Below are 72,089 nucleotides of genomic sequence, written 5' to 3' on the forward strand. Positions count from 1 at the left end.
GTCTGCATTTTCATGGCCTGGTTAACCTGCTTTTAATGATTTGTGCATCTGTCCCTCTGGATCCCTTTGCTCCTCTACCCCATTTAGACACTAACTTTACAAGGAGTATGTTTCCTTATTCCTCCTACCAAAATTGCAGCATCTCTCATCTATCTATATTGAAACTAATGCCATTTACACGCCAACCTGCCAGTTTATTAACATCTTGTATTTTGTCACAGTGCTCCTCAGTATTAACTATACACCAGAATTTGGTGTCATCTGTAAATTTGGAAATTACACTAACTATTCCCGAGTATATATAATGGTGCCTCTGCTCGCTGTCTCCCTTGCTTCTTTTAGTATCGGGTTTTATTCTCTAACTTATGCTAGTTTATTAATTATTGCACACTTTCTATTTTATATGTCTTGATCTCTCTTCTCATCCCTTCTTCCAATGTCATGTTCACCTTTTCATCTACCTAGTAAAAACTGAAACAGAAACAAAAAATGCTGGAAATACTCAGCCAGTCAGGCGCTGCAAATACTCAGCAGGTCAGGCTTTCGTATCCAATATTTCTGCCATTTCGCTGTCATTACCTGTTGGTTTATCTTGTGATCCTCTAGTGGATCTGTCCCTATCCTGAATTTCCTATTATTTATGTGCCTGTACAATACTTTACTATTTCTTTTTATATTCCTTGATAATTTAATTTTGCAGTTTCTTTTCACCTTCTTAATTGTTTTTCTTATTCTTTCCCAGCCTCTTCCAATTACCTTTTGTCATCCTCTCCTTTATTGTCACTGTACTCAGCATTTTTCTTCAGTATCCATTTTAACCTCATCTCTTTATTCAGCCCTGGTGTTTTATTATTGGCTTGTTGAATATAATTCTCCTGAACGCTACTGATCACCTTTTTAAATATTTCCCACTGCTGTTCTCTCTCTCTGTCTGTCTCTTCAGTTCCATGTTTATCTTCCCTAGTTCCATTGTCATCACCTCAAAATCAACTTTTTCACAATCTTATTACTACTCCTGTCTTTCTCAATCATTATTATGTTGTGATCGACAGTGTAGATTTTCACCTAAGCTTACTTCTCTAACCGCTTTGGTTCATTACCGATTATAGATCCGTCAGTGATTGCTCTCTGGTTGGGCTTCTTACATACTCGGTAAGAAAGGAGTCCTGAACACACTGTAAATACTCCATTCCCTTTTCCCCTTTCCCTACCTCTTCTTGACAGATCACTTGGTGTAGTTAAAATCTCCCATGACCAGGATATGTATTTTTCACTTTTTATAGTTTTGCTGACATAGTTTCCTTCCACTGCTAGGCGGTCTCTACAATGTGGGAGCTGGTGGACACCATTGGTGTTCACAGTGATCACATTTGCAGTAAGTGTTGGCTGCTCGAGGAACTCCGGCACCGTGTTGATGAGCTGGAGTCCGAGCTTCAAACTGCGACACATCAGGGAGGGGGAGAGTTACCTGGACTCTGCATTCCAGGAAGTAGTCACACCAATTAGATTAACTAATTCAGATGTAGTCCGTGGTCAGGGACAGGAGGGTGTGACTATGAGTGAGGCAGGTATGGGGATCCAGGAGGTAGTGTTGGAGGAGCCGCAGCCCTTGCTCTTGTCCAACAGATTCGATGCTCTTGCTCCCTGTGAGGACGGGAATAGGGGCTGCAGGGAGGATGAGCAACCTAGCCACAGCACCGTGGAACAAGGGGCCATTCAAGTGGGGGAAGTAAAAAGGAATGTTGTAGTGGTAGGGGATAGTATCATTAGGGGGATAGATAGGGTTCTTTGCGGCCGAGAGCGAGAGTCCCGAAGGCTGTGTTGCCTGCCTGGTGCCAGGGTTAAGGAAATCTCCTCTGGGCTGGAGAGAAACTTGGAGTGGGAGGGGGAGGATCCAGCTGTCGTGGTCCATGTTGGTACCAACGACATAGATAAGATTGGAAAGAGGTTCTGCTGAGGGAGTATGAGCAGCTAGGGGCCAAATTAAAAAACAGAACCACAAGGGTAATAATCTCTGGATTACTACCTGAGCCACGAGCAAATTTGACTAGGGCAAATAAAATCAGAGAGTTAAATGCGTGGCTCAAAGACTGGTGTGGGAGAAATGGGTTTTGCTTCTTGGGACACTGGCACCAGTACTGGGACAGGAGAGAGCTGTTCTGTTGGGACGGACTTCACTTGGCCAGTGCTGGGACTAGAATCCTGGCGAATCGAATAACTAGGGCTGTAGAGAGGGCTTTAAACTAATTAGTGGGGGGGAGGTTTCAAGAGAGCGAAAAATAAAAATATCAGCGGCGAAGGCAATAGAGCAAGGTAGCAGTGGGGGAATTAAAAACCAGAGCATGTCAGGAAGGGACAGAATGTATAAAGATAAAGGTAAACTACTAAAGGGGGTAAAAGCAGGAATAAATTGTCACAAAACATATTTAAAAGTTCTTTATCTGAATGCACGCAGCATTCGTAACAAAATAGATGAGTTGACGGTACAAATAACTACACATGGGTATGATCTGGTGGCCATTACAAAAACATGGCTGCAAGGTGACCATAACTGGGAACTAAACATCCAGTGGCATTTGACAATTAGGAAGGACAGACAGGAAGGAAAGGGAGGTGGGTGGCTATGTTAATAAAGGATGGAGTCACTGCAATAGTGAGAAATGATATTGGGTCAAAGGATCAGGATAGTGAAATAGTTTGGGTGAAGATAAGGGATAATAAGGGGAAAAAGTCACGAGTGGGCGTAGTCTATAGGCCTCCTAACAGTTGCAACTCTATTGGTCGGAGTGTAAATCAGGAAATAGTTGGGGCTTGTAATAAGGGAACAGCTATAATCATGGGGGATTTTAACTTTCATATTGACTGGACAAATCAAATTGGGCAGGGTAGCCTTGAAGAAGAGTTCATAGAGTGCATTAGGGACGGGTCCCTTAAGCAGTATGTTACTGAACCAACCAGGGGGCAGGCAATCTTAGATCTGATCCTGTGTAATGAGACAGGATTAATAAAAAATGTCCTAGTAAAGGATCCCCTTGGAATGAGTGACCATAACATGGTTGAATTCCAAATTCAGTTGGAGAGTGAGAGAGTTGGATCTTGTTGTGTCTGTGTGTTGACAGAGACACTGAAGACAGGAGTTGGTTTCATAGGTGTTTACTAAACAAATTCTGGAGGGGAACTAACTGATACAACACAATATACAGGCTTATATAGCCTGAGTGGCCATTACCGGTATTACAGTACACCTGGGGCTCTTAAAGGCACATACACTACAATTCCTCCCCTTTTAGCCAACCAGTACACAATATTTTAAGTAATTATTAATTACATGCTGCAAGAAAAATAATCTACACATTGCTGCAGTTAATTAATTATAAGTCAGTCTCTCTGGAGGCTTCCTGACTCGGTCCGGATAATGCCTCGGTGGTGTAGTAGCTTCTGGTGGTGTAGTAGGTTCTTTTGGCAAGGCTGATTCGGCTTGCATGCCAGTGTCGGGTTCATCGGGTTCCAGTATCACCGGATCGGAGGTAGATATCGGTATCTCTACTTCATCGTTAGGCGTATAGAGTTGTGGTGTAGGTTGTCCCTTTTCGGATGACTCTATGATTTGGTCAGCATGGCGCCTTATTATGCTTTCTCCAATGTCCACGGTATACATCAGCGGTCCTAGTCGTGTGCAGATAGTTCCAGGCTGCCATTTCTCGGTACGGTAGTCCCGGGCCAAAACTTGTTGACCTATCTAGAAGGTTCTAGTTGGCCTTTCATTCATGCCTTGAAATTGCCGGTTCTCCACGTCCCTTCTGATGTTGGGCTTGATCAAATCCAGCCGGCATCTTAAGCTTCTACTGAAGAACATCATGGCAGGAGTTTGGTTTGTAACCATATGTGTTGCATTCCTGTATGCAAACAAGAAGTTATCCACCTTATGCTGAAGTTTTATGTCTTCAGTACCCATGGCCTTTATGGCCTTCTTGAAGGTCTGGACAAACCTTTCAGCCAATCCATTGGTGGCGGGATGGTATGGGGCGGACGTGTAGTGCTTAACCCCATTGTTTTTTAAGAACTTCCTGAATTCTTCGGACACAAATTGCGGTCCATTATCAGAACAGATCTGTTCCGGAAGCCCATTCCTGGCAAATATGGTCCTTAATACTGTTATGTTTTTTTCCGTGGTGGTGGAGGACATCTTTATTACCTCCAGCCACTTGGAGTGTGCATCAACCGTGATTAAGAACATTGAGTCCATAAATGGACCAGCAAAGTCGATGTGTACCCTTTGCCAGGGAGATGAGGGCCACTCCCATGGATGTAGAGGGGCTTGGGGTAGAGCGTTTTGGACCTTCTGGCATCCTAGGCAGCTCTTGGTCATTTCTTCGATGTCTCCATCGATACCTGGCCACCATGCAAACGCCCTGGCTAGGTTCTTCATTTTCACCCCACCCAGATGCCCCTCGTGAAGATCCTTTAGAAGTTTATCCTGGAGTTTGGGTGGAATCACCACTCTGGACCCACACATCAAGGTTCCTCGGCACACTGACAGCTGTTCTCTTCTTTGCGAGAATGCTGGCAACAGTGGTTTGCCATGTGCTGGCCATCCCTTCACTGTTAAATCGTAGACTCGTGAGAGAGTCGGGTCATTTCCAGTTTCCCTTTCAATGGCAGAATTTGTTACTGGTAGACATTCGACTATGGTAGAGTGGAAAATCTCCACTGGGCCTACGGTAGGTGCTTCTTCTACCATTGGCAACGGTAGGCACGATAACCCATCAGCATTCCCATGCTGTTTGGATCTTTTGTATTCTATGTTGTATTGGTGTGCCCCTAGAAAAAGGGACCACCTTTGTAGCCTTTGCGCTGTCATAATGGGAACACCCTTTTTAGGGTTGAATATGGAGATGAGGGGTTGATGGTCAGGCAACAAGGTAAATTTTTTGTCCGTGTAGGTAATGGTTGAATTTCTTCACTCCCCATACCAGGCTGAGTGCTTCCCTGTCGATTTGGGCATAGTTACGCTCAGCTGAGTTCAATGAGCGTGATGTAAAAGCTATCGGCCGTTCTGAGCCATCAGGGAATTTATGCGATAATACTGCTCCTACGCCATAAGGGGATGCATCGCACGCCAGTCTGATTGGCAGTGATGGGTTGTAATGAGCGAAAACTTATTTGGACGTGATTAAGTCTTTGCATTTATGGAAGGCACATTTACAGTCTTCGCTCCATTTCCAAATTACTCCTGTTTGTAGCAGTTCATTAAGAGGGTGTAGAAGAGTTGATAAATTCGGTAAAAATTTATGATAGTAATTTATTAATCCCAGGAACGACCTTAATTGTGAAACATTTTCAGGTGCTGGGGCTTTTATGACCGCTTCAATTTTTTCAGGTGACTTATGCAACCCTTCCGTATTAATTATGTGGCCAAAATATGATATTTGATTTTGGAAAAATTCGCACTTGGGGCGATTTGCTCGTAGGCCCCGTTCTCTCAGCCTAGTGAGCACCTGCTCCAAATTGGCAAGGTGCTCGTTGTCATTTTCTCCTGTTACAAGGATGTTGTCTAGGTAGCATTGAGTCCCCAGAATCCCTTGGCGGACTTGCTGCATAGATCTTTGCCAGATAGCTGGAGCGGATGCTACTCCGAAAACCAGTCGATTGTACTGGTACAGACCTTTGTGTGTATTTATCGTGAGATATTTTTTAGAGGCCTCTTCAACCTCCATCTGTAGATATGCCTGTGCCAAGTCAATTTTGGTGAAACGTTTCCCTCTGGATAGTGAGGCGAAAATATCTTCTATCCTCGGAAGAGGATACTGTACCGTGTGAAGGACCGGGTTTACAGTCACCTTGAAGTCTCCACAGATGCGAATTTTTCTCTGTTCTTCAGATTTATCATTATTCAATGCTTTCTTCATGACTGGAACGATGGGTGTTGCCCACTCGCTCCAATCTATTTTGGATAATATGCCTGCCTTTTCCACATTCTCCAGCTCTGCCTCGACTGCTGGGCGAAGTGCGTATGGCACCGGCCTTGCCTTAAAAAACTTGGGAATTGCTGCATCTTCCACTTTTATTGAGGCGGTGATGCCTTTCAAGGTTCCTAGTTTCTCTTGAAACACTTCTTTGGCGTTGGCCAAGATGTCTTTTAATCGTTCAGGTATGACGTCATCATCGTTTTTTTTCTTACTGGTTACCGTCAGTGCCTAAATGGAGTGCCAGTCTAAACGTATTTTCCTGATCCATTCATGTCCCAACAGCGGTGGACCACCATCTTGTAGAATGTATAAATACAACTTTTGTATTTCCTTGCCGTTGTATTCAACAGGCACCCTTATTTTTCCTTTGGGGTATACTTTCTGCCCCGTATATGTTTTCAAGATAATGGATGTGTCTTTTAAAGGTATATGCAGAAATAGCCGCTCGTAATCCCGTCGATTTATGACGGTCAGAGCTGATCCTGTATCTAGCTCCATTTTAACTGGGGACCCTGCTATCGTGAGGGTAACCCAAATGATCTGGTAATCATCTTTGGCAATTATATTATGTAATTTGAGACAGCTTAGTCTCTTGTTTTCGGAGTCGCTATCGCTCTTCTGGTCTTCGGAGCTACTGTCCGTCATCATGTGTACCTTTCTGTACTTTTCTTTATTGATTTTTTTTTTCCTGTCTGTGGATTTTTTTTGTCCAGATCGGCATACCCGTGCAATGTGTCCAATCTTTCCGCATTGCCTGCATGCTTTGTCTTTGAACCAGCAGTCCCTCTGGTCATGGGTGGATCTGCCGCAGCGATAACATCTCTCGAAACCCTGTGTCATTTCATGGGTGCCGAAGTCCTGTGCCTGTTGTTGTATCTCTGCAGCTCCTCTTGCGGCTGCTTCGTATGATACAGCCATACTGAAAGCCTTGTCCAGTGTTAAATCTTTTTCAGAAAGCAGCCTTTTCTGTGTTCCTTCACTTAAGAGACCGCAGACACTTTTGTCTCGAAGATAATCTGCTAGTCCTGCCCCAAATTGGCAGTGTTTTGACAGCTTTCTTAATTCGGTGAGGTAATCAACGTTACTTTCATTCTTGTGTTGATTTCTCTTGAAGAATTTGAATCGTTCCGCTATCAGCAGCGGTGTTGGATTTAAGTGCTCCTGTAGGGTATCAACAATTTCTTTAAAATTCTTGTCCTTTGGTTTGGCTGGAGTGATTAAATTTCGTAACAGCCCGTATGTCTTTGCGCCCATTAGATTTAGCAGTACACAGAACACAGAAACCCCACAGTGCAGATAGAGGCCATTTCGGCCCATCGAGCCTGCACCGACACATATCCCACCCGATCCCTGTAACCCCTACACCAACACATATCCCACCCTATCCCCGTAACCCCACGTATTTAATCCCCCTAACACTAAGGGTCAATTTATCATAGCCAATCATCCTAACCCGCACATCTTTGGACTGTGGGAGGAAACCGGAGCACCCGCAAACACGGGGAAAATGTGCAAACTCCACACAGACAGTCACCCGAGGCCGAATTCGAACCCAGATCCCTGGCGCTGTGAGGCAACAGTGCTAACCACTATGCCACCGTGCTGCCTTAACTTTACATGCTTATCTCTTATGCGGGACCTTATCGAAAGCCTTCTGAAAGTCCAAATATACCATATCCACTGGTTCTCCCTTATCTATTTTACTAGTTACATGCTCAAAAGCTTGTAACTGAAGCTTTTTTTTCATCTTCTATTCCATTTGTGGTGCAATATACCTCCACTCTTTCCACATATGTGGTCCAATCCTCTATCTCATTATCAAAAGCATCAATATTGCCAGACTTAGGCATCCTAGAAATAAAATGGCGCTTCCCGCACTTTTCTTTCTTTTCTGCAGAAAAGATATGGCGCTTCCCGTGCTTCCCCGCCGCTGCTGCCGATGACAACGCTGTTTCCCACGTTTTCCGTTCTTTTTATTTATTTATTTACAGTTGGAGACTCGTTCCTGCCGGACTCTCTCTCTAGGTCTGAACGCCGACCTGCTTGCAGCATCGGCCTTCTCCCGAGTGCTCCCTCCCCGTCTGTTACTGGTTGCCTCCGCTTTCGCTGCTTGGCCTAGCTATAGAGCCAGCCACTGGAGCCCCAGCCCGACACCCAGGAAGGATTATTGCAGTACCTGCCACCAGCTTGGCTAGCTGGTGAAACCACAGCTGTTTCTTTTTCTTGATTTTTCTTCAACTTTGGACGCCAGAGGAATCGATGTCCTTGAGGTGCTGCCGAATTGCAGGTAAGTCCGTTTCCAATTCGTCACCACTGTTGTGTCTGTGTGTTGATAGAGACACTGAAGACAGGAGTTGGTTTCATAGGTGTTTACTAAACAAAGTCTGGAGGGGAACTAACTGATACAACACAATATACAGGCTTATATAGCCCGAGTGGCCATTACCGGCATTACAGTGCACCTGGGGCTCTTAAAGGCACATACATTACAGATCTCAAACCAGCATACTGAGCTTAAATAAAGAGGACTACATTATGAAGGTATGAGAGCAGAGTTGACTAAAGTGGACAGGGAAAATAGATTACGGTGTAAGACGGCACATGAGCAGTGGTGTACATTCAAGGAGATATTTCACAACTATCAAGAAAAATATATTCCACTGAGGAAAAAGGGGCGTAAAAGAAAAGACAGCCATCCGTGGCTAAGTAAAGTAAAAAAGGATGTATCCAACTGAAAACAAGGGCATATAAAGTAGCCAAATCTAGTGGGAGGATAGAAGATTGGGAAGCATTTAAAAGCCAGCAAAGAATAACTAAAAGATTAATTAAGAAAGGGAAGATAGATTATGAAAGTAAACTAGCAAAAAATATAAAACCAGATAGCAAGAGTTTTTACAGTTATATAAAAAGAAATAAGTGTGGCTAAAGTGAATGTTGGTCCCTTAGAGGACGAGACCGGTAAATTAGTGGTGGGAAACATAGAGATGGCAAAAACGCTGAACAAATATTTTGTATCAATCTTTACAGTAGAGGACACTAAAAATATCCCAACACTGGACAAACAGGGGGCTATAGGGGGGAGGGAGGAGCTAAACACGATTAAAATCACTAAGGAGGTGGTACTCGGTAAGATAATGGGACTAAAGGCGGATAAATCCCCTGGACCTGATGGCTTACATCCTAGGGTCTTGAGAGAAGTAGCGGTAGGGATTGCGGATGCACGGTGGTAATTTTCCAAAACTCCCTGGATTCAGGAAAGGTCCCACCAGATTGGAAAACTGCTAATGTAACGCCCTTATTTAAAAAGAGTGGAGGCTGGAAACTATCCACCAGTTAGTCTAACATCTGTGGTTGGTAAAATGTTGGAGTCCATTATTAAGGAAGCAGTAACAGGACATTTGGATAAGCATAATTTAATCGGACAGAGTCAGCATGGTTTTATGAAGGGGAAGTCATGTTTGACAAATTTGCTCGAATTCTTTGAGGACGTAACAAACAGGGTGGATAAAGGGGAACCAGTGGATGTGGTGTATTTGGACTTCCAAAAGGCATTCGACAAGGTGCCACACAAAAGATTGCTGCACAAGATAAAAAATCACGGGATTGTGGGTAATTTACTGGCATGGGTGGAAGATTGGCTATCTAACAGAAAACAGAGAGTTGGGATAAATGGTTCATTCTCGTGTTGGCAATCAGTAACTAGTGGTGTTCTGCAGGGGTCAGTGCTGGGACCCCAACTCGTTACAATCTATATTAACGATTTGGAGGAAGGGACCAAGTGCAACATATCCAAGTTTGCCGACGATACAAAGATGGGAGGGAAAGCACTGAGTGAGGAGGACATAAAAAACCTGCAAAAGGACATAGACAGGCTAAGTGAGTGGGCAGAAATTTGGCAGATGGAATATAATGTTGGAAAGTGTGAGGTTATACTTTGGCAGAAAAAATCAAAGAGCAAGTTATTATCTAAATGGAGAGAAACTGCAATGTGCTACAGTACAAAGGGATCTGGGGGTCCTGCTGCATGAAAAACATAAGGTTAGTATGCAGGTAAAGCAGCTGATCAGGAAGGCCAATGGAATCTTGACTTTCATTGCAAGGGGGATGGAGTATAAAAGCAGGGAAGTCTTGCTTCAGTTATACAGTGCACTGGTGAGACCACACCTGGAATACTGCGTACAGTTTTGGTTTCCATATTTAAGAAAAGATATACTTGCTCTCGAGGCAGTTCAGAGAAGGTTCACTCGGTTGATTCCGGAGATGAGGGGGTTGACTTATGAGGAAAGGTTGAGTAGGTTGGGCCTCTACTCATTGGAATTCAGAAGAATGAGAGATGAGAGGCGATCTTATCAAAACATATAAGATTGTGAGGGGGCTTGATCGGGTGGATGCGGTGAGGGTGTTTCCACTGATGGGTGAGACTAGAACTAGGGGGCATAATCTTAGAATAAGGGGCTGCCCTTTCAAAACTGAGATGAGGAGAAACTTCTTCACTCAGAGGGTAGTAAATCTATGGAATTTGCTACCTCAGAGCGCTGTGGAAGCTGCGACATTAAATGAATTTATAACGGAGATAGTTTCCTAGCTGATAAGGGAATTAGGGGTTACGGGGAGCGGGCAGGGAAGTGGACGTGAGTCTAGGTTCGGATCAGCCATGATCCTATTGAATGGCAGAGCAGGCCCGAGGGGCCGTATGCCCTACTCCTGCTCCTACTTCTTATGTTCTTATAACCTGTTTAGCATTATTTCAACATGACAGAGCTCTGCTCCCCCGAACCACCTGTGTCCTATATGGAAATACACGCAGATCAGCAAGAATCGCTTGTCAAATGCACTAAAATTTCAGATAATTTTACGAAATAACCAATCTGCTTCAATTACAGAGACAGAGGGGGGAGAGAGAGACAGGGGGAGTGAGAGAGAGAGAGACAGAGGCAGGGAGAGGGTACACTGTACAGTGTAGAACTGTCCCATCAAACACTCCCGGGGCGGGCAGGGGGAGAGGACAAGAGGCCGGCCGCTGTGCTGAGCCTGGATCAAACTCTGCTTCAGTCCCAGCTGGAGTCTGGGGGCCGAGTCTGGGCCCCGCATATTAGGGAGGATGAGGGTCCGGCTCACTCTCAGCCCCACTTATCCCCTCCCCGACTGCGACCGCAGCAGCTCAGCCCCCGAGGCCGCGGGTCCAGGCGGTGACGATCCTCCGGCCAATCCATACCGCCTTCGCTCTCTCGGATTCACCGCCTCATTTTCTGCCATTTTGTTTTCCTTCAATAACCGCCTTCATCCGGGAACCCGGGACATGCGCAGTGTGGCCTCAGAACCCGCTCAGCATCAGTGTTATCTGCCCCTGCTATTGGCTGAAGACAGCTGATTGACAGCGCAGCCACCAATCGGGGCCCGGCGCAGCGACCCACGCCCCACCCATTTTCGCAGTCGGAGGCGGGGTCGCGCTGCTCCGGATTTGAATCCCACAGCCGTTTAACCACCTCAGCAGCAGCGACATCACGTAACCCGGCAACGCGGGCTTTGTGACGTCAGCAGCCCAGCAACGGCGGCTGTGTAACGTCAGTAACCTGGCACCGTGGGCAGGGAGGGCACCGACCCCACAGGATGGCCGTGTACACAGTTACACAGCCTGAAAATCATCGCACCGTTCACAGCGGGGAGAAACCGTACACTTGTTCTGTGTGTGAACGAGGCATAAACCGATCATCCATCCTGGAGACACCTGTTCCATGGAGAAACCGTGGAAATGTGGAGACAGTGGGAAGTGATTCAATTACCCATCTGAGCTGGAAATGCATCGGCGCACTCACACTGGGGACAGGCCGTTCACCTGCTCCGTGTGTGGGAAGGGATTCGCTCCATCATCCCACCTGCAGAAACACCAGCGAGCTCACACTGGGGAGAGTCCGTTCACCTGCTCCGTGTGTGGGAAGAGATTCACTCCATCATCCCACCTGCAGAAACATCAGTGACTTAACAAGTGACTGCAGGGTTGGATTCTGCTGTTGTTAAGCTCCCTCCCCCTACATCATCACTATGCTGAAATCCACATCAGTCTCCCCATCTGCTCCTTGTTCTCTGCCTGGATCCTATAACTGCTGAACTCAGTCTTCCCATCCTACATTTAAAAAAATCAGAAATAGGTGCAGGAGTAGGCCACTTGGCCCTTCGAGCCTGACCCGCCATTCAATAAAGTCATGGCTGATCTTCTACCTCAACTCCACCTTCCCGCACTATCCCCATATCCCATGATTCCCTCAGAGACCAAAAGTCTATTGATCTCTGCCTGGAATATACTCAACGACTGAACCTCCACAGTCCCCCGGGGTAGAGAATTCCAAACATTCACAACCCTTTGTGTGAAAACATTTCTCATCTCAGTCCTAAATGGCTGACCCTTTATTCTGAGACAGTGACCCCCGAGATCTAAAGTCGCCAGCCAGGGGATACAACCACCCTGCATCTACCCTGTCAAGCTGCTTAAGAATTTTCTATGATTCAATGAGATCACCTCTCATTCTTCTAAACGCTAGAGAACGTAGGCCTAGTCTGCTCAATCTCTCCTCATAGGACAATCCCCACCATCCCAGGAACCAGTCTAGTGAACCTACGTTCCACTCCCTCTAAGGCAAGTATATGCATCCTTAGGTAAGGAGAACAAAACTACAAAGTACACCAGGTGTGGCCTTACCAAGGCTCGATATAATTGTATAAGAATTCATTACTGTTGTACTCTAATCTATTTGCTTTCCAAATTGCTGTACCTGCATATCAACTTTCTGTGATTCCTGCAGATGGACACACAGGTTCCTCTGAAAACATCATTTCCAAGTCTCTTACGATTTCAAAAATATTCTGCTTTTCTATTTTTACTACCAAAGTGAGTATCTTCACATTTTTCTACATTATACTCCATCTGCCACCTTCTTGCCCACTCACTTAACCTGCCTACATCCCTTTGCAGCCTCCTTGTGTCCTCCTCACAGCTTCCTTTCCCACGTGGCTTAGTGTCATCAGCAAACTTGGATACATTATACTTGGTCCCCTCATCTAAGTCATTGATATAGATTGTAAATAGTTGAGGCCCAAGCACTGATCCTTGCAGCACCCCAGTAGTTATAGCCTGCCAACCCAAAAATGACCCATTTATTCCCACTCTTTCAGTTGAAACAGTGATCTACTTGTACTTCTTTCAATTTAGTATACTGCATTCGCTGCTCAGGATGCGGTCTCCTCTACATTGGGGAGAGCAAACGCTGATTGGGTGACTGCTTTGCGGAACACCTCCAATCAGTCCGCAAGCGTGATGCCGAGCTTCCAGTTACCTGTCAGTTTAATTGTCTGCTCCACTTCCATTCTGACCTCTCCATCCTCGGCCTCGTACTCTGTTCCAATGAAGCTCAATGTAAGCTCAAAGAACAGCACCTTATCTTTTGATTAGGCATTTTACAGCCATCTGGACTCAGCATCGAGTTCAACAATTTCTGATCATAACCTCTGCCCCCATTTTTTCAGACAGCAGCTGTTGTTAATGCTTCTGCTGTTGCCATTTACACCTCCTCTCGACCCATCTTTGTTTCTTTACTTGTCCCACTACCATCACCTTCTGCCTTGCACCATCATCCCTTTTGTCATTTAATCTCTCCGGTCTTCCACACTATCACAGACCTTCCCTTTTGTTCTTTCCTCCTGGACCCCCCCCCTTTCCCTGCCTCTGGACCCCCTTTCCCTGCCTCTCTATTTGCTTAAAAATTATTACACCTCTAACATTTTTTCAGCTCTGATGAAATGTCATCAACCTGAAACGGGAACTCTGTTTCTCTCTCCACAGATGCTGCCTGATCTGCTGAGTATTGCCTGCATTCTGTTTTTATTCGCTGTCTCTATTTATCTCTCCTCCTCTGACCCTGTCACTCATCTTTCTCTTCCTCTCTCTCTTTTTCTGTTTTTCTATGTCTCTCTCTCTGTTTGTCTCTTTCTTTGCCCAATGTGTTTCTCTTTCTGTCTGTGTCTCTTGGTTTCTCTTCCTCTTGTTTGTCTCTTTCTCTCTCCTTCTGTTCCTCCATCTTGTCTCTCTTTCTCTCCATCTCTTTATCTGTCTCTCTCCCATTGTCTCTCTATCTCCATCTCTATTTTTTCTACACCTCACTGTGTCTGTTTCTTTCTGTCTCTTTCCTTCAGTATCTTCAGACCAAATACAATATGTTGAGAGGGGAAGTGAAGATGAAAATAAGATTGGCAAAGAGAATATGAGAGTAGAATGGCGTTTAACGTAAAAGGGAACCCAAAAATCTTCTACCAGCATGTAAACAGTAAGCGGGTAGTAAGAGGTGGGGTGGGGCCTATTACAGACAAAGCAGGTGATTTATGCTTAGAGGCGCAGGGCAAGGCTAGAATACTCAATGAGTACTTTGTATCGGTGTTTACTGAGGAGGTGGATGCTGACAAAATATCGGTAGAAGTGTAAAAAGGTAGAAGCAAAGGAAGGGGTGAAAATTGACAGGCAGGATGTACTAGAAAGGCTGGGTATGCTTAGAGTGGACAAGTCGCCTGGTCCAGATGACTTGCATCCCAGGTTGTGAAGGGAATTGGGGGAAGATGATAACAGAAGGGCTTGCCATAATTTTCCAATCTTCCCTAGATGCGGGGGAGGTGCCCGAGGATTAGAAAGCGGCAAATGTGACACCATTGTTCAAGAAAGGGTGTAAGGACAATCCTAGTAACTACAGGTAGGTCAGTTTAACAGCAGCGTTGGGTAAAGTTTTAGAAACAACAATAAAGGAAAAAATTAACGGGCACTTTGAGAGGTTTAAGCTAATTAAGGAGAGCCAACATGCATTTGTAAAAGGCAGATCATTTTTGACTAATCTAATTGAATTTTTTGATGAAGTAACAGAGAGTATTGATGAAGGGAATGCAATGGATGTTGTCTACATGGATTTTCGGAAGCCGATTGACAAAGTACCACACAGAAGGCTGGTTAACAAAATGGAGGCTCAGTGCTGGGGCCACTGCTTTTTTCATATATATAAAAATGACCTGGATATTGGAATACCAAGTAGAATTTCTAAATTTGCCGATGACACCAATCTTGGGGGTGCGACAAACGGTGATGATGATGCCAATCGACTGCAACAGGAAATAGAAAGGTGAAAAGAACGGGCAGACAAGTGGCAGATGGAATTTAATACAGAGAAGTGTGAGGTGATGCATTTTGGCAGAAGGAACAGGGAGAGGCAATATAGACTCAATGGCACAGTTTTAAAGAATATTCAGGGACAGAGGGACATGAGAGTTAATGTGCAGAAGTCCCTGAAGTGGCAGGACATATTGAGAGAGTGGTTAACAAAGCATATGGGGTCTTGGGCTTCATAAATAAAGGTATTGAGTACAAAAATAGCGAAGTAATGCTGAACTTTTATAAAGCGCTGGTTAGGCCACAACTGGAGTATTGCGTGCAGTGCTGGTCACCAGACTTTAGGAAGGATGCGAAGGCCCTTGAGAGGGTGCAGAGGAGATTTACCAGAATGGTTCCAGGGATGGGGGATCTTAGCTACAAGGGCAGGTTGGAGAATCTGGATTTGTTTTCATTGGAGCAAAGGAGGATGAGGGTGATTTGATAGAGGTGTACAAGGTTATGACTGGTTTGGAAAGGCGAGACGGGGAAAGGCTGTTCCCACTGGTTGATGTTACGAGGACAAGGGGGACACAGATTTAAGGTTTTGATACGGGGGGAATGTGAGGAAAAATCTTTTTACACAGTGAGTGATGATGAACTGGAATTCACTGCCGACGAACGTGGTGGAAGCGGAGACACTCAATGTTTTCAATGGGAGATTTGATAGGCACTTGAGGGAAATAAATTTGCAGGGATAGAGTGGGGCAATTGGACTGACTGGATTGCTCTACAGCAAGTCGGCATGGACTCGATGGGCCGAATGGCCTCCTTCTGTGCCAATGGACTCTATGACTCTGTGATATACAGTACACAGCTTGTAAAAGGAACAATTCACTCCTATCTGGCCCATGTGCGTCTCAGTATCAGCTCCTGTATATGTACAGCAAACAGCAGATAAAAGGGAACAATTCACACCCGTCTGGTACTGTACAGCAGATGTGTGTCTGTGTCAGCTCCTGTACATGTACAGTACACAGCAGGTAAAGGAATTATTCACACCCGTCTGGTACTGTATGGCCCGTGTGTGTCTCAGTTTCAGCTCCTGTACAAGTAAAGTGCAGTGTGTTAAAGGAATTTTTTATGCCCGTCTGGTACTGTACAGACCATGTGTCTCAGTATCAGCTCCTGTACATGTACAGCACACAGCGGGTAAAAGGGAACGCTTCACTCCCGTCTGGCACTGTATAGCCCGTGTGTCTCAGTGTCAGCTCCAGTACATACTGCAAATAGAATAAGTGAGAGAGAATGAGGGGAAAGTCGAGAGAGTGAACAAGATTTTCCCACAGTGTTGGTGAAAAATAAATTCACTCGAGTCTGTCTTAAAGTAAAAGTACACAGTTTAATAACAGAACGTTCTGGGAGAAGGTCATAGACCCCGCGGTCTAGTGACACCCTTTTCGTTCTCTCTTGGTTGGTACAGCTTTTTATTCTATTTTCATCCAATCACATTGTATTACAATAATCACCTGATCACATATGGCTTATTTATTCTTTTCAGTATTAGTAAAGGTTAGTTACAGGTCAAATTCTCATGACCCCTATATTCTGCGGTGTCTACAATTTTTAGCTAAAGCAGCATATTCCTTATCGCTTACGCAAAATGCACATATTCTGTCTTGTCCCACAACTGCGTCTTATCTTGGTTTTTCAAAGCTTCTCACACTGTCTTTTGTGCAAGGCTAGTGAGTGGCACTTATTCAAACTGTACTGTCTTATCTTTGTTTTTCACATAGCACTTTTTAGTCTGTCCTTTGTTTAGTTTTGCCTTTTTACGTAAGTCAATTTTTATTGTGATATTTCTTATCTCAACCTGGTTTCTTTTAGTTCTTGTTCATTTTCACATGATCCCACTCCTTTGTTCTGATTTAAATTTTGCTGGCATCACTTAATTAGTGGTCACCTCGGCTGTCTGAATTCGGAGAGGGTTCATTTTAACCCCTTCAATCCCTCCTGTTGGTCCCGCACCAAATTTAGACTTTGGCTAGGGATACCAACTTCTTTTCCAGTTTTACCATCCCCGGGATTACTCCTATGCTGATGGCTTAAACTTAGTACCTAAGTTCGTCTTTCCCCTCTATCTTGTTGTGCTGGGCGTGGCAGTCTGTGCAAATGATCGAAGAGCTTTACATGTATGTACCTACTTCTGTCAGTTCATTATCCCGCATTAACCGTTCGGTTTCTGGCTCAATATTGATATCAACTGTAGCAACCGGCACTATTCGGGACACAGCTGCCCGACAACATGCATTCAAAACCATCATCATAACACAAAATAATACTGCAACTATAATAACAATTATAAGTCCATTCGTCAGATATGAACCTCAAGATCCTCCAAATAGCCAACTCCACCAGCCTTCCCCTGGGGTTTTGTGCAATTTCTTCACCTCCTTTTGTATGTGCTCAGCCAGATTAGTTATATTTTCTGAACTGCCCGGGATATAAGTGCAACACTCAGCGCCGATCATTGCGCATTTCCCGCCCTCGTTAGCCAGTAGATAGTCAAGGGCCATTCTATTCTGGAGAGTTACCGTTCGCATGGCCACCATTTCTGTGCTCATCTCTACCAGGGCTTCCGCCGTATCGTTTCCAACTTGTTCCAATATGTCCGCCACTAGTTTTATCCCATACATAGGGAACATTATAGCTTCGAACCTTTCGGCTTCCGTTATTTCCCTTTTGCCTCGGGATTTTGTCCCAATTCCAGGGTGTCCCCTGAGGCTGTCAAGGTGATGTATATAGGGCACCACATATCCCTGATAGCACGAGCCTGTCCAGTCTTGGGGCAGCCAGGGGTAAGCTTTATGCCCACAAATAAAATACATGCCGTTGTATGCCGTATAGTTTGTCCATACGTTGTTCATCTTGGTGACCTTGCCCTCCCAGGGACCCCCACTGGTTTTGTTCGGGGTCCAAAGGTCATCAGGTCACCTTGGTTACTACTGTTAACCGTCTGTAAAGGATATCGCTGTTCACAGTGGCTCCATCCCACCCCGTCCTCCTTTTTTATTTTGTTCTAAACATACCGATCCTCGGGGCCTTCCGGTTCCCGAGGTGTTGGTGAGGACCAGGAATGGGGGTTGTTGAGCCCGATTATATTTAGGCTCCTACCATCACTTGAAAGCGGTGAGGCTGTAACCTGCACTTCTCCAGTCCCTTGCTTCTAACCTCTGTTTAAACCCTTGCTCTTCAAGGGTCCCATCGGTATCGTTTTGGCGAATTAACCACTCGGCCATCTCTGATTCATTAAAGGGGACCGGTCGCAAGGGAATTCCCCCATTACTATGTATTGGCACGTGAGCACACCCAACACCACGAACTTAGATTCATATTTTTTGCGTAGACATAAGACATATATATGAACGTATTTACGTGTAACTCTCTTTTCCATAACGATCTCCCCTTTCGATATTCCCGGGCTGCTGAGCACCGCAAGTTAATGGGGCAAGGAGTGTCCCCGCATAGGACAGTCCAATCACTCCTGCCAGTCAATTGAGTCCTCAGACCTCTGACCAACCAGGTTGTACTCTCGGTTTCTCGTTCCAGCCTCCGATCCTCTCGGCTTTCATCGTTAGAAGCTGAACATCGAACTGTGTCTTGGTTACACAGTCTTATGGAATTCCGTCGCCAGGGGAGGCACTTGTATTCGAGCGGAGTAATGTCCATCACGCACACCGCAACTACACTGATACATATAAGCATTTTCATCTTATTACTCTATGTTAACAACGTCCCAAAGGCTATATCGCCAACCTAACTATTTGTTGCTAGTAGATCCTGTTTTTCCTGCAGGAATACATAGATACATAATCATTAATTCGGCTCTCCCATCACAATCATTTGGATTCCTTCCTCTCTCTCAACTGGCTGCCGTCGAGGTTGGTGGGATTGCTCCCAGACGTACTTCAAAATCCACCACAAAGTGTATTCGGAATGCATATAGTCCAGACCAGTACCCGTACCAGCGCCCATTCCCGTTCCTTATACTGTCTCCAATATTCCTTGCTTTCTGTAAATGGCATTTGCTCTGGTGTAGTCATCTCTGTACTGGTGAGGGTTGTAGACCTTTAACTATGTTCAGTGCTTCCACTGTCCCATGCCCTTTATATGAACACAAGCACATGTATCTCTGCTGATAAGGACTTGATAACGTCCAGACCATTTTGGGGCAAACCCTGGTTTTTCTGGTAGGACCTTAACCATTACCTTCATTCCCGCAGGGAGAATGCATGGTAACGCAGTCAATTCTAAATCTTTGTCTTTTTCTTCCTGTCGTTCCCTAACCTGCTGTCTCATTTCTTTCAACTGTTTGCTTAACTCAAGGACATACCGGCGGAGCCTGTCTTGCAAAGGTCCTAGCTCCTCTCCTCCAGTGATTATTCCACGGGGGAGTTGCATTGCTCGCCCTGTCATTAATTCATAGGGCGACAATCCTGTGGTGCGGTTTGGGATGGCTCTTAACTTCATTAATACAACGGGCAACACATCTAGCCAACCTTGATGTTTCTCACCCAACGCTTTGGCCAATGCGGCCTTTAGGGTTCTGTTCATCCGTTCTACCATCCCGGAACTTTGGGGGTGATAGGGAATGTGGAATTTTTGTTTTATTCCCATCCATTCACACATACCCTTCATGACCGCACCTGTAAAGTGGGTTCCCTGATCTGAATCTATTTGGATCGGTACTCCCCATCTGGGAATTACTTCTGCCATTATCTGTGCCACCGTAGTGGCACTACAATTTCGCGTGGGGAAAGCCTCTACCCATCTGGTAAACTGATCTATTATTACTAAACAGTACTTCTTCCCCCTTGACATGGGGAGTGGCCCGGTAAAATCTATCTGTATTTTCTCCCACGGACCCCATGCGTATTTTAACGGGGCGGCCGGGGTTGTGTTGAGCGCATGTCAGACATTGTTGGCAACATTGTGCCACATCCCTTCCTAGCCCCGGCCACCACCAGTCTGTTACTAACAGATGGATCATGGCTCCCCTTCCTACATGGTCGGCAACATGGTGTAATTCCAGGAGTGTCCGACGGATGCAGGCAGGGGCAACCACCTTTTTATCCTTTCGCCATATCCCCATCTCACCCTGTCTGCCACCCTTTTGGTACCATTCTTGCTTTTCCCTCGTGGACGTGTCTGTCTGTAATTTTTTAATATCTATCTTTTCCACCTGGGCGCCTGCTACCATTTCTGTTATAGCATCATGTTCTAGGGCTTGTTGTGCGGCCACATCCGCGGCTCGGTTGCCCTCCTGTTGTTGGGTTTCTACCTTTTGGTGGGCCTTAATTTTTATTACTGCTGCGCGCTTTGGGGCTTTAGCGGCTTCGAGGAGTCCCTCTATTAATTTTTGATGTTTAATCTGGTTTCCGCCTGAGGTCACAAATCCTCGTCTCCCCCAGGCGGTCATGTAGTCATGCACCACCCCGAATGCGTATCGACTATCTGTATATATATTTACAGTTTTTTCTTTAGCTAGCTCCAAAGCTTTCGTTAGGGCTATTATCTCTGCCACTTGCGCTGAGAGCCCTCCATCCAGCCTCCCTGATAATTCTGTTTCCAGCTGATCATTTACAACTGCCCACCCGGTTCGTGGTGCCCCATCAATATATTTCCGGGACCCATCCACATAGAGAGTGAATTGGGCCTCTTCTAGTGGCTCTTCTTCCAGCTGGTGGCTTTCTATCTCCTCATCTATGTTGGCACAATGGTGAGGCTCCCCCATTCCTAACATCCCTTCGGCCGGGTTTTCCCCGGTATCCCTAACTATCTGTACTGACTTGTCTGCAGGCAATAGCACCGCTTCCCATCGCGCCTTTCGCACGTTTGATACCGCTCTTAGTTTATGGTTGTTTACCATCTCCACCAAAGTATGTTTGGTGTGGAGGACTATTTCACCTGTCATGACAGTGGGCTCACTGACCTTCACTGCCCATGCTGCACAATCTAATGCCGCTACACATCGGGACAACCCTGCAGCGACCGGCGATTGTTGAGTAGAGTAGTATGCCACTGGTCGTCTCCTATCCCAATGTTGCGGAGTCACCACCGCAGCATAAAATCCTCCCTCATTCTCACAATGGATGTGAAAGGGCTTTCTCATATCCGGTAACCCGAGTCCCGGTGCCGAAATTAAGGATTGCTTTAGTTTGTCGTACGCATCCTCCTGTTCCGGACCCCAGTCAATAAGGGCGTTACCCGGGTTTCCCCCTTTTACTAGTCTTTGTATTGGCTCTGCTATTGCAGCAAAGTTAGGTATAAAGTTCCTACTGTAATTAAAGAGCCCCATCACTTTCCTAACCCCTCTGACTGACACGGGTCTTGCCATTTCTTGGATTGCCTTTCGTCGGTCTGCGGACATTGTCCTTATGCCCTGAGACAACTGTTGCCCCAAATAGGTGATGGTAGCCTGTCCAATCTGAGCTTTCTTAGGGTTCACCTTGAATCCTCCCTTTTCTAGCGCTTGTAAGATTATAATCAGAGCCGCTATGTGCACGCTCTCATCTTCCGAAGCTATTAATAAATCGTCCACGTATTGTAGAATCGTGCTTCGGTACGGGGTGAGATCCATTGGTTCTAATAGGGAAATCATTACTCGGTAGAATATCGCTGGGTTATTGTGGAATCCCTGGGGTAGCCGGGTCCAGGTATATTGTTTGTCCTCGACTGTGAAGGCGAATTTCTCCTGTGATTCTGGGTCCAGTGGTAGCGACCAGAATCTATTTGCTATATCCAAGACCGTGAACACTTTGTGTTCCGGACTCAGTCCATTTAGAATGGTGGCAGGGCTAGCTACTATAGGATACAGTTTCGCAGTTACTTTGTTAAGTTCCGTATAATCAATAGTCAATCGGAATGAGCCGTCTGGTTTAGTGACCGGCCATACTTGTGAGTTAGTTGTACTTTCAGTGGTCCTAACTATCCCTTTTTCTTCCAAATCTCGTATGATCCGTACTACTGCTTCTCGTGCCTCGGGCTTAATTGGATATTGTTTATGTGGTCTGTGTACAGGACCTGGAATCACGAGGGGTTCCATATCCACTAGTCCTGTACCTTGTTTTGATACTGCCCATACTCCCTTAAAACCTTCGCATACAATCCCGTACTTCCCTTCCTCTTTCTCCCAGTCTTTGGCTAGAACTCCCGCACTGCCTACCTTCGCCAAATTATTTGCTGGTTCGGATAACTTTATTTTCTTACCATCAGCCTGAGACCAGATTAGCTTCCCCTTTCGGGGGTCTATTACAAATTAAATTCTTTTAATAGATCAATTCCTAACACTGCTCCTTCCGACTTTGAGCATACATAGAATTCTGCAGGTAGTAACCTGCCAGCTATTTCTAACACTTGTACCTCGCTTTTGAACGGCGGTATCTTGATTCCCCCAAGTCCCATTATATACAATTTATGTTTGTTCACGGGGAGAGGTAAGTTCATAAAAGACACGGTGGCCCCGGTACACCGGTCCACTAACATATCACACTGCCGGCCCCCTAACAGTGCTGTCACATGGACCCGATTATCCCCATTTCCCGCGACCCCGGGGGCCGCCGCCCGTCACTGACCCCGTTTCTTTAAGTAGTCCATGAATTTTTGGTACTCTTCTTCATCTAATGTATGCTTTGGTTTACCTTGCCGCTCCCAACATTTCTCCAACGGATGGCCATTCCTACCACAATGCCGACACTGTAAAACATTTTGTTTCGGACCATAGCAGTCTTTGGCCAAATGTCCGGGCTTGCCACAGTTATAACACCCTTTCCGCTGTTGCCACGGTCTCTGGGTGGTCCCGGCTGCGGCCCTCTCTGTTTTTACCCCCTTCTCTGGTTTTTGTTCATCCTTACCATCTACCTGACATGCCCATCTCAGTGCATCGTCATGTGTCTGCAACTACTACTCCCATTTTCAAAATTTTCTGGTGTTCCAATGACAACCCGTCCTTAAACATTTTTACAAATACTGGATCATTTCTCTGAGGATTGTTTGATCCAGACAATTCCTGGGTATTGATACAACCGTTCCCCGTAGATGTTGGCATTTCGCCCTTCTTCTGTCTAATTTGCATAATCAATCCCCAATTCGGGCCGGTGGCCCCCATTCCTAGTTGAAACGCATCTTTAAACAGATTCCTAGCTGCCGTTCTATTCGTGATTGTTTCTTGAATCCCAGGGATCCAGTCCCCATCCTTTATATTCTGGGCCAGACGCTCCCATCTATCCCGAGGACATTTGGCCCTGACTATGTGGTGAATATCTCTCTCATGCATATCATGAGTTTCATATAATTCTTCCAATTTCTGCCAGAACTGGATGTTGCTGGTTCGGGGTAAAAGATCCCCGAGATCTTGATTAATCGTTTGTTTTTCGGCTGGTGTGATGCTTTATATGACAACAATGGGGGCCCCACAGGATTATTAGGATTCACTTGTGTGGTCCAGCGCACAGGGGCTACCTTAACCACTTCTACCCCTTCTTCCTGTTCATCTATTGGAGGGGCGCTGGCTACGGCCTTCTCACACGATGGCAATGGCAATGTCGTGACCCCCTCTAAGGACCCTTGTTTTTCCTTTAGTTTTGTCAATTTTTTCTCTAATTTTGTCACTTGCTCTTGTAGATCGCCAATCTCTTTATCCTTTCTCTCCATTTTCGTTTTAATTTCCTCGGTCTTTTGAATGACCGTTACTAATTGGTGTATCAATATAACTCCCGCTTTCTTTGTCTTACTTCCCTTTTGTGTCTCCCACCATTCTCGTTGGTACACTGGTACCTTAGACGGATCCCATCCATCCTTTTTCATCTTATTTATCAAACCCTTCCGGTCGTCTGCATAGAGCCTGGTAAGGGACCCAGGGGGTCCCCATTCCATCTCTTTCCCCGACACCATATCCAGTCCTACGTCAGTCTTACCTACTCTGCTGTGTTTCTCTGTGCGGGTTTGCCGTGATCCTGTCTTTATTCGTGGTACGTCCGTGACCTGGGATTTCTCCCCTCCGTCTTACCTCTAGTAACACCCCCGGTGGTCATAAAATGACAGAGTATCACTACGAACAATGTGTCCCTAAACGTGTGTTAATATTTATTGTGGATTTGTAGCAGAATTTTATTGCACAAAGACTGTCTTTGGTAATGTTTTATTTTATGCCAGGCATTCTGTGATTCAGTTAATATTTATAACGGGTCTGTGTTAATATGTACGAGGTTTTCTCTCCCTCTCATTGCAAATATGAGCCAAGGGTCTGTGGGAGTGTGTTATTGATTACTGTCAGCATTTGGCAGTATAAACATAAGGACAGAGTGTGTCAGTGAGTGTGTTAATATTAACCTGTGGTCTCTGTCAGCGTGTTAATATTCCTGAGTTCAGTAGAAGTGTTTTACAGTTCACAGTGTCTCTCTGGCGGTGGGTTATGATGTACACACTATGTTAGTCAGTGCGTGATAATATCAACGATAGCAAAATACTGCAGATGTTGGAAATCCGAAATAACAACAGAAAATGCTGGAAAAACTCAGCAAGTCAGGCAACATCCGTGGAGAGAAATTTGAGTTGACGTTCGGGTTTCAAGAAGGGTCAAACCCGAAACGTCAACTCAAATTTCTCTCCACGGATGTTGCCTGACTTGCTGAGTTTTTCCAGCATTTTCTGTTGTTATTTCGTGATAATATCAATCTGTGATCTCTGTCAGAGTGTTAATATTCCTGAGGTCAGTGGGAGTGTTTTACAGTTCAGTGTCTCTGGCGGTGGATTATGATGTACTCAGTCTGTCAGTGAGTGTGTTTCATCATAAAGTGGACGAATTAGCTGTGCAAAATAGAGGTAAACGAATATGATTTGATTGGGATTACAAAAACATGGCTCCAGGGTGGCCAATGCTGGGAACTCAACATCCAGGGGTATTCAATATTCAGGAAAGATAGGCAAAAAGGAAAGGGAGGTGGGGTAGCATTGCTGATTAAAGAAGGGATTAACACAATTGTAAGGAAGGATATTTGCTCAGATGATGTGGAATCTATATGGGTAGAACTGAGAAATACCAAGGGGCAGAAAACGTTAGTGGGAGTGGTATATAGACCTCCATACAGTAATGCGGAGGTTGTGGATGGCATTAAAAGGGAAATTAGAGAAGCGTGCAATAAGGGCACAGCAGTCATCATGGGTGACTTTAATCTACATCTAGATTGGGCTAACCAAATTAGTAACAATACTGTGGAGGAGGAATTCCTGGAGTGTTTACGGGATGGTTTCCTGGACCAATATGTCGAGGAACCAACTAGAGATCAGGCCATCTTAGACTGGGTATTATGTAACGAGAAAGGATTAATTAGGAATCTTGTTGTACGAGGCCCCTTGGGTCGGAGCGATCATAATATGATCGAATTCTTCATTAAGATGGAGAATGAAGTAGTTGACTCAGAGACTAGGGTCCTGAATTTAAATAAAGGAAACTACGATGGTCTGAGGCCTGAGTTCGGTAGAATCGATTGGGGAATGAAACTCAAAGAGTTGACGGTGGATAGTCAGTGGCAAACATTCAAAGACCGCATGGGTGAACGACAGAATTTGTTCATCCCAGTTTGGCATAAAAATAAAACAAAAAAGGTGACTCAACCATGGCTAACAAGGGAAATTAGAGATAGCATAAGATCCAAGGAGAGGACAGATAAATTGGCCAGAAAAAGCAGTAAACCTGAGGATTGAGAGCAGTTTAGGATTCAACAAAGGAGGACAAAGGGATTAATTAAGAAAGGGAAAATAAAATACAAGAGTAAGCTTGCAGGGAACATAAAAACTGACTGTAAAAGCTTTTATAGATATGTGAAGAGAAAAAGATTGGTGAATTCAAGTGTATCACAGAATCACAGAATTCAAGTGTAGGTGCCATGCAATCAAAATCAGGGGAATTAATAATGGGGAACAAAGAAATAGCAGACCAATTGAATACATATTTTAGTTCTGTCTTCACAAAGGAGGACACAAATAACCTCCCAGAGATGTCGGGGAACATAGGGTCTGATGAAAGGGAGGAACTGAAAGAAATCAGTATTTGTAGGGAAATGGTGTTAGGGAAATTGATGGGATTGAAGGCCGATAAATCCCCAGGGCCTGATAATCTACATCCTAGGGTACTTAAGGAACTGGCCCCAGAAATAATAGATGCATTGCTGATCATCTTCCAACATTCGATGGAATCTGGAACAGTACCCATGGAATGGAGGGTAACTAATGTTACCCCACTATTCAAAAAAGGTGCTAGAGAGAAAATGGGGAATGACAGACCGGTAAGCCTGACATCGGTAGTGGGGGAAATGCTAGACTCCATTATAAATTATGTCATAGCAGAGCACTTGGAAAACAGTGACAGGATCGGACAAAGTCAACGTTGATTTACAAAATGTAAATCGTGCTTGACTAATCTACTGGAATTTTTTGAGGATGTAACTGGTAAAATGGATAAGGGAGAACCAGTGGATGTGGTGTATTTTGACTTTCAGAAGGCTTTCGATAAGGTCCCGCATAAGGGATTAGCGTGTAAAGTTAAGGCACATGGGATTGGGGGCAAGGTATTGACTTGGATGGAGAACTGGTTGGCAGACAGAAAGCAAAGTGTTGGAATAAACGTGTCTTTTTCCGAGTGGCGGATAGTACCTTAGTTTGTATGTTAGAATATGTATAATTTAGTTTTAATGTTAGAATATGTATAATGCAGCACCAATGTACAAGGTGGAGATAACGGGTTAATCCCTACCCTGAGTTAAACGATATAGAGGACTGTATATTGCATTTACCCAGCTAAGTTTTAAAACATAATTAAGTGACTTCAAATGCTGAGAGATTAAACTGCAGAACTCATGGGAAGATTGAGGAGGATGTCTGGCCAGGCGATACAACACATATGCGAGATAACGCACCTAAGAATTCGTTTATTGTAAATCACAACAGGGTTCCATTCTTCAAAGTATGGTGGGACTAATCAGTGTGCTTGCTTTGCAGAGGTAACCCGAGATGAGGCCAAAGTCTGTGCTTTGCACGCCTTAACGAGGACTGTTATCTTCAGAAAACATGTAACAAGCAAAACCACCTGGGCAAATGGATGGTTGTAGAGCAATTAAGATGAGGCCCCACAGTCGCAGGAGGTGACGGGACCAACCGATAACAGAAATGTGGGATTTGTGGGCGGCAAGAAGCTGAAATGTCACGGTTTATAATTGCCATTTAGCTATAACTCTGTATATGCTGATAAGCTTTATCCCCGCCCCTAGGGAGGGGGTTTGATTTTTGTATAACTGTGATTGTTGCTAGGGAATCGGTGGAGTCGGATCTGAGAGGGGTCTCAGAAGGTTCTCCCCAGGCCTGTGAATAAAGACCGTTTTGAACCATCCTTCACTCGAAGTCTGCCATCTGTACCAAAGCTAAGCGTCGACTTTGTATATCACTTAGTCCGCTCTGAGGGGGAAAGGGTTAAGTGTCGACCTGGCACAACACCAGGTCCACTTTTCAGGATACAACAATTGGCGTCACGAACAGGATCACAGACTCTGACCGGTCCACAGGAACGACGAGCTAAGAAGGGTGAGTACGTTTTAAATTACCACTCATGAATTAGAAAGCTCAGAACGTACTGTGAGATCTGGTAAGGGTGTGATTAAAAGAACTAAATTAGAGACAGACTCGAGAAAGGGGGTGCGGTTTGGTGAGCCGGGAGGCGGCGAATCCTCAGAGCCGTTAAGACGGCAAGGCCTCTAGGATAAAGAGGCAGATAAGTGGGCTATAAAGAACTACCAGGAAGCCGGGAGGCAGCAAACCAAATCCTCAGAGCCGTTAAGACGGCAAGGTCTCTAGGGTAAAGAGGTGGTTAAGTGGGCGGTAACTCCTACGAATAGTGGATCCTTGGGAGTCACGGGGTGACCAACACGGACAAGGGTGGTTGTCTATCCTAAACGCCTAGCCTGAGCCCGAATTAAGAGGACGTAGTCCCACGTGACGGCCAGGACCAAGTAGGTGTAGGGAACGAAACACCACAGGATCGTGTGCGCAAAATAAGTGTGAGTGAGTGAGTGACAGGGTAATGTAAGAACCATTGAGAAGTAAGTCGGAAGCTATATAGAATGCCTAAAGGGAATGCAGATATACAGGAGAAGGGACCGTCCCCTTGGGGAGATCCCGGCTCTGTCACCCGCTATTTAGCGGACAAAAATCGAACACTTATCGAAAATATGAAAAAGAAAGGGTGGGATCCCGAAGATAGTCCAGAGAGCCAAAGAGCTTGGTGAAGAGGACAATCCAAAGATAAAGAGGGGAAAGGGGGAATGGTAGTTTTAGCTTGTTACCAGAAACTATGTAATGAGTTGAAACAGAAGGAAAAGGGAGAAAGGGAAGAGAAAGAAGTTATAACTCCCAAACCAGGAGGAGAGGGACACCTGGTGGCGGCAGCCAGTTCCAGCAGTACGTCCTATACCCAAACCTACTGGGAAAAGGTAATATAGATGGGGGTGGGTTAGGAGAGAAAACAGCAGGAGATAGTAAGGAAAGGGACTGGCTGGAGCCATTGCCTTGGCCAGAAGAAAATAATTTCCCACCACCCTATAATCCGGTGGACTGCACGGTAAAAGTGGCCACGGTAAAAACTGAAGTAATCCCAGGACACCGAGATTCTCGGCACCGCCATGATCCCCGTGGTAGGAGACAACCTGGAAATTCCAGCGGTCCCTGCAGTTCCAGCAAGACCCCAGATCATTCGAACTACCTACCAGCCCTTCAAACCCTTAGAGAAACAAATGCTGGTGGATAAATTACCCCAGCTGCAACATCAGGGGAATAACTACCCATTTTGGCAAAAGATGAGGGAATTGAGGATCAGTCATAGTTTACACAATAAAGATGTAAAGCAGTTGGTGCGAGCAAAAATTTCGGATGACCGTTGGGACCAATTGCCCGTGAATTTCATGGAGGGAACTTGGTGCCTGGAGTGTAATCTCACCCCGCAACAGTCAGACCAAAACTACGAGTTATTCAAGCGAGCAGTGGAAGAGGTTATGGGACAGGCCCCGGTAAATTGGGCAGCCATAACCAATATAACTCCGGAGAAGGGGGAATCTGCCGTAGACTATAGTAAACGGAAATGGGAAAGGTTTGTGGGATGTTCCGGCATCCGAAACCCCACCACAGAGAACCAATGTTTCCTGCAGTCATTTAAAGCCGGACTGGGTCCCGCACATCAGGCAGCCATACGATTAGAAGTTGTTACAATGAACAACTATGAGGACTTAATTAGGTGGGCGACAGAAGTGGATAACATGCAAAAGGTTAAGATAGCTGCCGCAGAGGAGTTCGGGGAACAGGAGGAAACAGTGGGGATAGCAAGCTGTTATGCTTGCGGAGAGGAGGGACATTTCGTTAAAGAATGCAAACAGAAGCAGAGAAGGGCTGCCAGATCAGCATCGGATACAAAACTAATTTGCGATAATTGTAACAAGCCAGGACATAAGAGAATAGACTGCTGGAAGGGGGAGGAAGGGAAAACCAGGGACCAAACCAAAGGGGGGGGGGGGGGGGACCCCCAAAGAGGACAGCCAGGAGGAGACGGGGGAATAGAGGATTTTAAAAGATGGATGAGGGAAGAAAGAAAGAGAGGAACAGGAGGAAAGGGATAGAGACAGAGATAGGGAAAGACAGCGACAAATCGATAGGGAAGAAAGGGAGCTTAGGGAATATAGTAACTGGAAAAATACCCGAAGTGAGAGGCGACATGGGTATGATTCAGAGGACGGGGAAGGTGGCGACGCATGCACTGTGAGGCAAATGAGAGAGACATGATGAAGAAGTTGTATATTAAATGAAAGGCAGCGGCCCTCGGGGAGAATGGGAAGGGGGATCCAAGGATGTTTGTTAACGCATTGGTAGGGGGCCGACAGTGCAAAATGTTTAATAGACACAGGAGCCACAATCTCATTGACAGACTTACCCTTGCCCCGAACGAAACTTTCAATTAATATAGCAGGAATCGGTGGACGAAAAATCAGGGCTTATAAGAGCGAAACAGTTTTACTAGAAATTGGATGTATAATAATACCTACACAGTTGTGGGTATGCGAGAATACCAAAGGAACAATCCTAGGGATAGACATACTGCGAGAAGTAGGCGCTTTAGTCGACCCTAAAGCGAATGAAGTGTACTGGCCACCAGATTATAAGTCAAACAAACAAACAGCCCCGGGAAACAAAGCAGATCGGGTAGGGGCAATTAAAGTTATAGACCTAGAATGGGATAAGAAAGGACCATGTGCAAAGAGTATATTGGGGTGTGGGCAACACATAAACAAGATTGTGGATTAGTCCAAACCACCACCCCCCCCCCCCCCACCCCGGTGAATATACCAGGACCAATGCATCGCCCACATAGATTGGGAGAAGGGGAAGTGCAAAGAGAACTGGGTGTTATTGTGCACCAGTCGCTGAAGGTAGCATGCAGGAGCAGCAAGCAGTTAAGAAGGCAAATGGTATGTTGGCCTTCGTAGCGAGAGGGTTTGAGTACAGGAACAAGGATGTCTTGCTACAGTTGCACAGGGCCTTGGTGAGACCGCACCTTGAGTATTGTGTGCAGTTTTGGTCGCCTTACCTGAGGAAGGACGTTCTTGCCATGGAGGGAGTGCAGCGAAGATTCACCAGGCTGATACCTGGGATGGCAGGAATGACGTACGAGGAGAGATTGTGTCAATTGGGCTTATACTCACTGGAGTTTAGAAGATCGAGAGGGGATCTCATCGAAACCTATAAAATTCTCTCAGGTCTGGACAGACTAGATGCAGAAAGGATGTTTCTGATGACCGGGGAGTCCAGAGCCAGGGGTCATAGTCTAAGGATAAGGGGTAAGCCATTTAGGACTGAAATGAGGAGGAATTTCTTCACCCAGAGAGTGGTGAACCTGTGGAATTCTCTGCCACAGAGGGCGGTGGAGGCCAGTTCATTAAATATATTCAAGAAAGAGTTGGATATATTTCTTGAGGCTAAAGGGATCAACGGATATGGGGAGAAGGCAGGGACAGGGTACTGAATTTGGATGATCAGCCATGATCTCATTGAATGGCGGAGCAGGCTCGAAGGGCTGAATGGCCTACTCCTGCTCCTATCTTCTATGTTTCTATGTAATATCCTTTAAAGGAGGGAGCCAAAGCAGCAGTACGGGACATTGTGTTGGAATTAACCAAACAGGGAATCTTACGAGAAACTATGTCTGAAACTAATTCCCCGGTATGGCCAGTAAGGAAACCAGATGCATCATTTCGACTGACAATAGATTATATGGAACTAAATAAGGTGACCCCAAAGGTATACCCGATAGTAGCAAGCCCTGGACTAAAGCCTGAACACAAAATTTTTATAGTATTAGACATTGCGAATGGATTCTGGTCCATACCATTGAACAAGGAATCGCAAGAGAAATTTGCCTTCACACTAGATGGGAAACAATATACTTGGACGAGGGTCCCTCAAGGGTTCCATAATAGTCCAGCTATATTCCACCGACACATGGCAAAGGCCCTGGAGGAAGTAGAGTTAGTGGAGGACGGCAGCACTGTGTTGCAGTATGTCGACGATCTATTGATAGCTTCCACAAACACTCGGGCATGTTAAAGCCTTGTCTAAAATTCTGAAAGCTCTTCGGGATGCAGGCTTTAAAGTAAACTCCACCAAAGCTCAAGTAGGGAGATCAGAGGTAACCTATCTGGGATAGAACATCAGCATGGGCAAGAGAGCCACGCCAGAGGATCAAAAGTGGGCTATAAACAATATGCCCAAACCTGTAAATATAAGGGGAGTGCGACAAGTCCTGGGACTATTTAATTATAGCAGAAATGTTATTGAAGGATTCTCACAACTAGCTGCACCTCTATGAAGTGACCAAAGGGGGAAAAGCTACAGAAGAACCCATTGAATGGACAGAGTTACAGGCGGAAGCCTTCATTAAATTAAAACAGGCACTGACTGCCGCACCAGCCTTAGGATTACCCGATATGGGGAGGTCATATCATATCTTCTGCCACAATCACGGGGGACAGTACAGTGCAGTGGTAGCACAAAAGCATGGGGATTACATGAGACCTGTAGCCTACTATTCGACACGAAGATCCCCGATAGTAGCCGGTATGCCAAGATGCGTTGCCGCGATTGATTGTGCACGGTGGGCAGTCAAAGTGAGTGAACATGTAGTAATGGCAGGGGATATTGTGTTACATACACAACACACCCTAGTGGAATTGTTAAACACCGGACGATTAAAAACCGTCTCAAACAGCCGGAAGGCTGCTTTGGAGGCTGTCCTGTTACCTAAAGATAAATCCATACAGATAGTCAGAGATATGAGCCAGAACCCCGCAGCTATGATGGGAATGGAGGGAGAGGAACACTGTTGCACCAGTGAAGAAGAATCAGAATATGTGGACAGGATCAGGGAATTGCCTTTGACACAGGCAGACCTAGAGCTATATGTGGACGGGTTCCGTAAATATGTTAACGGAACACCACGAACAGGTTGGGCCGTGGTGAGCGGAGATGGTACCGTCCAGAGGGAAGGAAGATTACCCGGGGGTAGTTCAGCACAGGTTGCCGAGTTAACAGCATTGACAGAAGCATTAAAATTGGCAGCAGGGAAACGGGTGAATATCTACACCGATAGTACATGATTATATGGCAGCTTGGAGTAGAAGGGGGTATATTGCCTCAGGTGGCGAACCCATACAGCATGAGGAATTAGTAAAGGAATTGGTAGCCGCCTCAGGGTTACCCACTGAAACAGCTGTAGTGAAGGTAAAAGGGACCCCTGTGGCCATCCCCCTCTCAAACGATTTGGATACTGTTGAGGGGGATGACTTACCAGGGGAAGGCTGCAGCAGCCAACTTCCTGGCACCAGGGGTGCTTCTGCTGCTCAGGAAGGGGGGAAAAAGAGTGGGAGAACAATAGTGGTAGGGGATTCTATCATAAGGGGAACAGATAGGCGTTTCTGTGGCCGTAGACGTGACTCCAGGATGGTTCGTTGCCTCCCTGGTGCCAGGGTCAAGGATGTCACTGAACGGCTGCAAGGCATTCTGAAGGGGGAGGGTGAACAGTCAAAGGTCGTGGTTCACATTGGGACCAACGACATGGGTAGGAAGAGGGATGAGGTCCTGCAGCAAGAATTTAGGGAGCGAGGTAGCAGATTAAAGAGCAGGACCTCAAAGGCTGTAATCTCTGGATTACTCCCGGTGCCACGTGCTAGGAAGTATAGGAATAGGAGGATAGAGCAGATGAATGCGTAGCTAAAGAGTTGGTGCAGGAGGGAGGGCTTTAGTTTCCTGGATCACTGGGTCTGCTTCTGGGGAAGGTGGGACTTGTACAAGTCGGACGGGTTGCACCTGAACCAGAACGGGACAAATATCCTTGCGGGGAGGTTTGCTAGCACTGTGGGGGGGGGGGGGGGGGGGTTTAAACTCACTTGGCAGGGGGATGGGAGACAGAGTGGAGCTATAATAGGGGGTGATGTACAGCCAAATGTAGAGGAAAAAACAAGTCAGCTTGGAAGGCAAAGCAAATATCTAACGGCACAAGGGAGTAGGGCAAGGCTGGATGGCATTTATTTTAATGCAAGGAGTCTTGCGAATAAGGTGGATGAACTGAGGGTGTTGATGAACACATGGAAGTATGATATTGTTGCTATCACGGAGACATGGCTGAGGGAGGGGCAAGACTGGCAGCTCAATATTCCGGGGTATAGAATCTTCAGGCGAGACAGAAGGGGGGTAAAAGAGGAGGGGGTGTCGCAATATTAATTAAGGAGTCAATTACTGCTGTAAGGAGGGATGATATATTAACAGGTTCCTCTAATGAGGCCATATGGGCAGAACTTAAAAACAAAAAGGGGGCAAGCACTTTGCTGGGAGTGTACTATAGGCCCCCAAACAGTCAGGGGGAGATAGAGGAACAGATATGTAGGCAAATCTCAGAGAAGTGTGCAAATAATAGGGTAATAATAGTGGGGGATTTCAACTTGCCCGATATTAACTGGGATAGTCAGAGTGTGAAAGGCTTAGAGGGTGCAGAATTCTTAAAGTGCATCCAGGAGAGCTTTTTGAGCCAGCATGTAGAAAGTCCTACAAGAGAGGGGGCGGTACTGGACCTAATTCTAGGGAATGTGGCCGGGCAAGTGGTAGATGTGTTGTTGGTGAGCACTTTGGTGACAGTGACCATAATTCGGTGAGATTTAAGGTAATCATGGAAAAGGACAGAGATGGACTGGAAATAAAGGTTCTAAATTGGGGGAAGGCCGATTTTAATATGATAAGGCAGGATCTGGCCAAATTGGACTGGGATCAGCTACTTGTAGGAAAATCCACATCGGAGCAATGGGAGTCTTTCAGAAAGGAAATTGAGAGAGTACAATGGCAACATGTTCTCGTAAAGGTCAAGAGTGGGACCAACAAGCCCAGGGAAGCTTGGATGTCAAGGGCTGTACGAGAATGGATTAGGAAAAAAAGGAGGGCTTTTGGCAGATACAAAGGACTAAAGACAGAGGAAGCCCTAGAGGAGTATAAAAAGTGCAGGGGGAGACTTAAAAAAAAGAAATTAGGAGAGCGAGGAGGGGCCATGAAATAACACTGGCGAGCAAAATAAAGGAAAATCCTAAGGTGTTTTATAAGTATATTAAGGGCAAGAGGATAACTAGGGAAAGTAGGGCCCATTAGGGACCAAAGTGGCAATCTGTGTGTGGAGCCAGAAGATGTAGGTGGGGTTTTAAATGAATTTTTTTCATCTGTGTTCACTATGGAGAAGGACGATGTAGACATAGAAATCGGGCAGGGGGACTGTGGTATACTTGAACATATTAGCATCGAGAGGGAGGAGGAACTGGCGGTTTTAGCAGGCTTAAAAGTGGATAAATCCCCAGGCCCGGACGAGATGTATCCCAGGCTGCTGTGTGAGGCAAAGGAGGAGATTGCAGGGGCTCTGACACAAATTTTCAGAACCTCTCTGGCCACAGGGGATGTGCCAGAGGACTGGAGAACAGCTAATGTAGTACCATTATTCAAGCAGGGTAGTAGGGATAAACCAGGGAATTACAGGCCAGTGAGCCTAACATCAGTGGCAGGGAAATTATTGGAAAAATTTTTGAGGGACAGAATTAGTCTCCACTTGGAGAGGCAAGGATTAATCAGGGATAGTCAGCATGGCTTTGTCAAGGGAAGATCATGTCTGACTAATTTGATTGAATTTTTCGAGGGGGTGACTAGGTGTGTGGATGAGGGTAGTGCAGTGGATGTGGTATACATGGATTTCAGTAACGCTTTTGATAACTTCCCGCTTCGATAAAGTCCCGCATAGGAGACTGGTCAAGGTGGTGAAAGCCCATGGGATCCAGGGTGCCTTGGCACATTGGATCCAAAACTGGCTTAGTGGCAGAAGGCAGAGGGTGATAGTGGAAGGCTGTTTTTGTGACTCGAAGCCTGTGTCCAGTGGGGTACCGCAGGGATCGGTGCTGGGTCCCTTGCTGTTTGTGGTCTACATTAATGATTTGGATGTGAATGTAAAAGGTATGATCAGTAAGTTCGCAGATGACATGAAAATTGGTGGGGTGGTTAATAGCGAGGAGGGTAGCCTCAGTCTGCAGGACGATATAGATGGGTTGGTCAGATGGGCGGAAGAGTGGCAAATGGAATTTAACCCTGAAAAGTGTGAGACGATGCATTTTGGAGGGACTAACAAGGCAAGGGAATACACAATGAATGGTAAGACCCTAGGAAAGACAGAGGATCAGCAGGACCTTGGTGTGCATGTACATAGATCCCTGAACGGTAGCCAGCAAGAAAGAGCGACTCCGTCAAACATCAGATGAGAGGCACCCTCTGCATTGTCATACACCTACACCCAGCTGCCTAAAGTCAAGGAAGAGCTTCATGAACAGTGTTGTTCCATTACAATCAACCTCATCTGAAGCCCGCATCGCCTTGTGGAAAGACGGGCTCTTGAACAACCCCCAGCGATGGAAATTTTACCTGATGAAAGCCGTCCCCCAGGAGCTAATTGCAACTGGGCAATCTGGAAGTGCCTGAACAGACTTAGGACCGGTGTAGGTTGCTCAAAGGTGTCACTAAGCAAATGGGGATATTCAACCAGCCCGACAACTTGTGAATGTGGAACTGAGGCACAGACTATGCAACATCTCCTGCAATGCCCATCGTGAGAGGAACCCTGCACTGTTGCAGATCTTGCCGAATCCAACAACAAGGCGCAAAAATGTGTCCAGTTCTGGCTGGGCTATGTATAGACTGTCCGTGGACACGATAAGAAGAAGATCCCTGAAGGTAGAACAGGTGGATAAGGTGGTTAAAAAGGCATATGGGATACTTGCCTTCATTAGCCGAGGCATAGAATATAAGAGCAGGGAGGTTATGATGGAGCTGTACAAAATGCTGGTGAGGCCACAGCTGGAGTACTGTGTGCAGTTCTGGTCACCTCACTATAGGAAGGATGTGATTGCTTTGGAGAGGGTGCAGAGGAGATTCACCAGGATGTTACCTGGGCTGGAGCGCTTCAGCCATGAAGAAAGACTGGACAGGCTGGGGTTGTTTTCCTTGGAGCAGAGAAGGCTGAAGGGGGACCTGATTGAGGTGTACAAAATTATGAGGGGCATAGATAGGGTAGATAGAAAGGAACTTTTTCCCTTAGTAGAGGGGTCAATAACAAGGGGGCGTAGATTCAAAGTAAGGGGCAGGAGGTTTAGAGGGGATTTGAGGAGGAGCTTTTTCATCCAGAGGGTGGTTGGAATCTGGAACTCACTGCCTGAAAGGGTGGTCGAGGCAGGAACCCTCACAACATTCAAGAAGCATTTGGATGAGCACTTGAAATGCCATAGCATACAAGGCTACGGACCAAATGCTGGAAAAAGGGATTAGATTAGACAGGGCCTGATGGCCAGTGCGGACGCGATGGGCCAAAGGGCCTCTTTCCGTGCTGTATAACTCTATGACTCTAAAAGCCCACCAGAGGGGTAACTCCCCCACAGAAAAGGGAAACAGAGCCGCCGACCTTGCAGCCAGAAAAGTGGTAGAGCAACAGATTGCAGCAGCAAACAAGAGCAACACAGAACCAGAAACACAGATAGACATAGCTGCTATAACTGCATTGCCAGAAGATATAGATATATCCAAATTACATAAGGAAGTATCCCAGGAGGAGAAACAGCTATGGGAACGAGGGGGAGCAGGAGAAAGAGCGGGGGGAATATGGAGGAAAGAGCAGCAGATATGTGCACCAGGCTGTATACAACAGGAATTAATGAAAATGTACCATGGTAGGCAACACACAGGTATATCCAATATGTTAAACAACCTCCAGCGATGCTGGTGGTGGCCCGGAATGAAACAAGCGGTGGACAGATTCTGTAGACACTGCCCCATATGTGCGCAGCATAACATAGGGAAACCTGTCAAGGTAAAGTGGGGACATCAGCCGAGACCAAGAGGCCCATGGGAGAAGTTGCAGATAGACTTTACTGGACCTCTACCGAAATCCAAGGGGAAAATGTACGGTTTGGTAATAATAGATCAATTTACTAGATGGGTTGAAGCATTTGCCACTAGAGATTGCACGGCAACGACCGTAGCACGAATAATGGCAGAGCAGGTTGTACCACGATGGGGGGGTCCCGCTGCAGATTGATTCAGACCAGTTAACACACTTTACAGGGAAGGTTATAAAGGAAACATGTGCATTATTAGGTATCAGACAAAGATTCCACATACCATACCACGCTCAGAGTTGAGGGATGGTGGAAAGGATGAACCAGACTTTGAAATTATCCTTAGCTAAAGCAATAGAAGACACGGGGAAGGGATGGGTAGTAGAGCTACTCCAGAGTACACTGATGAGCCTTAGAGCAACTCCGAATAGAACCACGGGGCTGACACCTGTCGAACTAATGACCAGACGAGCAATGACACTGCCGGAAGAAATCACTACCGGGGGTGGGGATGTAGGGCCCCTGAAGTATAGAATTAGGAGATGTATTAAACAATTGTGTATGCAATTACACGCTCTCAGACATGAGGCCAAAGACCAACAGATTATACGGGATCTAGAACATGATACACGGGACGACCACAAGGAGGTCCCAGCTGTAGGTAGCAAGGTGATGGCAAAAATAATACCAGCCAAACCAGGGCTAGCACCCAGATGGTCAAGACCTTACGAAGTATGAATGAACAGTGACACATGCGCTTGTATAGATGAATCCGGAACAGGTAAAGGAAGGTGGAAGCACTGGACTCAGTTAAAAATGACAAAAACAATGAGTAAGCCAGAGATGGTGCCTTTTGAGGAGAGCGAGGAGTATGCTAGAAGGTATAAAGAATGGGAAGGGGAGTTTCTACATATATTAATGCTAGGGCTGTGCGGGATGTTAATATTATACGTCGTGGTTTGCATCTTCAAGTATATCTGGAAACAGAGCCACAGACCAAGAAATGAACCAGACGTACAACAGTTTGAACTGATAGAATTATGCCATTCTTATCCGTTCTAATTGGCTGGTGACGACTGGCCCCCTTTATTTATCTTTACAGGAACGATAAATGCAGAAAAAAATGAAGTGGAGCATCATTCGCGCTCTCATCGGAATTCTATGGCTAAATATAAGCGCTGGGTCTAGTGGGAGGCGCGAGCAACTCGGGAGTTTATGGTCAAATATACATAGAAACTTGGAAGATAGGAGCAGGAGTAGGCCATTCGGCCCTTCGAGCCTGCTCCGCCATTCAATGAGATCATGGCTGATCATCCAAATTCAGTACCCTGTCCCTGCCTTCTCCCCATATCCCTTGATCCCTTTAGCCTTAAGAAATATATCCAACACTTTCTTGAATATATTTAATGAACTGGCCTCCACCGCCTTCTGTGGCAGAGAATTCCACAGGTTCACCACTCTCTGGGTGAAGAAATTCCTCCTCATTTCAGTCCTAAATGGCTTACCCCTTATCCTTAGACTATGACCCCTGGTTCTGGACTCCCCGGCCATCATAAACATCCTTCCTGCATCTAGTCTGTCCAGGCCTGACAGAATTTTATAGGTTTCGATGAGATCCCCTCTCAATCTTCTAAACTCCAGCGAGTATAAGCCCAATCGACACAATCTCTCCTCATACGTCATTCCTGCCATCCCAGAGTCTGCAGTGGGACTTCTGATGCTCTTTGGTATCGAACTGACTTCAAACATAACCATCATCCAGAATGGAATCAAGATGCCCACCAACAATACGCCACCATTAGAACGGGGGGCGGCTTCGGGAAACGAATGCGATATGACTGTGTACTGTGATTATTGTGAATACGAAAGTACAGCTAACAGGACTTTGTTTCTCCGGGTCACGGAGGGCGAAGGGATTAAAATAGAGTGCCTACGTACTAAGGACAATGTTCAAATAATTCCAAAGTTTCAAGAAAGAAAGGGATATTTCGTAGATACAGGATTCGGATTCAATAAAGCAGTTGAGATTACACCAAATTACATAGGGCTCCCATATTTGGGACAGAGTTCAAATACACTAAATTGGCCCAAAATAGGTAAAAGACAAAGGGGAATGATAGGAGGTTATAATGCAGGATGTTATAATGCAGAACGCAAAAAGGGATCCAGGCGAGTACAAATATTACAGATGGAAATCAGGGAAAGGACGGAGGGGATAGGGTTACAAAGGAAAGGCAACAAGCATAAAAACACCCTCACTCCACTAACTTGCCCACCAATGGAAAAAGGGGCACCCGGGGGTTTAATAACAAGGAAAACACAAGATGAGGTGTACTTTAGTGTAACACAGAACTATTAAGGTTGCCATTAATATGAGTACTCTAGAGATGCCTGCGATGTGTAACAATCATACAAAACAAATATGGAACTCCCTGTGGGTAAAACAATTAGAGGGTCCACAGGGAAAATCTCTCTTACAAAGACGTAAGAAAAGGGGAGCACTGTAAATGGCCGGAGCAGGGTATGCGGCCGGGTTAGCAACAGTTAATAGCTTGGACATAGAAGGAGTAAACGAAGGAGTAGAGGAACTACAAGCAAAAATAAAGAAGTTACTAAAACAAGCCACTGGAAATAGCCAGCAATTGGCACTGGCAGGAAAACAAATGATAATGCAATTGTTGGGGGTGGGAGAGGTAGTAGCCCCCCATGCAGAAACAATCAATACAATTATTGATCGACTTGACAAAGCTTCTCGCCAAACCCATAAGGGACTAGTATGTGCCATGTATGACTCATGGCTATTGTCAAATGCTCAGCATAACATGAGGCAAATAAATAATGGACAGATCCCTGACTGGATTACTAATGAGGATCTGGAACCTTGGATTGACACAAATAAAAGCCTATGTAAGGGGCGTAAAATGGGACAAGTATACCGGGCAGGTAATTGTCTGACCCCATGGACTAAGGTGATTGGCTTTGTACTGGCCATCCCACAACTCCCAGAAGAGGGACAGCCGCTATACGACGTGATTAATATAGGAGAGATACAAAGGGAAAGTTGGGTTAAATATCATGATGTCCCTACCAAGGCACTTTGGGAAGGGGATGAAGATAATAAACAGAAGAATGGAACCTTAAGGGGGGTGGTAATGGACGGGTGCCACCACAAGGGAAGGACATGGGCATGCACACCGCCCCCCCCCACCGAGGGAGACACATCCGAGTGCGGATTCACAAAAACCACCAATTGCACCCTTGAGGTACACCCAAGGGGGATACACCGGACAAGGGTAGCACCAAGGAACAACGGGACATTTTGTGTCACCACAACTCAACAGAAATATGAATATCAAGATATGATTCGTCCCATTCCCCAACCAAACTTTTGTTTTGATCCAAAGATATCTACACAGATAGGACATCAATATATACACCCACCAAGACCACAGGAAACGAAAACATGGTCACTTGATAGTTTGGTACTTAATAAAGAGGTTGAAGCTTATGTCATACCAGAGCCCAAGGCAATTCCTAAGTTAGAGGAAGAGGAGGCTTGGAAGAAATTACAGCAGGAAACAAAGGAAATTTTAAAGTATTATCATAAAATAGAGGAAGACTTAAAGAAACAACAAAAAGACATTGGTACAACATTAGCAGAAACTCCTTGGTACAGTAAGATCTGGAATTGGGGGCTAAATGTCGATATACACCCCTGGATCAGGATCATGTCACATGTGCTGGTAGTTGTGCAAGGCGCCGTATTAATGATCCTTTTGTTCTTACTTTGTGGATATTGCCGATGGCGAAAGAACCACAACCTAGCACAGGCCATAACCAGACGAATGACGAAGGAAGAAGAGAAAGAAACACTGTTGCTAACCACCAACAAGCAAGGGGTAGGGCGTGAGGAGAATCATTATGAAGACTGCGTTTAGGATTGCGGAAGTATGAGTACTAGACACCCTGGCTTGGTACCACTAGGGCGACGGTCCTCATAGCAAACAATCTTAAACTGCAGCATATTGGCCATATTGGGTCAAACTGACCAATGGGCCATAAGGGGGTACTGAAGTAGCCAAATTACTATTATATCTTAGTTTTTATGTTAGAATATGTATAATTTAGTTTTTATGTTAGAATATGAATACTGCAGCACCAATGTGCAAGGCGGAAATAATGGGTTAATCCCTACCCCGAGTTAAACGATAGAGGTCTGTATATTGCATTTACCCAGCTAAGTTTTAAAACATGATTAAGTGACTTCAAATGCTGAGAGATTAAACTGCAGAACAACTCATGGGAAGATTGAGGAGGATGTCTGTTTGGCCAGGCAAGGCAACACATATGCGAGATAACGCACCTAAGAATTTGTTTGTTGTAAATCACAACAGGGTTCCATTCTTCAAAGTATGGTGGGACTAATCAGAGTGTGCTTGCTTTGCAGAGGTAACCCGAGATGAGGCCAAAGTCGGTGCTTTGCACGCCTTAACGAGGACTGTTATCTTAAGACAACATGTAACAAGCAAAACCACCTGGCTACGGGGAAATGGATGGTTGTAGAGCAATTAAGATGCGGTCCACAGTCACAGGAGGCGACAGGACCAACTGATAACAGAAATGTGGGATTTGTGGGCGGTAAGAAGATGAAATGTCAGAGTTTATAATTGCCATTTAGCTATAACTCTGTATATGCTGATAAGCTTTATCCCCGCCCCGAGGGCAGGGGTTTGATTTTTGTATAACTGTGATTGTTGCTAGGGAATCGGTGGAGTCAGATCCGAGAGGGCTCCCAGAAGGTTCTCCCCAGGCCTGTGAATAAAGACCATTTTGAACCATCCTTCACTCGAAGTCGGTCATCTGTACCAAAGCTAAGCGTCGACTTCATATATCACTTAGTCCGCTCTGAGGGGGAAAGGGTTAAGTGTTGACCTGGCACAACACCAGGTCCACTTTTCAGGATACAACAGTCGATACATGCAGAGAGAGGGGGACTGAGATTGAGGCAGAAGGAGGGACCGAGGCAGAGAAGAGAAAGGCAGAAAGCGTGAGACACAGTGAGGCAGAGAGAGAGAGAGAGAAGAGAGACAGAGCAAAGGTGAATGAGAGAGAGAAAACGAGGCGAAGAGATAGAGCCATTGAGAAAGAAAGAGACGAGATTGAAGCAGAGTGAGTTGAGGCAGAGAGAGAGAGAGAGAGAGAGAGAGAGAGAGATTGATTCAATGAGGCAGATAGAGAAAAAACCAAGACAGAGGATGGACAGGTTAGATTGAGTGTAAATCTGCCTCTACACTGTCCCATCAAACGATCTGTGGGTCTGATGCAATAGATGTCTATTTCCAATCTGCCTGAAGGCAGCGTTTCAAGTTTAACAGCTTGAACCCCAAACGGTCAGAGTGCTGACGCTCTGGGACAGCCATCTTATCTCAGTACCTTTCTGAATGTGTTATTGGACACTTGGCGAGATCCCCTGTGCCAGTTTCCTCTTCCCATTTCCTGCGATTCCCAAATCTTCTCCCAGTCTCATTTCATCCCCGGACACCATGTCCTCCAGCACATTGATCCTAAAGAGAAATAAGACACGGATGTGAAGTTGTGATCAATGCAGTAAGTTTTATTTCTGAGTACAGCCCATTATTCTGACAGCAGTAATACAGGGTCAGGGGTTACGGGGCCTAAACAATCAAACAGAGCCTGCTTCCCGTGAAGGAAGGTTCCATTCAGTGAGAGCGTGGAGAGCTCGGACTGGTGGGAATCCATCACTGGATCTTTCACTGTTTCGGTCTGCAACATCCAAACCCACCGGGGAAGGATAGTGGGACAGACAGATACGTAGGGCGAGTTGGATCAGTCGCCGGAACTGGTGAACTATTCCAAATAGAGATTCAGTTGCTGAGGGTTTGCAGGAGTTGGTTGCTGCTGTTAAATACCAGAATCAAATGAAACCGAATGCTCCAATTTAAACAGAAAATACACACACCCCACACCTCTTACTGGCGAGATTTAGGGGTCAAAGTATTTAAATCAGTAAAAGCTTGTGGACAGGTACTAAAATAATTAAAGAGGCTAATGCAATGTTGGTACTTCAGCTGTAGAGAGCTCTGGAAAGACCCCATCTGAAGAATTGCATTCAGTTCTGGGCACCGCACCTCAGGAAGGATATACTGGCCTTGGAGAGAGTGCAGCACAGATAGACCAGAATGTTACCAGGGTACCAAAGGTTAAATTATTTATTTTATTCATTTCTGGGATGTGGGCATCGCTAGCAAGGCAAGCATTTATTGCCCATCCCTAATTGTCCTCGAGAAGATATTGGTGAGCCGCCTTCTTGAACCGCTGCAGTCCATGTGGTGAAGGTACTCCCACAGTGCTGTTATGGAGGGAGTGAGGGAGTTCCAGGATTGTGAGGAGAGATTACATAAATTGGGCTTGTATTCCATGGAATATAGAAGGTTAAGGGGCGATTTAATTTGATTGAGGTTTTAAGGATGTTAAAAGGAATTGTCAAGGTAGAGAGAGAGAAACTATTTCCACTGGTTGAGGAGTCTAGGTCAAGGGGACATAATCTCAAAATCAAAGCCAGGCCATTCAGGAGAGAAGTTTGGAAACACTTCTTCACGCAAAGGGAGGTAGAAGTATGGAACTCTCCCACAAAAAGCAGTAGATGCTCGCGTAATTAATAATTTAATTCCCAGATCAATAGATTTTTGCCAGGCAAGGGTGGAGAAAGGATACAGAGCCAAGGCAGGTGGATGGAGTTATGATAGATCAGCCACTATCTCACTGAATGGGGGAACAGGCTCGAGGGGCTGAATAGCCGACTCCTGTTCCTTCCTCCACTTTATAGAGTGTCAGCATCGAGCCCTCAAAGGCACGTAAAATACTGAGCTCCCTCTTCATTACCTAGACATTACCACTGTTACTCTGTTCCCCTCCCCGCTCCATACCATTTCTGTTCCTGAATTTATAAACTTGAATATAGAAAATTAAAGGATGCGATCATTGAGGTTTTATGATGATCGAGAGATACTATTTCATCTGGTGGGAGTGTCCAGAACAAGGGGCAAAAGCTTAAAGTTAAAGCTAGGCCGTTCAGGTGTGATGTCAGGAAGCACTTCTTCACACAAAGGGTAGTAGAAATCTGGAACTTTCCCCAAAAAGCTGTTCAAGCTGGAGCTCAATTGAAAAGTTCAAGACTCAGATTGATATATTTTCATTAGCTAGGGTTCTGTTCATAGACACACACATCAGCACAAGAGGCACATGCAGAAACACCTACAGAGACATACCCACATATACAAACACACACAAAAACACACGTATAGTGGGACACAGAAACACATGCATGTAGAGACACAAACAGACTGAGCAGCAGAGATCGGGTTAAGATTGTAGGTGGATTGAGATCAGTGACAGAGAGAGAGGTTTTAAACAGGATTTGAAGGCACTTGTTCGGTACGTAACAGCCAGTCTGCCGATTTAGGGCCTAGTGTGGTACAAATCTGACCTCTCACCAAGGACTGTGTTTCAACTCCCCACATTCATTGTACACAAGACCTTCAGATCGGATGGGGTGAAAGGTCAGAGATTTGACCCTCTGTGACCCTCAGCCCCTTGCTGAAGATTGTTTCGAGTGCTGTACCATGTCTCTTCAGAATTCACCGTAGAATTACATAGTATTTACAGCACAGAAACGGGCCAGTCAGCCCAACAGGTCCAGCCGGTGTTCATGTTCCACACGAGCCTCCACCCACCTTACTTCACCTCACCCTATCATCATATCCGTCTATATCTTTCTACCTCGTACTTATCCAGCTTCCCCTTAAAGGCACACTGCTATTCACCTCAACTACTCCATGTGCCAGCAAGCTCTACATTCTGACTACTCTCTGGGTGAAGAGGTTTCTGCTGAGCTCCTTATTGGATTTATTAGTGACTATCTTATGTTTTTGACCCCCAGTTTTGGATTCCCCACAAGTGGCAACATCTTCGTCATCTACCCGATCAAACCCCTTCATAATTATACAGATCTCTAATAAATAACCCCTCGGACTTTGCTTCTCTAGAGAAAAGAGCCCCAGCACGGTCAGTCATTCTGGATACTTAGAACCTCTCAGTTCTGGTATCATTCTCGTCAATCTTTGTTTCACCTTCTCCAGTGTCTCTCTATCCTTTTCATAATATGGAGACTAGAACTGTACAGAGTGCACCAAGTGTGGTCTAACCAAGGTTCTAACAGAATCTACAAGTTTAACATAACTTCGCTGCTTTGCAATTCGATCTCTCTAGAAAGAACCCCAGTGCTGTGTTTACATTTTCATGGCCTGTTTAAAACGCTCCTGAAAACCGAACTCTTTGACCAAGCTTTTGGTCATCTGCCCCAATATCTTCTTATGCGGCTCCTGCGAAGCGCCTTGGGACATTTTACTATGTTAAAGGTGCTATATCAATACAAGTTGTTCCATTTACTCTATCTAAACAATTCTTCATTTTAGAACACCTCGATCAAATCTCCTCTTAACCTTCTCTGCTCTAAGGAGAACAATCGCAGCTTCTCCGTCTATCCAAGTAACTGTAATCCCTCATCCCTGAAACCATTCTAGCAAGTCTCTTCTCCAAAGCCTTCACGTCCTTCCTAGTGTGGTGCCCAGAATTGACACAATACTGCAGCTGAGGCCAAACTCGGGTTTTATACAGGTTTACCATCGATTCCTGGCTTTAGTACTCTACGCCTCTATTTATACAGCCCAGGATCCCATAGGCTTTATTAACTACAATTGCTTTGTTAACCTGTCTTGCCACCAAAGATTTGTGCACAAACATCCCCCCAGGTCTGTGTTCGTGCACCCCTTTTAAAATTGTACCATTGCGCTTGCATTGTCTCTTCTCATTCTTCCTCCCAAACTGTATAACCTCACACTTTTCTGTGTTGCAATTCATCTGCCATGTGTCTGTCCAATCCACCAGCCTGTCTACATCCTCTTGAAGTCTATTACTAACTTCCTCACTGTTTTAAACACTTCAAAGATGAGTCAGTTGCAAATTTCAAAATTGTGCCCTTTATCCAAATCCAGGTCATGAATATATATCAAAAACTGCAGTTACCCTGGTACTGATCCCCGGGGAACACCACTGAATACCTCCCCTTCCACTCCAAAAAACAGCATTCAGCACAACTCTGTTTTCTAACCCTTAGACAATTTTGTATCCCTGCTGCTACTGCTTCTTTTATCCCACAGGCTTCAATGTTGCTAACAAGCCTATTACGTGGTACCTCATCAAACGCCTTTTTAAAGTCCATATACACAGCATCAACTGAACAGCCCTCATCAAAAGCCTCAAATCAAGTTTGTCAAAATGACAGAGAAACTCTTTCCTCTCGTGGTGGCGTCCAGAACAAGGCGGCATAATATTTACATTATAAATAGTCCATTCAGGGGTGAGGTCAGGAAGCACGTCTTCACACAAAGCCGAGTGGAAATCTTGAACTGTCAAACGGCCTAGTTTGGCAAAAAACTGACCTCTCACCAAGGACTGTGTTTGAAATCTCCACATTCATTTTACACAAGACCTTCAGATTGGTAGGGGTGAAAAGTCAGAGTTTTGACCCTCTGACACCCAGCCCCTTGCTGAAGATTGTTTCGAGTGCTGTACCATGTCTTTTCAGAATTCACCACAGAATTACATAACGGCAATCCAAAAGGTCTTCTTTAGGCATATTAACAGAAAAAGGGTCGTCAGAGGAGAGGTGGGGCCTATTAGGGACCAAAATGGAGAACTACTGGTGGAGGCAGAAGGCATGGCTGAGGTACTAAATGAGTACGTTGCATCGGCGTTAACTAAGGAAGAGGATTTGTCAAAGTTATGGTAAACGAGGAGATTGCTGGGATACTGGATGAGATAAAATAGATAAAGAGGAGGTACCAGACAGACTGGCGGTAATTAAAGTGAATAGGTCACCCGGTCCGGATGGGATGCACCCGAGGTTACTGTGGGGAGTAACGGTAGAAATTGCGTTGGTGCTGACCACAATCTTCCAATCTTCCTTAGATTACAGGGGTGGCGCCAAAGGACTGGAGGATTGCAAATGTTACACCCTGGTTCAAACAAGGAGAGAAGAATAAACCTGGCAATTACAGGCCAGTCAGCTTAACCTTGGTGGTGGGAAAGCTTTCAGAACTCCCTGTGTGGTCTAACCAAGGTTCTATACATGTTTAAAATACCTTCTCTGCTTTGTATATCTATCACTCTAACTTTTGCTAGTTTATTAATTATTTCACCCTTTCTATTTTATATGTCTTGATCTCTCTTCTCATCCCTTCTTCCAATGTCATGTTCACCTTTTTCATCTACCTAGTAAAAACTGAGGCAAAGTAACTATACAATATTTCTGAAACAGAAACAAAAAATGCTGGAAATACTCAGCCAGTCAGGCGCTGCAAATACTCAGCAGGTCAGGCTTTTGTATCCAATATTTCTGCCATTTCGCTGTCATTACATGTTGGTTTGTCTTGTGATCCTTTTGTGGCTCTGTCCCTATCCTGAATTTCCTATTATTTATGTGCCTGTACAATACTTCACTATTTCTTTTTATATTCCTTGATAATTAAATTTTGCAGTTCCTTTTCACCTTCCTAATTGTTTTTCTTATTCTTTCCCAGCCTCTTCCAATTACCTTTTGTCATCCTCTCCTTTATTTTCACTATACTCAGCATTTTTCTTCAGTATCCATTTTACCCTCATCTCTTTATTCATCCCTGGTGTTTTATTATTGGCTAGTTTGTTCTTGTTTTGTAGTGGAATATAATTCTCCTGAACTCTATTGCTCACTTTTTTAAATATTTCCCACTGCCGTTCTCTCTCTTTGTCTGTCTCTTCTGTTCCATGTTTATCTTCCCTAGTTCCATTGTCAACACCTCAAAATCAACTTTTTCACAATCGTATTACTAGTTTTGTTTTTCTCAATCATTATGTTGTGATCGATAGTGTAGATTTTCACCCAAGCTTACTTCTCTTAACCGCTCTGGTTCATTTCCCATTGTAGATCCGTCAGTGATTGCTCTCTGGTTGGGCTTCTTACGTACTGGGTAAGAAAGGAGTGCTGAACACACTGTAAATACTCCATTCCCTTTTCCGCTTTCCCTACCTCTTCGACAGATCACTTGGTGTAGTTAAAATCTCCCATGATTAGGATATGTATTTTACACTTTTTATACTTTTGCTGACATAGTTTCCTTCCACTGCTAGGCGGTCTCTACAATAACAAGTTTAGCATTAATTCAACATGACCGAGAGCTCTGCTCCCCCGAACCATCTGTGTCCTATATGGAAATACGCGCAGATCAGCAGGAATCGCTTGTCAATTGCTCTAAAATTTCAGATAAATTTACGAAATAACCACTCTGCTTCAATTACAGAGACAGGGGGGAGGGAGAGAGAGAGGGTACACTGTACAGTGTAGAACTGTCCCATCAAACACTCCCGGGGCGGGCGGAGAGGACAAGAGTCCGGCCGCTGTGCTGAGCCTAGATCAAACTGCTTCAGTCACAGCTGGAGTCTGGGGGCCGAGTCTGGGCCCCGCACTTTAGGGAGGATGAGGGTCCGGCTAACTCTCAGCCCCGCTTATCCCCTCCCCGACTGCGCCCGCAGCGACTCAGTCCCGGGACACTCACCCTCAGCCCCCTAGGCCGCGGGTCCAGGCGGTGACGATCCTCCGGCCAATCCATTCCAGCTCCGCTCTCTCGGAGTCACCACCTCACTTTCCGCCATTCTGTTTTCCTTCAATAACCGCCTTCATCCGGGGACCCAATACATGCGCAGTGCGGCCTCACAGCGCGCACAGCATCGGTGTTATCCGCCGCTGCTATTGGCTGAACAAAGCTGATTGACAGCGCACCACCATTCGGGGCCCGGTGCAGCGACCCACGCCCCGCCCATTTTCGCTGTCGGAGGCGGGGTCGTGTTGCTCCGGATTTAAATCTCACGGCCGTTAAACCGCCTCAGCGGCAGTGACGTCATGTACCCGGCAACGCGGGCTTTGTGACGTCAATAACCCGGCAACGGGGTCTGTGTGACGTCAGTAACCTGGCACCAGGTGCAGGGAGGGCACTGACCCCACAGGATGGCCGTGCACACAGTAACACCACCTGAAAATCATCGCACCGTTCACAGCGGGGAGAAACCCTACTGTTGGGGTCGCTAGAAATCAACAGGCTCTGAGACTTTTGTTGCAGGAAAGGCAAGTATGTTACTTTATTCACTCTCCATGAGGACTGAGGGTCTCAGCCTCGTTGCAGGGCTATGACGTCATCACGCTACCGACGCTCTTAAAGGGACCCTGCCCCGATAACCCAACCCAGTACGTACATATAACAACATTGGCTATACATAGTGAATTGTGTTATTGTCCCGATGTGGTCTCCGCCACATACGTCCCCCCAGAATTCACTAGCACTGGCAATGTCAGTTGTTGGGGGGCCGGATCACACGGTCGGAACGGCTCCTCAATTCCGGGGTGGGGACCGGGGGGTTCGTCGGAGGAGGGACCTCGGGCACTCGGTGGTGGACTGAGGGTGCAGAAACCGGAGGTCGGCCCCGCCTCGGGGGCTGTGCCAACTCAACGGGTCGGTCCAGATCCAGGTGGGCCGGCTTAAGATGGTCCACGGAAATGCAGTCCGGCTTACCGCCGACATCCACTGCGTAGGTCTTGTCCCCAGTTTCGAGGACGCAGAATGCTCCATTGTAGGGTGGCTGAAGAGGTCGTGGTGGACGAAAACGTACTCCGCCGCACGAAAGTCGAGCGGAACGTTGGACTGTGGGAGGCCATGCTGCGACGTGGGCACCGGCGCAAAAACCTTGGCGTTGTCCTGAAGGTCGGACCGCTGCCGGGCTGCGGACCAAGGTTCCGTTGCGTTGGGGACGAAATCCCCGGGAACCTGCAGCGGCTGTCCGTAGACGAGCTCGGCGGACGAGGACTGGAGGTCCTCCTTGGGGGCGGTCCTGAGTGTTTACGGGAAGGTTTCCTGGACCAATATGTCGAGGAACCAACCAGAGCTCAGGCCATCTTAGACTGGGTATTATGTAACGAGAAAGGATTAAATAGCAATCTTGTTGTACGAGGCCCCTTGGGTCGGAGCGATCATAATATGATTGAATTATTCATTAAGAGCAGTTTAAGATTCAACAATGGAGGACAAAGGGATTAATTAAGAAAGGGAAAATAGAATATGAGAGTAAGCTTTCAGGGAACATAAAAACTGACTGTAAAAGCTTTGTGAAGAGAAAAAGATTGGTGAAGTCAAGCGTAGGTCCCTTGCAGTCAGAATCAGGGGAATTTATAATGGGGAACAAAGGAATGGCAGACCAACTAAATACATATTTTGGTTCTGCCTTCACAAAGGAGGACACAAATATCCTCCCAGAGATGCCGGGGAATATAGGGTCTGATGAAAGGGTGGAACTGAAAGAAATCAGTATTTGTAGGGAAATGGTGTTAGGAAAATTGATGGGACGGAAGGCCGATAAATCCCCAGGGCCTGATAATCTACATCCCAGGGTACTTAAGGAAGTGGCCCTAGAAACAGTAGATGCATTGCTGGTCATCTTTCAGAACTCGATAGACTCTGGAACAGTACCCATGGATTGGAGGGTAGCTAATGTTACCCCACATTCAAAAAAGGTGGTAGAGAAAAACCGGGGAAATATAGACCAGTAAGCCTGACATCGGTAGTGGGGAAAATGCTGGAGTCCATTATAAAAGATGTAATAGCAGAGCACTTGGAATGCAGTGACAGGATTGGACAAAGTCAACATGGATTTACAAAAGGTAAATCATGCTTGACTAATCTACTGGAATTTTTTGAGGATGTAACTGGTAAAATAGATAGGGGAGAACCAGTGGATGTGGTGTACTTGGACTTTCAGAAGACTTTCGATAAGGTCCCACATAAGAGATTATCGTGCAAAATTAAGGCACAAGGGATTAGGGGCAAGGTATTGACTTGGATAGAGAACTGGTTGGCGGACAGAAAGCAAAGAGTTGGAATAAACGGGTCGTTTTCCGAGTGGCAGGCAGTGACTAGTGGGGTACCGCAAGGATCGGCCCTAGGACCCCAGCTGTTCACAATATATATTAATGATCTGGACGAGGGAATTGGATGTAATATCTCCAAATTTGCAGATGACACACAGCTGGGTGGGAGGGTATGCTGTGAGGAGGATGTCGTGAAACTCCAGTACGATTTGGACAGGTTGGGTGATTTGGCAGAAACATGGCAAATGCACTATATAATGTGGATAAATGTGAGTTTATCCACTTTGGTGGCAAAAACAGGAAGGCAGATTATTATTTGAATGGCAATAGATTGGGAGAAGGTGAAGTGCAAAGAGACCTGGGTGTTCTTGTGCACCAGTTGCTGAAGGTAAGCATGCAGGTGCAGCAGGCGGTTAAGAAGGCAAATGGTATGTTGGCCTTCGTAGCGAGAGGGTTCGGGTACAGGAACAAGGATGTCTTGCTACAGTTGTACGGGGCCTTGGTGAGACCGCACCTTGAGTATTGTGTGCAGTTTTGGTCGCCTTACCTGAGGAAGGACGTTCTTGCCATGGATGGAGTGCAGCGAAGATTCACCAGGCTGATACCTGGGATGGCAGGAATGACGTATGAGGAGAGATTGTGTCGATTGGGCTTATACTCATTGGATTTTAGAAGATTGAGAGGGGATCTCATCGGAACCTATACAATTCTGTCAGGCCTGAACAGACTAGATGCAGGAAGGATGTTTCTGATGGCCGGGCAGTCCAGAACCAGGGGTCAGAGTCTAAGGATAAGGGGTAAGCCATTTAGGACTGAAATGAGGAGGATTTTCTTCACCCAGAGAGTGGTGAACCTGTGGAATTCTCTGCCACAGAGGGCGGTGGATGCCAGTTCATTAAATATATTCAAGAAAGTGTTGGATATATTTCTTAAGGCTAAAGGGATCAAGGGATATGGGGAGAAGGCAGGGACAGGGTACTGAATTTGAATGATCAGCCATGATCTCATTGAATGGTGGAGCAGGCTCGAAGGGCCGAATGGCCTACTTCTGCTCCTTTTTTCTGTGTATCTATGTCCCAGCATAACCCACGGGAGTCTGTCGATCCAAGTATCATCCCGGAGGCTGGCCCGGAGCGCGGCCTTCATGGAGCGATGAAACCGTTCGCACAGTCCGTTAGCCTCAGGGTGGTATGCTGTGGTGCGGTGGAACCTCAACCCGAGGCCTCGGGCGACAGCGTTCCAGAGCTCCGACATGAACTGGACCCCCGGTCGGAGGAAATGTCAGATGGGGCGCCGAACCGGGCGACCTAAGTGCTGATGAATGCCCGAGCCACATCGGCGGACGTCGTTGAAGACAGCGGGACGGCTTCCGGCCGTCGGGTGGTTCTGTCGACCATTGTGAGGAGGTGGATGAACCCGCGGAAGGGCGGCAGGGGCCCCACCAGGTCCACGTTAACATGGTCGAACCGCCTCTCGGGCACCGCGAAAGGCGCCAACGGGGCCTTAGTATGGCAATGCACTTTCGAGCATTGGCATACCACGCAGGTGCTGGCCCAGTCACGAACGTCTTTCCTGAGCCCATGCCAGACGAACTTATCCACCACCAGCTTCTGTGACGGCTTCCCGCCCGGGTGGGAAAGATTATGGACGGCATCGAAAACTTGCCGTCTCCACCCGTCCCGTCGGGCACGATGGGACGTGGTGCCCAACGGAGACGTTGCACAGGCGTGTGGTGCCGGCATCGTCGAATGCGACGTCCGCTAGTTGAAGGCCCGTGACCTGTCGGCCTGGACGTCCGGGTCGGATTCCTGGTCGGCCGCCATGCGGGTGTAGTCGATGCCGAGGTGTACGGCGCTGGCGACGGCTCGGGAGAGACAGTCGGCGATGGGGTTGTCTTTCCCAGCCACATGCTGGATGTCCATTGTAAACTCTGAGATGAAGGCCAGCTGGCGTTGCTGACGGGCCGACCATGGCTCGGAAGCTTTGGCCATGGCGAAGGCCAATGGTTTGTGGTCCACGAACGCTATGAACGGGCGAGCCTCCAATTGGAAACGGAAGTGTCGGACGGCGAGGTAGAGGCCGAGAAGCTCACGATCGAAGTTGCTGTACTTCCACTCGTTGGGGCAGAGCTGCCGGCTGAAGAAGGCGAGCGGTTGCCAGGTGCCGTTGACCCACTGTTCGTGGACGGCGCCGACCGCATAGTCCGAGGCGTCGGTGGTGAGAGCGATCGGCGCATCAGGTAACGGATGCGACAGCATGGTCGCGTTAGCCAGGGCCCTATTCGTGTCCCTGAAAGAATTGGCCATCTCCTCGGACCAGTCGACGGCGAGCTTGTCGGGCTTGCCTTTGAGGACCTTGTAAAGGGGCCGCATAAGATGGGCTGCTCGGGGGACGAAGCGATGGTAAAAGTTCACCATACCCAAAAACTCCTGCAGGGCCTTCACGGTGAGGGGTCGCGGGAAGTCCATCACGGCCTCCACTTTTGATGGCAGTGGCACCGCCCCGTCCTTTGTGATGCGGTGCCCGAGAAAGTCGATCAAGGACAGCCCGAACTGGCACTTGGCCGGGTTGACAATTAGGCCATGCTGGCTGAAGCGTTGGAAGAGAGTCCGAAGGTACGACACATGCTCAGACCTGGAGGCGCTGGCGATGAGGATGTTGTCCAGGTGTACGAACAGGAATGTCAGGTCCTGTAACACGGTGTCCATTAGGCGTTGAAAAGCCTGGGCGACGTTTTTGAGGCCGAATGGCATGCGGAGGAATTCGAACAGCCCGAACGGGGTGATCACCGCGGTTTTCGGGATGTCCTGCGGCCGGACAGGGACCTGGTGGTAACCCTGGACGAGGTCCACGTTCGAGAATACCACTTTCCCGGCCAGGCGGGCGGAAAAGTCCTGGATATGTGGAATCGGGTAGCGATCGGGGGTCGTAGCATCATTGAGGTGCCGGTAATCGCCGCACGGGCGCCACCCGCCACCTGGTTTCGGAGCGATGTGGAGGGGCGAGGCCCACGGACTGTTCAACTGGCGGATGATGCCGAGGCGCTCCATGGTGTCGAACTCGGCTTTAGCGATGGCGAGTTTCCCCGGGTTGAGGCGCCGAGCGCAGGTGTAGACGGGTGGACCGGTGGTCGAGATGTGGTGTTCTACCCCATGTTTGGTGGCAGCGGACGAGAATGTGGGCTTCGTGAGGTCTGGGAACTCGGCGAGGAGGCAGGAAAACTCATTGGAGGCCGAGAGTACGCTGGACAACTTCGTCATGCTGGACCTGCTGAGGGAACATGGGAGCGAGCTGAAAGTCTCAGCGTTGATGAGATGTCGGTTCTTGATGTCCACCAAAAGGCCATTGGCGCAGAGGAAGTCAGCGCCGAGAAGGGGGGTGGACACTTTTGCCGTGACAAAGTCCCAGGTGAACCGCTGCCCGCCAAAACAAAGCGCCACGCTCCATTTCCCGAAGGTGCGGATGGAACTGCCGTTGGCGGCTTCGAGGATGGGGCCATGGTTCCCCCCTTGCATGTCTGTGGTTGACGCGGGCAGGATGCTCACCTGGGCACCCGTGTCACAAAGAAAGCGATGTCTGGAGTCGGTGTCCGTAATAAATAACAACCTGCCTGAACGGCCGACAGCCATAGCAGCCGACGAGTGGTCTTTCATTTGTTCCAACACCGGAAAACTGCACGGGGGCCGGCACTTCCTGGCTTTGGGGCCGAACTGCGCATGGTAGAAGCAAAGGCTTGGGGGCTGCCACCGTTGGGCTGTATCGGTGGGGGCAGGGCTCCGCGTGGCCGTGCAGCACTGTTGCCCGGCGGAGAAAAATTTGTTGGCCTCCTTGGCCAGGTCGCGGAAATCGGTACTGGAAGAGTTGGCTAAAGCCGACTGTACCTGACCTGCCAGCTGTTGAAGGAACAGTTCCTTGAAGAGGAAGCACGGCCTGTGTGTGCCCAGGAGGGCCAGCATGTGGTCCATCAGCTCCAAGGGCTTGGAGTTGCCAAGCCCGGGTAGAGAGAGAAGCCAGCATGCGCGCTCGGCTTCGGTGAGTCCAAAAGTTTCTAAGAAGTGCGTTTTCAGCGTTTCGAATTTGTTGAGCTCTGGGGGGGTTCTCGAGCAGGCTCACGACTCTGGCCACGGTGGAGCTGCCGAGAGCAGAGACGACGTAGTAGTACCTCGTGTCGTCCGCGGTGATGTCCCGGAGTGCAAATTGAGCCTCGGCCTGGGCGAACCAAGCGGCAGCCTGTCGTTCCCAAAATTCGGGTAGTTTGATGGAAACGGCATTCGTCGCCATTTCGGATGAGGTCTTTGGAATCGTCCAAAAGAGCAGCGGGATCACCAATGTTGGGGTCGCTAGAAATCAACAGGTTCTCAGACTTTTGTTGCAGCAAAGGCAAAATGTGTGTTACTTTATTCACTCTCCATGAGGACTGAGGGTCTCAGCCTCGTTGCAGGGCTATGACGTCATCACGCTACTGACGCATGACGTCATCACGCTACCGACGCTCTTAAAGGGACCCTGCCCCGATAACCCAACCCAGTACGTACATACAACAACATTGGCTATACATAGTGAATTGTGTTTAGGTACATATAACAACATTGGCTATACGTTGTGAATTGTGTTATTGTCCCTATGTGGTCTCCGCCACAGTACAGTTGTTCCGTGTGTGGACGAGGCTACAACCGATCGTCCATCCTGGAGAGACACCCACTCCATGGAGAAACCGTGGAAATGTGGAGACAGTGGGAAGGGATTCAATTACCCGTCTGAGCTGGAAGTATCAATGTAATTACTGTAGAAATTACTTTTTTTACATTATTGCTTGTTCATTTTATGTGCTGTCTTTTTTATGTCTTTTATTTATGTTATGTTTGCTTTATTTATATTTAAAGTATGTATGCGTGTATATGTCGGTATGTGTTGTTTTGTGATGGCGCCGATGAAGATGGCTGCCGTCCTTGCGGGCTCCGTGCGTACCAGGCAGCTAAGTGTTCTTGCTGCTTGGTGCTCTCGGCTCGTCAAGAAAAAAGCATTTCACTGACTAGATTTCACTTCTTGTATTTAGTTATGTAATAAAATAAAATTGAAATGAATGAAATGAAATGAAATGCATCGGCGCACTCACATTGGGGAGAGGCTGTTCACCTGCTCCGTGTGTGGGAAGGGATTCACTCCATCATCCCACTGCCTAAACACCAGCGAGTTCACACTGGGGAGAGTCTGTTCATCTGCTCTGTGTGCGGGAAGGGATTTACTCCATCATACCACCTGCTGACACACCAGCGAGTTAACACTGGGGCGAGACCGTTCACCTGCTCCGTGTGTGGGAAGAGATTCACTCCATCATCCCACCTGCAGAAACATCAGCGAGTTCACACTCGGAATGACTGTTCACCTGCTCCGTGTGTGGGAAGGGATTCACTCCATCATCCCAGCTGCTGAAACATCAGCAAGATCACAAGTGACTGCAGGGTTGGATTCTGCTGTTGTTGCTGCTGTTAAGCTCCCTCCCCCTACATCATCACTGTGCTGAAATCCACATCAGTCTCCCCATCTGCTCCTTGTTCTCTGCCTGGATCCTATAACTGCTGAACTCAGTCTTCCCATCCTAGATTTAAAAAATCAGAAATAGGAGCAGGAGTAGGCCACTTGGCCCTTCGAGCCTGACCCACCATTCAATAAGGTCATGGCTGATCTTCTACCTCAACTCCACCTTCCCGCACTATCCCCATATCCCATGATTCCCTCAGAGGCCAAAAGTCTATCGATCTCTGCCTGGAATATACTCAACGACTGAACCTCCACAGTCCCCCGGGCTAGAGAATTCCAAACATTCACAACCCTTTGTGTGAAGAAATTTCTCCTCATCTCAGTCCTAAAACCCTTTATTCTGAGACAGTGACCCCTAGATCTAACGTCCCCATCCAGGGGATACAACCACCCTGCATCTAGCCTGTCAAGTTGCTTAAGAATTTTCTATGATTCAATGAGATCACCTCTCGTTCTTCTAAACGCTAGAGATCGTAGGCCTAGTCTGCTTGAGAATGAACCATTTATCCCAACTCTCTGTTTTCTGTTAGATAGCCAATCTTCCACCCATGCCAGTAAATTACCCCCAATCCTGTGATTTTTTATCTTGTGCAGTAATCTTTTGTGTGGCACCTTGTCGAATGCCTTTTGGAAGTCCAAATACACCACATCCACTGGTTCCCCTTTATCCATCCTGTTTGTTACGTCCTCAAAGAATTCGAGCAAATTTTTCAAACATGACTTCCCCTTCATAAAACCATGCTTACTCTGTCCGATTAAATTATGCTTATCCAAATGTCCTGTTACTGCTTCCTTAATAATGGACTCCAACAGTTTACCAACCACAGATGTCAGACTAACTGGTCTATAGTTTCCAGCCTTTTGTCTACCCCTCTTTTTAAATAAGGGCGTTACATTAGCAGTTTTCCAATCTGCTGGGACCTTTCCTGAATCCAGGGAGTTTTGGAAAATTACCACCAATGCATCCGCAATCCCTACCGCTACTTCTCTCAAGACCCTAGGATGTAAGCCATCAGGGCCAGGTGATTTATCCGCCTTTAGTCCCATTATCTTACCGAGTACCACCTCCTTAGTGATTTTAATCGTGTTTAGCTCCTCCCCCCCCCATAGCCCCCTGTTTGTCCAGTGTTGGGATATTTTTAGTGTCCTCTACTGTAAAGACTGATACAAAATATTTGTTCAGCGTTTTTGCCATCTCCATGTTCCCCGCCACTAATTTCCCGGTCTCGTCCTCTAAGGGACCAACATTCACTTTAGCCACCCTTTTTTCTTTTTATATAACTGTAGAAACTCTTGCTATCTGTTTTTATATTGTTTGCTAGTTTACTTTCATAATCTATCTTCCCTTTCTTAATTAATCTTTTAGTTATTCTTTGCTGGCTTTTAAATGCTTCCCAATCTTCTATCCTCCCACTAGATTTGGCTACTTTATATGTCCTTGTTTTCAGTCGGATACATCCTTTATTACTTTACTTAGCCACGGATGGCTGTCTTTTCTTTTACGCCCCTTTTTCCTCAGTGGAATATATTTTTCTTGAAAGTTGTGAAATACCTCCTTGAATGTACACCACTGCTCATGTACCGTCTTACACCTTAATCTATTTTCCCAGTCCAATTTAGTCAACTCTGCTCTCATACCTTCATACTGTAGTCTTCTTTATTTAAGCTTAGTACGCTGGTTTGAGATCCAACTCTCTCACCCTCCAACTGAATTTGGAATTCAACCATGTTATGGTCATTCATTCCAAGGGGATCCTTTACTAGGATGTTTTTTATTAATCCTGTCTCATTACACAGGACCAGATCTAAGATTGCCTGCCCCCTGGTTGGTTCAGTAACATACTGCTCAAGGAACCCATCCCTAATGCACTCTATGAACTCTTCCTCAAGGCTACCCTGCCCAATTTGATTTGTCCAGTCAATAAGAAAGTTAAAATCCCCCATGATTATAGCTGTTCCCTTATTACAAGCCCCAACTATTTCCTGATTTATACTCCGACCAATAGAGTTGCAACTGTTAGGAGGCCTATAGACTATGCCCACAAATGACTTTTTCCCCTTATTATCCCTTACCTCCACCCAAACTGTTTCACTATCCTGATCCTTTGACCCAATATCATTTCTCGCTATTGCAGTGATTCCATCCTTTATTAACATAGCCACCCACCTGCCTTTCCTTCCTGTCTGTCCTTCCTAATTGTCAAATACCCCTGGATGTTTAGTTCCCAGTCATGGTCACCTTGCAGCCATGTTTTTGTAATGGCCACCAGATCATACCCATGTGTAGCTTTTTGTACCGTCAACTCGTCTATTTTGTTACGAATGCTGCGTGCATCAGATAAAGAACTTTTAAATATGTTTTGTGACAATTTATTCCTGCTTTTACCCCCTTTACTACTTTACCTTTATCTTTATACATTCTGTCCCTTCCTGACACGCTCTGGTATTTAGTTCCCCCACTGCTGCCTTGCTCTATTGCCTTCGCCGCTGATATTTTTATTTTTCGCTCTCTTGAAACCTCCCCACCACTAATTAGTTTAAAGCCCTCTCTACAGCCCTAGTTATTCGATTCGCCAGGATTCTAGTCCCAGCACTGGCCAAGTGAAGTCCGTCCCAATGGAACAGCTCTTTCCTGTCCCAGTACTGGTGCCAGTGTCCCAAGAAGCAAAACACGTTTCTCCCACACCAGTCTTTGAGCCACGCATTTAACTCTCTGATTTTATTTACCCTAGCCAAATTTGCTCGTGGCTCAGGTAGTAATCCAGAGATTATTACCCTTGTGGTTCTGTTTTTTAATTTGGCCCCTAGCTGCTCATACGCCCTCAGCAGAACCTCTTTCCTAGTCCTAGCTATGTCGTTGGTACCAACGTGGACCACGACAACTGGATCCTCCTCCTCCCACTCCAAGTTTCTCTCCAGCCCAGAGGAGATGTCCTTAACCCTGGCACCGGGTAGGCAACACAGCCTTCGGGACTCTCGCTCTCGGCTGCAAAGAACCCTATCTATTCCCCTAATGATACTATCCCCTACCACTACAACATTTCTTTCTACTTCCCCCACTTGAATGGCCCCTTGTTCCACGGTGCTGTGGCTAGATTGCTCATCCTCCCTGCAGTCCCTGTTCCCGTCCTCACAGGGAGCAAGAGCCTCGAACCTGTTGGACAAGAGCAAGGGCTGCGGATCCTCCAACTCTACCTCCTGGATCCCCGTACCTGCCTCACTCATAGTCACACCCTCCTGTCCCTGCCCACAGACTACATCTGAATTAGTTAGTCTAATTGGTGTGACTACTTCCTGGCACGCAGTGTCCAGGTAACTCTCCCCCTCCCTGATGTGTCGCAGTTTGAATCTCAGACTCCAGCTCATCAACACGGAGCTGGAGTTCCTCGAGCAGCCAACACTTACTGCAAATGTGATCACTGTGAACATCAATGGTGTCCACCAGCTCCCACATTGTAGAGACCGCCTAGCAGTGGAAGGAATTTATGTCAGCAAAACTATAAAAAGTGAAAAATACATATCCTGGTCATGGGAGATTTTAACTACACCAAGTGACCTGTCAAGAAGAGGTAGGGAAAGGGGAAAAGGCAATGGAGTATTTACAGTGTGTTCAGGACTCCTTTCTTACCGAGTACGTAAGAAGCCCGACCAGCGAGCAATCACTGACGGATCTACAATCGGTAATGAACCAGAGCGGTTAGAGAAGTAAGCTTAGGTGAAAATCTACACTATCAATCACAACATAATAATTATTGAGAAAGACAGGAGTAGTAATAAGATTGTGAAAAAGTTGATTTTGAGGTGATGACAATGGAACTAGGGAAGATAAACATGGAACTGAAGAGACAGACAAAGAGAGAGAAAGGCAGTGGGAAATATTTTAAATGGTGATCAGTAGAGTTCAGGAGAATTATATTCCACTACAAAACAAGAACAAACTAGCCAATAATAAAACACCAGGGCTGAATAAAGAGATGAGGGTAAAATGGATACTGAAGAAAAATGCTGTGTACAGTGAAAATAAAGGAGAGGATGACAAAAGGTAATTGGAAGAGGCTGGGAAAGAATAAGAAAAACAATTAGGAAGGTGAAAAGGAACTGCAAAATTAAATTATCAAGGAATATAAAAAGAAAAAGTAAAGTATTGTACAGGCACATAAATAATAGGAAATTCAGGATAGGGACAGAGCCACTAAAGGATCACAAGATAAACCAACAGGTAATGACAGCGAAATGGCAGAAATATTGGATACAAAAGCCTGACCTGCTGAGTATTTGCAGCGCCTGACTGGCTGAGTATTTCCAGCATTTTTTGTTTCTCTTTCAGAAATAATGGATAGTTACATTGCGTCAGTTTTTACTAAGGTAGATGAAAAAGGTGGACATGACATTGGAAGAAGGGATGAGAAGAGAGATCAAGGCATATAAAATAGAAAGGGTGAAATAATTAATAAACTAGCAAAAGTTAGAGAATAAAACCCCGATACTAAAAGAAGCAAGGGAGAGAGAGAGAGCAGAGGCACCATTATATATACTCGGGAATAGTTAGTGTAATTTCCAAATTTACAGATGACACCAAATTCTGGTGTATCGTTAATACTGAGGAGCACTGTGACGAAATGCAAGATGTTAATAAACTGGCAGGTTGGCGTGTAAATGGCAAATTAATTTCAATATAGATAGATGAGAGATGCTGCAATTTTGGTAGGAGGAATAAGGAAACACACTCCTTGTAAAGTTAGTGTCTAAATGGGGTAGAGGAGCAAAGGGATCCAGAGGGACAGATGCACAAATCATTAAAAGCAGGTTAACCAGGCCATGAAAATGCAGACAAAGCACTGGGGTTCATTTCTACAATGATAGATATGCAAAGCAGAGCAGGTATTTTAAACATGTATAGAACCTTGGTTAGACCACACATGGAGTTCTAAAAGCTTTCCCACCACCAAGGTTAAGCTGACTGGCCTGTAATTGCCAGGTTTATCCTTCTCTCCTTGTTTGAACCAGGGTGTAACATTTGCAATCCTCCAGTCCTTTGGCACCACCCTTGTAATCTAAGGAGGATTGGAAGATTGTGGCCAGCACCAACGCAATTTCTACCCTTACTCCCCACAGTAACCTCGGGTGCATCCCATCCGGACCGGGGGACCTATTCACTTTAATTACCGCCAGCCTGTCTGGTACGTCCTCTTCATCTATTGTATCTCATCCAGTATCCCAGCAATCTCCTTGTTTACCATAACTTTGACAAATCCTTGTCCTTGGTTAATGCCGATGCAACGTACTCATTTAGTACCTCAGCCATGCCTTCTGCCTCCACCAGTAGTTCTCCATTTTGGTCCCTAATCGGCCCCACCGCTCCTCTGACGACCCTTTTTCTGTTAATATGCCTAAAGAAGACCTTTTGGATTACCGTTATGTAATTATGTGGTGAATTCTGAAAGACATGGTACAGCACTCGAAACAATCTTCAGCAAGGGGCTGGGTGTCAGAGGGTCAAAACTCTGACCTTTCACCCCATCCGATCTGAAGGTCTTGTGTAAAATGAATGTGGGGATTTCAAACACAGTCCTTGGTGAGAGGTCAGATTTGTGCCAAACTAGGCCGTTTGACAGTTCAAGATTTCCACTCGGCTTTGTGTGAAGACGTGCTTCCTGACCTCACCCCTGAATGGACTGTTTATAATGTAAATATTATGCCCTCTAGTTCTGGACTCCCGCTAAAGGAAAGAGTTTCTCTGTCATTTTGACAAACTTGATTTGAGGCTTTTGACGAGGTAACAGAGGGTGGATGAGGGCTGTTCAGTTGATGCTGTGTATATGGACTTTAAAAAGGCGTTTGATGAAGTACCACGTAATAGGCTTGTTGGCAAAATTGAAGCCCGTGGGATAACAGAAGCAGCAGCAGCAGGGATACAAAATTGTCTAAGGGATAGAAAACAGAGTTGTGGTGGATGCTGTTTTTTGGACTGGAGGGGGAAGTATTCAATGGTGTTCCCCGGGGATCAGTACCAGGATAACTGCCGTTTTTGATATACATGACCTGGATTTGGATAAAGGGCACAATTTTGAAATTTGCAGCTGACTCAACTTGGAAGTGTTTATAACAGTGAGGAAGTTAGTAATAGACTTCAAGAGGATGTAGACAGGCTGGTGGATTGGACGGACACATGGCAGATGAATTACAGCACAGAAAAGTGTGAGGTTATACAGTTTGGGAGGAAGAATGAGAAGAGACAATGCAAGCGAAATGGTACAATTTTAAAAGGGGTGCACGAACACAGACCTGGGGGGATGTTTGTGCACAAATCTTTGGTGGCAAGACAGGTTAACAAAGCAATTGTGGTTAATAAAGCCAATGGGATCCTGGGCTTTATAAATAGGCGTAGAGTACAAAAGCCAGGAATCGATGGTAAACCTGTATAAAACACTAGTTTGGCCTCAGCTGGAGTATTATGTTCAATTCTGGGCACCACACTAGGAAAGACCTGAAGGCTTTGGAGAAGAGACTTGCTAGAATGGTTTCAGGGATGAGGAATTACAGTTATTGGAGAGACTGGAGAAGCTGGGATTGTTCTCCTTAGAGCAGAGAAGGTTAAGAGGAGATTTGATTGAGGTGTTCTAAAATGAAGAATTGTTTAGATGGAGTAAATGGAACAACTTGTATTTATATAGCACCTTTAACGTAGTAAAACATCCCAAGGTGCTTCGCAGGAGCCGCATAAGAATATATTGGGGCAGATGACCAAAAGCTTGGTCAAAGAGTTCTGTTTTCAGGAGCGTTTTAAACAGGCCATGAAAATGTAAACACAGCACTGGGGTTCATTTCTGGAGAGATCGAATTGCAAAGCAGTGAAGTTATGTTCAACATGTACATAAGAACATAAGAAATAGGAGCAGGAGTAGGCCAATTGGCCCCTCGAGCCTGCTCCGCCATTCAATAAGATCATGGCTGATCTGATCCTAACCGCCAATCCACTATCACAGAACCATCTCCTGAATCTAACAGAATTAGACACACGAAATAGGAGCAGGATCAGGCTACACGGCCCCTGGGCCCGCTCCGCTACCCACAGGGCCATGACCAATCCGAACCTAGACTCATGTCCAAATTCCTGCCCGCTCCCCCTAACCCTTAATTCCCTTTACTTCTAGGAAGCTGTCTATTTCTGTTTTAAATTTATGTAATGATGTAGCTTCTACAGCTTTTTGGGGCAACATATTCCATGGACCTACCACCTTCTGAGTGAAGTAGTTCCTCCTCATCTCAGTTTTGAAAGAGCCCCTTCACAATCTCATATGTTTCAATAAGATCGCCTCTCATTCTTCTGAACTCCAATGAGTAGAGTCCCAATCTACTCAACCTCTCCTCATATGTCCATCCCCTCATCCCCGGGATTAACCGAGTGAACCTTCTTTGTACTGACTCGAGAGCAAGTATGTCCTTTCTTAAGTATGGACACCAAAACTGTACGCAGTATTCCAGGTGCGGTCTCACCAATACCTTGTACAACTGAAGCAATACCTCCCTATTTTTATATTCTATCCCCCAGCAATGAAAGCCAACATTCCATTTACCTTCTTAATCACTTGCTGCACCTGCATACTAACCTTTTGAGTTTTGTGCACCAGGACCCCCAGATCCCTTTGTACTTCAGTACTTTCCAGTTTCTTGCCATTAAGATAATAACTTGCTCTACGATTTTTCCTGCCAAAGTGCATAACCTCACACTTTCCAGTATTGTATTCCATCTGCCAAATCTCTGCCCACTTACTTAGCCTGTCGATGTCCCCTTGCAGGTTTTTTATGTCCTCCTCACTCACTACTTTCCCTCCCATCTTAGTGTCATCTGCAAACTTTGATATGTTACACTCGGTCCCCTCCTCCAAATCGTTAATATAGATTGTAAAGAGTTGGGGACCCAGCACTGACCCCTGCGGAACACCACTAGTTACTGATTGCCATTTATCCCAACTCTCTGCCTTCTGTTAGATAGCCAATCCTCTATCCATGCCAGAATATTACCCCCAATCCCGTGATTTTTTATCTTAAGCAATAATCTTTTGTGTGGCACCTTGTCAAATGCCTTTTGGAAGTCTAAATACACTACATCCACTGGTTCCCCTTTATCCACCCTATATGTTACTTCCTCAAAGAACTCCAGCAAATTTGTCAAACATGACTTCCCCTTCATAAAACCATGCTGACTTTGTCCTATTAAATTATTATCCAAATGTCCTGTTACTGTCTCCTTAATAATGGACTCCAAAATTTTACCTACCACAGATGTTAGGCTAACTGGTCTATAGTTTCCAGCCTTCTGTACTGCCCTTTTTAAATAAGGGTGTTACATTAGCAGTTTTCCAGTCTGCCGGGACCTTTGCCGAGTCGAGGGAGTTTTGGAAAATTATTACCAATGCATCCACAAACCCTACCGCCACTTCCCTCAAGACCCTAGGATGTAAGCCATCAGGTCCAGGTGATTTATCCGCCTTGAGTCCCATTATTTTACCGAGTACCACTTCCTTAGTGATTTTGATCGTGTTTAGCTCCTCCCCCCCTTTAGCCCCCTGTCTGTCCAGTGTTGGGAAATTCTTAGTGTCTTCTACTGTAAAGACTGATATAAAATATTCATTCAGTGTTTTTGCCATCTCCATATTTCCCACCATTAATTTCCCGGTCTCATCCTCTAAGGGACCAACATTTACTTTAGCCACCCTTTTTCTTTTTATATAACTATAAAAACTCTTACTATCTGTTTTTATATTTTTTGCTAATTTACTTTCATAATCTATCTTCCCTTTCTTAATCAATCTTTTTGTTATTTTTTGCTGTCTTTTAAAGTTTTCCCAATCCTCTATCCTCCCACTAGATTTGGCTACCTTCTTTGCCCTTGTTTTTAGTCGAATACTATCCTTAATTTCTTTACTTAGCCACGGATGGCTGTATTTTCTTTTACACCCTTTTCTTCTCAGTGGAATATATTTTTTTGGAAGTTGTAAAATAACTCCTTAAATGTACACCTTCATAGTCTCCTTTATTCAAGCTTAGCACGCTTGTTTGAGATCCAACCTTCTCACCCTCTAATTGAATATGGAATTCAACCATGTTATGGTCACTCATTCCAAGTGGATCCTTTACTGGGACATTTTAAATTAATCCTGTCGCGTTACACAGGACCAGATCTAAGGTTGCTTGCCCCCTGGTCAGTTCAGTTACATACTGCTCAAGAAACCCATCCCTAATACACTCAATGAACTCATCCTCAAGACAGCCCTGCCCAATTTGATTTGTCCAATTAATATGATAGTTAAAATCCCCCATAATTATAGATGTTCCCTTATTACAAGCCTCAACTATTTCCTGATTGATACTCCGTCCAACAGAGTTGCAACTGTTCGGAGGCCTATAGACTACGCCCGCTAGTGTTTTTTTCCCCTTATTATTCCTTACCTCCACCCAAACTGTTTCATTATCCTGATCTTTTGACCCAATATCATTTCTCTGTATTACAGTGATTCCTTCCTTTATTAACATAGCCACCCCACCTCCCCTTTATTCCTGCCTGCCCTTCCTGATCGTTAAATAACCTGGTATGTTTAATTCCCAGGCATTGTCACCCTGCAGCCATGTTTCTGTAATGGCCACAAGATCATACCCATATGTAGTTATTTGTGCCATTAACTCGTCTATTTTGTTACGAATGCTATGTGCATTCAGATAGAGAACTTTCAAATATGTTTTGTGACACTTAGTTCCTGCTTTTGCCCTTTTTATTACTTTACCTTTTACTCCATACCTTCTGCCCCTTCCTGATACGCTCTGGTTTTTAATTTCCCCACTGCTACCTAAGTCTATGACCTTCTCTGTTGTCATTTTTATTATTTGCTCTCGAGGAACCTCCCCCCCACTAGTTAGTTTACAGCCCTCTCTACAGCCCTAGTTATATGATCCGCCAGGACTCTAGTCCCAGCACTGGCCAAGTGAAGCCCGTCCCAACGGAACAGCTCCCTCCTGCCCCAGTACTGGTGCCAGTGTCCCAGGAAGCAAAACCCATTTCTCCCACACCAGTCTTTGAGCCACGCATTTAACTCTCTAATTTTATTTGTCCTAGCCAAATTCGCTCGTGGCTCAGGTAATAATCCAGAGATTATTACCCTTGTGGTTCTGCATTTTAATTTGGCCCCTAGCTCCTCAAACTCCCTCAGCAGAACCCCCTTCCTTGTCCTATCTATGTCGTTGGTACCAACATGGACCACGACAACTGGATCCTCCCCCTCCCACTCCAATTTCTCTCCAGTCCATAGGAGGTGTCCTTAACCCTGGCACCGGGCAGGCAACACAGCCTTCGGGACTCTCGCTCTCGGCTGCAAAGAACTCTATCTATCCCCCTAAAGATACTATCCCCTACCACTACAACATTTCTTTTAACTCCCCCCCAGTTGAATGGCCCCCTGCTCCACGGTGCTGTGGTCAGGTTGCTCATCCTCCCCGCAGTCCCTGTTCCCATCCTCACAGGGAGTAAGTGCCTCAAACCTGTTGGACAAGTGCAAGGGCTGCGGCTCCTCCAACACTACCTCCTGGATCCCCGTACCTGCCTCACTTCTAGTCACACCATCCTGACCCTGGCCACGGACTACATCTGAATTAATTAATCTAATTGGTGTGAATACCTCGTGATACACAGAGTCCAGGTAACTCCCCCCCTCCCTGATGTGTCTCAGTGTTTGCAGCTCGGACTCCAGCTCTTCAACACGGAGCCGGAGTTCCTCGAGCAGCCAACACTTACTGCAAATGTGATCACCATGAGCATCAATGGTGCTCACCAGCTCCCACATATTGCAGCAGCAACACATCACCTGATCTCCCATTCTATGTAATTAATTAAATTTATTAATATTATTCTTAAATACCCTCTGCCCCGATTCTAGATGGTGAATATCACACCTTAGAAACTATAAACCAAAGAGATTTAAGCTTAAAAAAGGGAGAAATACTTACCAACCAATCACTTACCCGCTTTCTGGTGACATCACACTTGGATTACTTTTTACCTCTCTCCTTCCCTCCGAGACTGGAGACTGGTAAACCGTACCTGGTCTCTGGGGCTTTTATAGCCCCGCTGCTGCCGCTCGAGATTCCCGCCGACGCTGTGAGGCCTTACCTGGTCTCTGGGGCTTTTATAGCCCCGCTGCTGCCGCTCGAGATTCCCGCCGACGCTGTGAGGCCTTACCTGATCTCTGGGGCTTTTATAGCCCCGCTGCTGCCGCTCGAGATTCCCGCCGATGCTGTGAGGCCTTACCTGGCCTTTGGGGCTTTTATAGCCCCGCTGCTGCCGCTCGAGATTCCCACCGACGCTGTGAGGCCTTACCTGGTCTCTGGGGCTTTTATAGCCCCGCTGCTGCCGCTCGAGATTCCCGCCGACGCTGTGAGGCCTTACCTGGTCTCTGGGGCTTTTATAGCCCCGCTGCTGCCGCTCGAGATTCCCGCCGATGCTGTGAGGCCTTACCTGGTCTCTGGGGCCCTTTATAGCCCTGCTGCTGCTGCTCGAGATTCCCGCCAATGCTGTGAGGCCTTACCTGGTCTCTGGGGCTTTTATAGCCCCGCTGCTGCCGCTCGAGATTCCCGCCGATGTAGATTCTGTTAGAACCTTGGTTAGATCACACTTGGTGCACTCTGTACAGTTCTAGTCTCCATATTATGAAAAGGATAGAGAGACACTGGAGAAGGTGAAACAAAGATTGACGAGAATGATACCAGAACTGAGAGGTTCTAAGTATCCAGAATGACTGACCGTGCTGGGGCTCTTTTCTCTAGAAAAGCGAAGTCCGAGGGGTTATTTATTAGAGATCTGTATAATTATGAAGGGGTTTGATAGGGTAGATGATGAAGATGATGCCACTTGTGGGGAATCCAAAATTAGGGGTCATAAATATAAGATAGTCACTAATAAATCCAATAAGGAGCTCAGGAGAAAGCTCTTCACCCAGAGAGTAGTCAGAATGCAGAGCTTGCTGGCACATGGAGTAGTTGAGGGGAATAGCAGAGTGCCTTTAAAGGGAAGCTAGATAAGTACGAGGTAGAAAGATACAGACGGATATGATGATAGGATGAGGTGAAGTAAGGTGGGTGGAGGCTCGTGTGGAACATAAACACCGGCTGGACCTGTTGGGCTGAGTGGCCTGTTTCTGTGCTGTAAATACTATGGCCTAGAAATTCAGTGCCCTTAGCGCCGATTTTGCGGCGCTAGAGGGCCTAGCGCTGCAATTGGCGCCGGCGCCTAAATTGCCTGGGGCCCTTCCGCCGCGGTAGACCGGTAGCGCTGCGCCGGCACCGATGACGTCATCGGTGTGCGCAGCGTCCCGGTTGCCATGGTAACCCGCCCGAACTGGGAAATTGACTTGCGGCCGCCTCGCCCGTGGCAGCCGCAAGCAACGTTCTGGCAGAGGTGCCTTGCACAAGTTTGCGCCGGCGCATTAAAGGCCCCGCGGCGGCCGGCCGCTTTCCCGCCGCCCGCCTGGCCGCAGCTCCCTCCCCGGACTTCCCCCCCCCCCCCCCCCGGAACAGAAGCAAGCCCGGCACTTGTCCGAGGTGCCGGGCTCATTTTTAATAAGATTATCGCGGGCCGCGGCCGGGTGCAGGCAGGTCCTCCTTAAGGGAAGGAGGAGGCCTGCACTTCCCGAACCTGCCGCACCGCAGCGGGCGCCGCAGCGCCGGAATAGCGCCGAAATTCAGCGCATAGCGCCAGTTTTCAGGCGCTAACAGCTTTCAGCAGCGCCGGCAGCCGTTTGGGCGCAGAAGTAGTGAATTTTTGGCCCAACCAGCGCGACTTAGCTCCGGCACTCACTTCCGGCGCTAAAGCCGTTGCTGCGCCAAAACCCAATTTCTAGGCCTATAATTCTACGGTGAATTCTGAATAGACACGGTACAACACTCGAAACAATCTTCAGCAAGGGGCTGAGGGTCAAAACTCTGACCTTTCACCCCATCCCATCTGACGGTCTTGTGTACAATGAATGTGGGGAGTTCAAACACAGTCCTTGGTGAGAGGTCAGATTTATACCACACTAGGCTGTAAATCGGCAGACTGGCTGTTACGTGCCGAACAAGTGCCTTCAAAAGCCTGTTTAAAACCTCTCTCTCCATCACTGATCTCAATCCACCGACAACCTTAACCCGTTCTCTGCTGCTCAGTCTGTTTGTGCCTCTACATGTGTGTGTTTCTGTGTCCCACTATACATGTGTTTTTGTGTGTGTGTGTACATGTGGGTATGTCTCTGTAGGTGTTTCTGCATGTGTCTCTTGTGCTATTGTGTGTGTCTATAAACAGAGCCCTACCTAATGAGAATATATCAATTTTAGGCTTGAATTTTTCAATGGAGCTCCAGCATGAACAGCTTTTTTGGGGAAAGTTCCAGATTTCTACTACCCTTTGTGTGAAGAAATGCTTCCTGACATCACACCTGAACAGCCTAGCTTTAACTTTAAGGTTTTGCCCCTTGTTCTGGACACTCCCACCAGATGAAATAGTATCTCTCGATCATCATAAAACCTCAATGATCGCATCCTTAATTTTCTGTATTCAAGTTTATAAATTCAGGAACAGAAATGGTATGGAGCGGGGAGGGGAGCAGAGTAACAGTGGTAATGTCTAGGTAATGAAGAGGGAGCTCAGTATTTTACCTGCCTTTGAGGGCTCAATGCTGACACTCTATAAAGTGGAGGTAGGGACAGGAGTCGGCTATTCAGCCCCTCGAGCTTGTTCCCCCATTCAGTGAGATCATGGCTGATCTATCATAACTCCATCCGCCTGTCTTGGCTCTGTATCCTTTCTCCACCCTTGCCTGGCAAAAATCTATTGATCTGGGAATTAAATTATTAATTACGCGAGCATCTACTGCTTTTTGTGGGAGAGTTCCATACTTCTACCTCCCTTTGCGTGAAGAAGTGTTTCCAAACTTCTTTCCTGAATGGCCTGGCTTTGATTTTGAGATTATGTCCCCTTGACCTAGACTCCTCAACCAGTGGAAATAGTTTCTCTCTCTCTACCTTGACAATTCCTTTTAACATCCTAAAATCCTCAATCAAATGAAATCACCCCTTAACCTTCTATATTCCATGGACTACAAGCCCAGTTTATGTAATCTCTCCTCACACAATCCTGGAACTCCCTCCCTAACAGCACTGTGGGAGTACCTTCACCACATGGACTGCAGCGGTTCAAGAAGGTGGCTCACCAATATCTTCTCGAGGACAATTAGGGATGCGCAATAAATTCTGGCCTTGCCAGCGATGCCCACATCCCAGGAACAAATAATAATTTAAACTTTGGTACCCTGGTTACATTCTGGTCTATCTGTGCTGCACTCTCTCCAAGGCCAGTATATCCTTCCTGAGGTGCGGTGCCCAGAACTGAATGCAATTCTCCAGATGGGGTCTTTCCAGAGCTCTCTACAGCTGAAGTACCAACATTCCATTGGCCTCTTTAATTATTTTAGTACCTGTCGACTAGCTTTTACTGATTGAAGTACTTTGACCCCTAAATCTCGCCAGTAAGAGGTGTGGGGTGTGTGTATTTTCTGTTTAAATTGGTGCATTCGGTTTCATTTGATTCTGGTATTTAACAGCAACAAACAACTCCTGCAAACCCTCAGCAACTGAATCTCTATTTGGATTTGTTCACCAGTCCCGGTGACTGCTCCAACTCACCCTACGTATCTGTGTGTCCCACTATCCTTCCCCTGTGGGTTTGGATGTTGCAGACCGAAACAGTGAAAGATCCAGTGATGGATTCCCACCAGTCCGAGCTCTCCACGTTCTCACTGAATGAAACCTTCCTTCATGTGAAGCAGGCTCTGTTTGATTGTTTA

At 46.3% G+C, this 72,089-nt stretch overlaps 1 long non-coding RNA gene across 1 annotated transcript; it reads right to left on the reverse strand.

Annotated features, from left to right (window-relative positions):
• Positions 1-16,472: 16,472 nt before the first annotated feature.
• LOC147095323 (uncharacterized) lies at positions 16,473-49,464 on the reverse strand. The gene is made up of 3 exons (XR_015074780.1): positions 49,319-49,464; positions 43,080-43,210; positions 16,473-18,939 (listed from the first exon to the last, which is right to left on the reverse strand). It is a non-coding gene; the product is annotated as an uncharacterized LOC147095323 (long non-coding RNA).
• Between the last annotated feature and the right edge of the window lie 22,625 nt (positions 49,465-72,089).

The sequence above is a fragment of the Somniosus microcephalus genome, unplaced genomic scaffold (assembly GCF_052327205.1).
Source record: "Somniosus microcephalus isolate GS21.2 unplaced genomic scaffold, FLI_Smic_1.0 unresolved_chr1, whole genome shotgun sequence".
Taxonomy (NCBI): domain Eukaryota; kingdom Metazoa; phylum Chordata; class Chondrichthyes; order Squaliformes; family Somniosidae; genus Somniosus; species Somniosus microcephalus.